This window comes from Macadamia integrifolia, chromosome 13 (genome assembly GCF_013358625.1).
Source record: "Macadamia integrifolia cultivar HAES 741 chromosome 13, SCU_Mint_v3, whole genome shotgun sequence".
In the NCBI taxonomy this organism is placed as follows: Eukaryota; Viridiplantae; Streptophyta; class Magnoliopsida; order Proteales; family Proteaceae; genus Macadamia; species Macadamia integrifolia.
Genome location: NC_056569.1, coordinates 28,317,073 through 28,384,171, shown reverse-complemented (window position 1 = coordinate 28,384,171; position 67,099 = coordinate 28,317,073). Strand labels below are relative to the sequence as shown.

Sequence of the window (67,099 nt, the reverse complement as noted above, 5' to 3'; positions counted from 1 at the left end):
CAGCCTTGATACCGAGCCGAGCTGTGTACTCTGATGATTTTGATGATTTCCTGTATATACTTGATATTTGAACTTTATTCTTTTTGTGTATATATCATGCCTTCGGGCCCAAATGTATATAATTATTGTATCACCATTTGGGTATCAAGTATATGGGAATTATTTACAGGTAAAACTTAGTCTTCCGCTGATCTGATGAATTGATGTTAGTGTGTGTATGCTGTGGTGGAATACAGTATCTGATGATCCTGGCAGGTTTGGGTTAACCGGTGTTAACTCGGTCACCGCTCCGGTTCAGGGTTAACGGGGTGTGACAATACATGTCTCAAGACAACATAAAATAAAAGTGTTAAATCCAAATGGATAACAAAGAAACTTGCTTCTCAACTTAAGGTTGATCCAGACATAAATGTGAAGCCAATGCATGTATTTTTGAATAATAACTATAAGATTTAACGCCCCTACATGAATTTGTATAAGGCACACAATATTGTCTTGGAAATGAATCAAAGTAGTCTCAAAATGTCTTATACACTATTACCTCAATATAGTTAGTTGGTTTTGAATAAGATGTCTAGTAGTACGTTCAAGCTCCAGTTTTATGAGTGCAAGATATGTTAGAAAATGCAAAGTTCATGAGGTTATTTGTTTGTTTTAAAGCATATAAAGAAGGTTTCCTGAAGGGTGTAGATTATTTATAGGTTTTGATGGTTGCCACTCAAGGGCATGCATAATGGAGTTTTATTAGAAGCATTACCTATTTATGGGAGCAATGCTTTGTTCTCTCTTGATTTTGTGTTGATGAAGTGGAATGTAAAGACAATGGATGTTTTTTCTCCAAAATTTACATAAGGCTCTGCAACTGCCACGATGATTTGTTTATGACTTTTATGTTAGACAAATAGAAGGTATGCTAATTGTTGTATTTGTATTTTGTGCAAAGACGGTCAGATGCTATTATTACAATCTTGTCAAATGCCCACTAGAGGTATTTTAATAGGTATATATATATATATATATTAATATTTCAAGTCAATATTTCATAGTATGTTATTGAAAAATCAATTTTGGGCAGCCTTAAGAGCATCTACTACCATCCAGTTTAAAAAAAAAAAATAGTGAGATTAAGGAGATTGACAATGAAGCATACCAATGATTGATGAAAGACCTCCCAATATTGTGGGTTAGACATGCTTTTGATATTAGAACGGAGAGTGACCATGTCAAAAACAATATGATTGAATCATTCAACCAATAGGTATCAACTTTGAGAAAAATTCCATTCTAACCCTTAGTTGACTAGTTCAATGTGAAAATAATGGATAAATTATATAAAATATATCAAAAGGGTTGTGGCTATGAAATTGGTGGTCTAATCACAAAAATTGTTAAGAGAAGATTAGACAAAGTCTAGCAAAAGTGAAGAGAATGTATAGTTTTTCCAGAAAGTGCATATGCATATGAGGTCTCAGGTATCAATCAATGTAGATCTATTGTAAATATGAGAGATGACACTTGTGGTTGTAGATTATGGGATTATATTAGGTTGCCGTGTAAACATATAACACAAATATTTTATACATGAGGAAAAAACTTGAAGTCTATTATGATTCATTTTAGAGTGTAAAGAGAAATATGAAAATATATGTGTAGATGACCTAATCGCTTTCGAATCTAACTGATTTGAGAGTTGATAGTCCTAGCAGTATAGTACAAACTCCACCTCCTAAGAAGAGACCAAGTAGACCTCACAAAAATAGGAGGAGGAAACTGGTGAGGCTCCTACTAGGGAGTTTAGGAGGAGATCATCAAGTGTCAGATGTGACATTTACAAGGAGGTAGGCCACAACAAGAGGACTTACTAGAAAACTTCAGTGACGGAAAATGGAAAATCTACTAGTAAAAGGCATAACCTATATACTTGGGTAGATATACTCATTTTTAATTCACACTTCGTTGAAATACATGTTTAACTATTCTTATTTATTTTATGTTTGTGTAGAGGAAGTAAGAAAATGAGAGCCAAGATGATATCTACAATTCTTGGAGACTGACCAAATCACCTGCATCTACTGCTATCGAACAAGAGACTATAAAAGAGAAGACCATATGCAAAAGGGATGTCAAGCACATAAATAGAAAACGAGAAAAGTAGTAGCAAAGAATAAATGAGAGATAGTTTCAATGAGATAAAGTAAATGATTGTAGAGAATGAGATGGTTTCAGTGAAGGAGATAGTTCCAAAAAAAAGAGATTGTTTTATGGGTTACGAATTAAAAATGTAGTATTATATTGACAATTTAAGGGGCTTAGAACAATGGTATTGTTCTATTTGATGGGTTTCGAAGTACATTGCTGTGAGTTTTGAATTTGAACAAGTTCATTCACTTGGATTTGATTAGTTTACTTAATGTAATTTCAAACAATGTAGATGAATTTAGATTGTATTGGAATGATGAAAGATCGTTGTGTGCATGATATTTTTACTAAAGTGAAATGATGTTTATAGGGAATTAGATTTTTATATATTTTGATATTATTGTTGTCTTATATACATATGTGTGATATTGTCTTGTTTGTGCTAAAATGTTGTCCATTTGAAAATGAGTTAAGGCCATGTCTTGTGATATTACAATTTTCTTATATAAATGTTTGTGATATTGTCTTGTATGTACTAAAATGTTGTTTATTTGAAAATAAATTAAGGTTCTATCTTTTGAGATTATTGTTATCTAATATAAAAGTTTGTGATATTACCCTGTATGTATTGAAATGTTGTCCGTTAAAAATGAATTCAAGTCTTTTCTTTTGAAATTATTATTGTCTAATATAAAAGTTTGTGATATTGTTCTATATGTATTGAAATCTTTTCCATTTAAAAATGATGTTCAAATCTATTTTATATAAGTAAGTATTTTAATCATTTTTCAAAAATTGTTTAATTAAAGTAATGAGATATTCAGTGATACATACACAAGGCTTAACAAAATAAAACAATTTCGATAGTAATGAATTTGTTCATTTTAAATTCAAAAACCTTACAACTCGCTCATATATCTATTCTATCATAATTTTTTTTTCATTTAAAAAAAAAATTTTTTTTTCATTTAAAAAAAAAAAATCATTATAAATACCATTACAAACAAAGCTATTATAATATGTAGTGTTCAAAAGATTTTTCAATCTGCTTCGTTATTTTTTTCGAAGTACGAATATTTTTCTTGAATTGTGATATTCTTGAATAAGTAGTGATTACAAATACCATCACAAACAAAGCTATTATAATATGTAGTGATCTTTTTGAATTCTTTCGCATTCAATTTGAAGATTAATTGTTTGGAGATTATTTATGGTAACATGCAACACTCTTGGTGCATCTATAGTGTCACACTATGAGAGAATCCACATCATTTGGTGCATCTTTGCAGCGATAGTACAAGTTGTTCTTATTGTTTGTAGATTGTGATATTCTCACTAATGCCATTTTCTAACATTTACATATTATGTTCAAATACTTTAATGAACATTATTTGAATAAGTAGTGATTACAAATACCATCACAAACAAAGCTATTATAATATGTAGTGATCTTTTTGAATTCTTTCGCATTCAATTTGAAGATTAATTGTTTGGAGATTATTTATGGTAACATGCAACACTCTTGGTGCATCTATAGTGTCACACTATGAGAGAATCCACATCATTTGGTGCATCTTTGCAGCAGTAGTACAAGTTGTTCTTATTGTTTGTAGATTGTGATATTCTCACTAATGCCATTTTCTAACATTTACATATTATGTTCAAATACTTTAATGAACATTATTTATTATCATTGACACTTGATATTGACATTATTTATCTGTAAAATATACATAAAAAATGTTGAATTTTAATAACAAGAAACATGACAAGAAGCATTGTTCCACCATCAACTGATATCAAATTTTAAATTGGGAATTAAAAGAAAGATATATTAAGCTGAGAGATTCTATTATTTATGCTGGTATAGTTGACAACTTGGCATAACTTACAAAAGGATGCCATATATATATATATATATATGTATAACTAGTGCTCCTATTCAATTATAAAGTTTAAAAAGTCTTGGATATGATGGATGTTTGAAAAATCTTGGATATGATGGATGTTTGTGAAATTACCAAGAAGGGCTACACTTAACCTTCTAATAGAACATTATAAACAATTTATTCTCTAAGGGTTGGAGGGGTTTATGCAATAGCTACAATATTTTATGATATAAGGTCCAATCCAAACTTGTCCACTTAAGAAAAATATCATATAATTCTTTGTTAGTGTAGATAAATTTGGGGTCAGTCTTGGTCCTTCAAAAAGTTAATATTTAGGGATGCATACTCCATAAGTATAATATAAGAGTGCTATTCCATGATGACACATGCATAAGCTTAGGTTTGAACCTAAATCTAGCCCAAGCAAAAGCTCAAGTTTAGATTGGATGTTGACTATCATGGGTCTTCACCCTCAAGTTGCGGTGTCACACTGGTTTATCTTCATAAATTTACTTTCTAGCAAGCATAAAGGTATGTAGCATAAAAAATCCTTAACGTTGGCACTCTATTTGAAAAACTACTTCAATTTAGGGATTTTAGGTTTAAATATGTAATAAGGGTAAACATGGTATTTAGATTTTAGATGTTTTAGTTAAAGACATAATAATAGTAAAATAGTCTTTTATATTTCAAAACTAACGCCTCATTAATACCATCAGTCTTCAGAGTGCGGATGTTATGATTCAAACACCTATAGAGAGTTTGTAATCAGATCAAAGTCCAGGGGAGGGCCATGTGAAAAGCTCTTTTCTTCTGTTGGCTTTTAAAATCCTCCAAACATAGTCTCCATCAGTTAATAATAAAGAGAAAAAAGGGCCAAGCGGCCCGAAAAATTCTATAGAATTTAGTTAAGAATACCCCAAGTCTAAACCTTGGTGCAACTTATAAATGAGCGTCATGCCAACAAAGTGGATAAAAAGCCATTTGGCTTCTCTTCAATTAATTGGGCATCTAATCAGTGATATAAGAATATTAAGGACCCAAGCATGCATTTCTATACATGAACATATATCCTAATGTCTTCCCAACCTTTGGATCACTAATGAGCGCCTTAGGAAGGAGGGGAAGCTGGTCTGATGGTCAATAGTTAGTACCTAACTCGTCTAAGTTGAAATCCGCTGTTATTCTCAATCTTGCATTGAAATCCTCTGTTATTCTCAATCTTGTAATTCTGTGTTATTCTACCTGTAGAACATGACATGTGGCACTATTGAAATGGATGACTTATATTTGAAGAGAGAAGACTATCCCCAAATCGGATCTGGATTCTATTTAACCCGATCCAAATGCATCTTCTTCTTCAGATCCAGAAATCCCGATATGAAAGAAAGCCCCTTTACCTTATTTTGAAACCTGAAAATTAGATTTTCCTCTCTCGAGAACCTCTTGCCATGAACACGAAAGCTCTGTTAACCATCGTATCAATTCTTGTTGGCTTCTAGTACAAAAGAACTACTCCTGATTCAATTTTCCCCCTTCCAGAATACAATGCTTTTGAGAGCGATTCCTGGCTTGGATGAGCTTGTCATGGCTATGTTAGGTAACAACTAACAATAGAGCACTCTTTTAGTCGCATGGCTAAATAGGAAATGGATGGCACATCAAGCTTTAGAGTAGGGGTGTCAAGCAGTCGGGTCGGGCCGCTCTTGGTGGGCCTAGTTGGGCTCGGCCAATTTCTAGGGCTACACCGTGAACTCCCGTTTAGCTAAACAGGCTTAGTTAGCATGGGCATGGTATGGTTAATAATGGAGCCGATCGGTCTTAGGCTTTAATCGGGCCTTAACCGGGTTATAAACCTATTTAACTTTAAATGGGCTTTAAACGGGTCCTCTTTAAAATTAACCTCTTAAATGTGTTTGAAGAGGATTACCAATAAAGTGAGACATAGATGGCATAACAAAGAAAAAGATCCCATAATTAAAATGGATTAAGCCAAAGATGGGCAAAGTAACTAAATTACTAAGGTACTAGATCTTTAACCCACGAAACTCAAATCAATTAAACTATGCATACATAACCCAAGTTTAGTAAGTTCAAATCAATTAAACTATACATAAAAAAAATGAATGTTCATATAACAATTACCATCATCTCAATTGTATATAGCACATAGCCTTAGCACTAAATACAAATAGTATTAAAAAAAAAAATACAAATAATATTAAAGGGGTTGAGCTAGGTCGAGCTTAAAGGAGCTGGTTCAAATCAGATTTGTAAATGTGTCAGGCCGATCGGGTGTCCATCGGGCTAGGTGGTTATATCGTGTACTACCTGTTTATATGATATGTTTATTAATTAGGCTGGTTTAGATCAGGTCATAAATGCATCGGGCTCGATTAGATCTATCGGTGCAGGCTTGGAATTGATACCCCTACTTTGACACCCCTACGTTAGGGAGATAAAACACCTAAATTGTGAGTGTCGTAGAGGATTTATAGATAAAAACAGAGAGCATGCAGGTTAACAAAAAAAATAAAGAAAGGCCAGAGAAGATCTGAACGACTCCTTTTACTCGATCTCTAATCTTTCGAAAAAGGATTGAATGGAGATTGGAGAAAGAGAAAGAAAGAATAAATTCGTTGACACGTTCTCCAGAGATGGTTCATCCTCATCCGTTGAGGGTTGATTCTTTGAACGAAAAGGGTTTGTTCGTGTTCTTCCCCGATTATAACTTCATTCACGTCGAACGATTTCAGGGAGAGAGACTAAACCCTAAACACTCAAGGCCGAATGAATTTAGTATTCGTTCCCCAACTTGAGGGCCGATTTGAGAGAGAGAGAGACAACAGAGGTTCGGTTTTAGTTAAATGGAGGAGAGGAGCTTCATTCACGCTCTAATAAAACTTTGATTTCAGATAATGGCGAGAGTTTTTTAGCAGGAGGAGAATGAGGATTTTCAGGTTTCAAAATAAGGTAAAGGATCTGAAGAAGAAGGGACATATGGATCGAGTTATATGAGATCCAGATCCATTTTGGAGGGATGTCTTCTATCTCTGAATCTGAGCCATCTACCTCAACAGCGCCACATGTCATGCTTTAAAGGTAGAAAAGCAAAGAATTGCAAGATGGAAGAAAAGCAAAGAATTGCAAGATGGGAGAATAACAGAGGATCTCGGTCCCAAGTCCTGGGCTTAGGTCTCGATTTCGAGTCTTTCCAGTAACCACCGTATCAACCCCCAACCCTGGGCACAGTCCTATCCTCCTCTTGGACGACAAACCGTTGAAGTGGTCTTCGAACAAACGGTGGCTTTTGAGGACTAGCGATTCAGCTGTAGATTGTCAATTTAGTGCCGAGGACGTCTGAGATCAGATACATCTGAACATCCAAGGTTGTTCAAATCCCCTTCCTATTATTTTTCCCTTCTTCTCGTTGTTAAATGGGGTAGAAATCGTCTGAAATTTGATCTCTACAATTCCATACAATTCCACCCTACCTAAACGGCTGACACGTGTCAACCGTTTAGGGTGGAATTGTATGGAATTGTAGGAGATCAGAATTTCAGACGATTTCTACCTGTTAAATGACTAGGTTGCCTTTAAGATGATGGCAGTTGCGGGTATGGGTGTCAATGGAAATACCCAGCCCAGCCCTAGGTCCGGCTGGAATATCTCAACCCAGGCCCAGCCCCTGTTGGGTTTAGCCTAACCCAACCCAACCCAACCCAACCCAACCCAACCCAACCCAGCTCTAATGGACCCTGATTGGGCTGTGTTTAACCTAATCTAGTCCAACCCAATACTATCTATCACTTGGTTATTTGTTCCTAATGCATTGCAGAGGCCAAAGACTAAAGTTTTTGTATATGTGTAGATTGTGGAAAACGAAAGACTTTTTTTTTATAAGTACCCATTAATAATTATTAACATATTTGTATGATTATATACTTAATATATATGGTTGGGTTGGGTTGGATTGGATTGGGTTGGGTTGAGACCTCAACGCCAACCCAGGCCTAACCCAACCCTGTCTTGGGCCTGAAAATCTCAACCCTAACCCACCCTATGGGCTGAAATCTCAACCCAAGCCCTGTTCAGGCTCAGGGCGGGCTAGGGCGGGCTAGAGCTAGTTCGGGTTGACCGGGCTTTTTTGACACCCCTAGTTGCGGGTCTCAAACATTTAGTTATTTTCCTTCCTCTCTCTTTTTTCTATCTTTAAATTTTTGTTCAACTTATGTCATGATGAAAGTTTATGTATTATTAGAACGGGGCTGGTTCCAAACTTCATTTCATCACGGTGGCTTCGTTTGTAAATTTATCTTCTTCATCTTCTCAATGTCCCTGATACTGCTAGGGCTTTCAGAGGTGCCTTGTGACAATGTGTCATAGTCTTAGTACTTGGTAATGTTCTTATTTTTGGAGATGAAACAGAAAATAGAAATTGAACTTTTCTCAACAACATCAACAACCAAAACCTTATCCCAATTTAATGGGGTTTCTACATGGAGATTCCAAGCAAGAACGAGCCGAGGATCCATGAAAAATGATTGATGGCTATGGATAATTATAATAAGTGCCGGCTGTCAACCTGACGCACCATTACAAATCAGACACATGCTTATAACGTTATACTATAATAAGGTACCGGCTGTTTACCTGGTGTGCCATATAGATTGGTAAAGCCAAAGTTTACATGCATTACGTCCACCCCAAGACAATCCATCACCCAACCTGCTTTTATAAAAAGATTAATGAGGTAATGAATTCTTGATAGCCCCACTAAGCACGAATGTAACAAATCGAACCACACAACTCCGCATTGAAAACTTGATATGCAACACACAACTCCGCATTGAAAACTAGATAAGCAACCACAACTTGGGTTAGAGGTATTTGTGAATAGCGGTATACAGCAGCAAAAAGCCCGCCACCACTGATTTAGTTGATACTTAAACGTTTTTCTATTTCTCTAATATGACTCTTACTAGAACTTTCTTGGATGACAAAGATCTCCACTTAAACTTGATATGTTTCCTAAACGCAACTGCCAAAAATAACAAAAATCAATAAATAAATAAATAAAAGAGATTCTCAAACCCTAAAACCCCTGATTCGTGAAGTATTATCTCGCTTCAACTTTCGGAGCTGGTGTAAATTTAATATGATAACCTGGTCAGAAGTTTTTTTTATGCACCTTTACTCCAACATTTATGCAGGAACCACCATAGACTAGTGAGATGACAAGCCTCAGAATTTGACCTTCTAACTCTCCTGAGAGGAGCCTTGGGCTGAGAAACTCAGCTGGGACTTGTACGCCATGAGACATTAATACCCTTGAATTGAGTAGTGGAACATTCCCAAAAGAACAATGCAACTAAAGGGAAGAAGAATGCTGTTCGGTCGCATGGCTCTTGCACCAGTGCGGGGTTAGGTACAGGCTGCATGCGACCGGACATCATTCTTTTTCCCCTAACTAAAATATAGTTCTTAAAGAATAGTAGGGTAAAAGGTGTTAATCTCGTCGGCTATCCAATGCCTATGACAGTTGAGGGTGGAAATTTGGGTTTTAAGCTAGGCAGTTGTGGCTTGGGTTATACTTTTTTTTTTTTTTGGGACAATCCCTATCAAGGGCCTATGGGCCAAATAGGATGAGGTGACTTCCCAACTCAAGGAAGGGGGACCAGGGAAAGAGGGGGGATTTGAACTCTAGACATGCCTGACGGAAGGCTGCTTCGGCGAGCAGTATCAAGCCAACTGCGCTAGGCAGTTGTTGGCGCCTGGGTTATACGGCTTGAGGAAAAAGGAAAGGTGTTTTATTTTCTGGAGAGGGGGGATTTCTCGATGACACATCTATGGTTGGATTAGAACATCTAACCTTCTTTTGACTGCAGTTTATCTTATTCCTAAAAGTTTTTAAGTTAAGAGTAAAAGAGGGTTTTCAAAATTATTTGAAACTGACTTACCATTATGTCATTTTCAAAACTTGTCATTGTCTCATGTTTTTTCAAACATCGAAGAAACATAACCGGGAGACTATTGAAGTTTTTTGGTGTCCTCCCCTACCTTGGTTGGGTAAAAATCAATGTGGATGGATGTTCTTTGGGTAATCTGGGTAAAGCTGGTGCAGGAGGAAGTTTTCCTGATCAGCAAGCAGGTGTGATGTACTCTTTTAGAGTTTTTCTTGGCATTAAGAAGAACTTTGAAGCTGAATCTGTGCTCTCATTTTTGCGCTTGAGGCAGCAAAGCAGCATGATTTTCATAAGGTGTGGATTGAATGTGATTCAGCTACTGTTTTTCTTCTGATTTCTTTGAGTGTAGTTCTTTGGCTTGTAAGGAAACAGTGGACTGCCCTCCAAGCTTACCTATACTCTATCAAATCGAAAGTGTCTCACTGTTTTACAGAAGCGAATCCTTTGGCTGAATAACTGATTTCCTGGCCAAGTCAGCGGCAAGGTTGGAGATTACTTCCATTACAGTAGATTGGCCTTCTTCTATGAAAGAAGAACTGCTTCATGATGCTCTTCGAAGGCCCAGATTTCAAATTTCAGAGTAATGTTTTTTCTTATTTTTGATAGCGGGCTAGGCCCTTCTACTGATGGCAATGCCGAAGGTTGGGGGGGGGGTTTAGCTTAGTTGTAGGAGTTTGAGTGTCCGGCCTAGTCCAGTTTGTTGTATTATTTTTTCCCCTTTTTATTTTAATATAAATGACCTTTTAGCGAAAAAATTGTTTTTTCAGATACACATGTGAAATGATGGGTTTTACCCTTACAAAAACAAAAAAGTATGATAAAAGAGGGCAAAAAAAAATTTGACAAATTATTTAACACCTTAAGGGGTGTTAATAAGACAATTACTTCTTAAAATGGTTAAGGGAACCCAGATGGATCTGAACTATCTTATCAGAATTCGGAGTTCTAACAGGTAAAGGATCATATTTTTTCAGTTTCACATTGTAAAGAATTAAAGATGAGGATATACAGCATAGACCTAGTAACTAGCAGGACTTTGTGTATGGTTTGTTGCCTTCGTTTGTATGGGTCTTGGGTTCAGTGGGTTTCTTTTATGATAAGATTTTGACTTATCAAGGAAAAAGTTTTACACAATACAACTTTGATCTAAAACTGAAAAGTGATATTTTATTTCACTATAGCTAAACCTTAAGCATTGGTTAGCGTGTTGAATTTTTCTTCTCCACTTCCACCTTTTGGACTTTGGAAACTAAAAGTTTCCTTTCTGCTGCTAATATTCCTGAATTCGTTCACATTCTTATCTGGGCATCTAGAGGGAAGTGTGGACAATGCCTCAAGGCTTCATGTGGCTGTGCAAATCTAAGTTATGTTCATCAAGATTTTTATTTAACATCAAGATTTTTATTATGGTGATCTTCAGTTTATGTATGATATGTCATGTATTGATAGCTTATGATGTGCTCTTTCAAACTATTTCATGGGCATCTAAGTGCTTTGGATTATGACTCCCATTGCGTTCTTCTGGACGAGCAGTTACTATTTCTGAACAACACTTGGAATTAACTATTTCTACTGTAGATTAATTCTCTCAATATGTGATTGCCGGTGGATGCTTCTGCTTTTGATCTCCAGCAGATGCATTTTATGCAACTGATTACTTATGCTGTCTTTATCACCCAGGTCTGTTCAGAGTACATTGCTAGGATGGATGCATCTAGTGCGTTGGATTATATCTTCCATTCTTCTTAAAGAGAATGATTCTCTTCTGAATTCCATTTTGGAGAATTATATTGGCACAAGGTTTTTTCGGTGATATATGTAGATGAAGCACATACCTTCGGAACTGATCTCTAGGACAGCAGAAACTGTAGAAATAATTTCTGCGCACCTCCAGAAATGCACATCTATGAGGTCATTGAAGCAGGTCCATGCTCCCATAATCACTAGTGGGCTCCACCGTGAAAATTATTTCTCTGTCAAGCTTATATCTTTGTGCACTAAAGTAATGGGGGATATCAATTATGCACGCAGGATTTTTGATTGTTTCTTGGGCACAGCAAATGTGTTTCTGTGGACTGCCATGATTGCTGCTTATGCAGGGCAGCAGTCTCAGGACACAGTTGAAGCTATTCTTATTTACAAGAAGATGCAAAGGCACATGGTCAGACCCAACAGTTTTACCCTTTCATCCGTCCTAAAAGTGTGTTCCTTTCTTTTGGCTATTCAAGTAGGCAGCCAAATCCATGGTCATTCCATTAAACTGGGTCTGAACTCTGACCCCTATGTGCAGACAACACAGATGGACATGTATGGTAAGTTTGGTTGCATTAAGTCAGCAACGTATCTATTTGAAACAATACGTGAGAGAAATATTGTGGTATGCAATGCTATGATCTTGTGCTATGCCAAGGCTGGATATGTTGAAGCTGCCCAAAAAATCTTCGACAAGATGGACAAAAGGGATTGTATTTCATGGACTGCCATGATCTCTGGTTACAGTAACCATGGAAATATGCTAGCTGCACAGGAGCTTTTTGATTTGATGCCTGAGAGAGATGTATCTTCTTGGAATGCATTGATCATGGGTTATTCTCAAAGTGGGGATTGGCATAGAGCTCTAGCACTCTTCAATGAAATGCAGCTGAAGAATGTCAAACCTGATCAAGTAACAATTGCTGTCATTATTTCTGTCTGTGGACATATCGGGGCTTTAGAAACTGCAACACAAATACATGACTATGTAAAGAACAAAGGTGGTGTCGTATTGAATGTCTATGTATTCAATGCCTTCATTGACATGTATGCCAAATGTGGGAGAGTGGATAAAGCCCATCAAATGTTTTGTGAGATGCCCTTTAAGGACTTAGTGTCATACAATGCAATGATTGCAGGTTTTGCCAACCATGGGCATGCAGAAGATGCCCTGAAACTTTTCTCACAGTTGGTGCTTCATGGTTTGCAACCAGATGCCGTGACATTTGTGGGTGTTTTAACTGCATGCAATCATGCTGGACTGTTAGATGTAGGCTGCCAATACTTCAGTTGCATGACTCAATACTACAGAATAGAGCCATCGGTTGATCACTATGCTTGCATGGTTGACCTTCTAGGCCGTGCTGGACTTGTCCAAAAGGCTTATGAGCTGATAAAAGTGATGAAAGTGGAACCTCACGCTGGGGTATGGGGGGCTTTGCTAGCAGCATGCAGGACTTGTTGCAATGTTGAAATTGGAAAAATTGCTGCAACAGAACTTTTTAAGATCGAGCCTGCAAATCCTGGTAACTATGTTTTGCTATCTAGCATTTACGCCAGAGCTAATATGTGGGGTGATGTTGCTAAAGTCAGGAATTGGATGAGGAGACTGGGACTGGCCAAAACAGCTGGGTGCAGTTGGATAGCGATTGATGGGGTATTCTCTAAATCTTAACAGGAGATTCTACGCACCAGCAATGTCAACATAACATGAATTATTGGGAAATCTGTCTTTGCACTTGCTGTTTGACAGTGGATCTGATTTGGGTTCATCTGAATTGGAATGAGGAAGCATGAAGCATTTTTGTTCATCAAAACGAAAAAATCTTGATGCATGGTTACAATGATGGATTGGTGTTGTGTTTGAAATGATTGTTGGAGATGCCAAATGGTGGGGTAAGGCTTAGCCAAATTTAAGAGTAAGGATCATCTCTCCTCCACCATATCTAGTTTCCTGTGTATTTGAGAGCATTAGGAATCAAGTTGGAAGATCTGGGATTCTGGATGCTTTTCTTGCTGGATCTGATTTGAGATCTACCTTATCGTAGAATACCTACATCTGTGGCCAAAGCAGGTTAAGACTATTATCCTTGTTTATAAGAAAATTATTTATCTAAAGTTTAAAAAGTTGAAAATTACTTTCATTTTAATGAGGACTGTGCTCATAGCTGGACTCACTTCTTGGCCCTTTAATTTATCAAATCAAATATTTGAGCGTGAAATCATGTCTGTTGGGTTTTGTGTAATTGGGTTGTAAAGTTCCATCAATATCTGTATCCAGTTCGTCTGCTTGACAAGTGTCAAGTAATCCCATGGTTTTAAGTTCGATGTCAGATCAATCTCAGATTGGTTGTGGCTGATACAGTTATTCCGATACCAATAGTCAGACTGACCATCATGTGCATTAAGGATAGGGTTGGATCAGGGATGATCTGGATCTTGAGCTTTAGAACTTTGGGAACTCCATTGAGATTTGCAAAACTTGATATGTTATTGTCAGGTTTAGATGTGCCTATACTGCATTCCTGGCTGACTGATCATATTGAGCTAGTTATTGAACTTGGCCCCAGTGGATCTTCTTTAGTAAAGTCTGCTTTGAATTGTATTTTGATTCTCCTATGGGGCCAATGTTGTGCAACATCAGTTTTTTAACAATATCAAGGATTAATAACCAATAATCACACAACAGAAGGAAGAAATAGAAATTCCATAAGAAACAACTACTTACTGGCCAAGGAAAAGAAATATAGAAACCTAAGAAATTAGAAACTCCTACTTTCTAAAACTGAAAATAGAAACCATAGAAAAGGAAACTTCAGAAATAGCATGTAAACAATATAGTAAGTTCTCTCTCCATCTATGTGGGGGTGTACATGTGTGTCCAGGGTATTAGTAGGGCCAAAGGTCCGGACACCCTTGTTAGCCATAAAAAAGTTCTCTCTCCATCAAAGAACCACCATTTCTCCACTAAAAGGGCCCACAAAAGCTATTCATCTAAAGAAAAGGGTGAAAGACTGTTCATGTGAAGATTTTTTTTTTGTTTTTTTGGAATTTGATTCTATCCTCTCTTTCAGTCTTTGATATGCATTAACTCGCCCTGTCTTAAAAAAAAAAAAAAACTCGACCTTGAGTTTTGTATAGTTTGAGGACAATCTTGGCATGATGCACATCCAGTTTCAGCTCAAACATTGGTGTTTGGAACGAAGTCTTGGAGTCATGGCTCTTGTTCTTTGAAAAATTTAGGCGGCATAATGAACAGAGGTAATCATCATTAATATTTGATTTGTCATGACCACCACTTCCACAGAAATTTCCTCCATCACATGTTCCACCTCTTTAGACTCTGGTGCAGTATTGATCTCATCGGATTCTTCTTCCTAGTGCTCTATAGTCATCTCAGCTATCTCTTCTTTGATATCTTCGATATAGACTTCTTTGGTAGGACTATATATTTCTTGCTCTACCACCTTCAAAAGTTCTTTGATTGTCATGTTTGCATCCTTTGGAGATGGACGTTAGCAGGGATCAAATTCAGCTTCAATCGCTTGCTCATGAAGGGTCACGCGGTCAAATAATTGCTTCACCTCCTTACAGAGATACTTGATGCTAACCATGGTAGGCTCTGATACGAATTAATGTATGATTGAATCACAAGTGATCCAATCTTAAGTAGGATCCGCAGTCAATAAATTTAGGATCTGCAGTCAATAAATTTAAGGTTCAAGGACAAATAAAAAAATAAAATAAAATAAAGAAGAAAGGGAAGAAAAAGAAGGGGTATGAGACTATCTCAGTTCTGGGTCTCTCACCTACGGCGTTTCACCGTCGCACTAGCCTCTCACCGTCTCTGCATCTCACAACTAGTTTGCTGAAAAACTCTCTTTTCTTTTCATCTCAAATCATTGGATGTTGTGCACAACCTCTTGCTTTTATTTATAATAAAAGCAATTACAAGAAAATCGTAATTCTCTATGGCTATTGGAGAGTTACCAAATAAAGTTGCATTACAAAATATAAACTTTATCAAAAGCAACTACTTGCTGGCTAAGGAAAACAAAATAAAAACCTAATTAATTAGAAACTCCTACTTTTTGAAATTGAAAATAGAAACTATAGAAAAGGAAACTTTAGAGAAATGCTCTTGTCTATAATAAGTTTGACTAGTCAAATGATTTTATTTTTCCATGAGACTTTTTTATTAGGTATAACCGTATAACACAAATTCAACTTTCCAACAAGTCTAAGATTATTTCAATCTGAGTTGTAATGACAAAGTTGTGTTTTACTCAAAACTTGTTTAAAGAGTGCAAATGCTGTTAAAATCGCCTGAATAAAAATAATTTTATGGATATCAAAACAAAAGATTATTTACTGGACTTTTGGTTTTTAGCAATGTTTTATCATGATAAAATTTATGAAAGTTCATAATTGAGAAAATCTCCAACATTTAAAAGTTGAAACCGCCCCTACAACTAAAAATCTAATTTTTGTTCTTGGACTCAGGGGTTGACTTTTTATCATTTTGGAATTTGATTTTTAAACTATTTTAGTGGATTCAACTAATGGGTATTCGCTTATTTATGAATAATATCTTAAGTACTTATTTGGTATAAATATGTGCCAAAACATAAGGTGACAGTTGCCTAGGCCCTAGGCAAACCGCCAACTGCCTTGGCGATGCCTTGACAACTATGGTTGGGAGTGGAAATGGAGGAAAGGGCAATGGTAAAGGCAATACCTGTAGGAGAGTTAGTATCATAAAAAAAACTGGGTTATGAGATTAATGCAAACTCTCTTTCCCTTTCGAATAGCAATGGGAAGATCTAATTAAGAAGGAAGCGGAAGGTTACCTAACTGAGGAGAGTGGATCTCAAGATGTGGATCCGAAGAGGACTATTGGCAGGTCTTCTTTTCCATTCTTTTGTACACAACTCCCTCCTCCTTACCAGAAGCAACACCTAAATGATCACAAATATCAACATCCACTTCTTTGTGTTTCTCAGCATCTAGTAGAAATGGAGAAATAGGTAAGGGTGGAAGAAAAGGGGTGGTAACAATGGCCTCTTTACTCCCACTATTCTTCTCTTGAAGAGGATGCTGATGATAAGTAAAGAAAGGGACATATTCAATGAAGGTTGACATCTTTGGAGAGAAGCTGTTTGCAAAAAGAAGGATGATAGCACTTATAGCCTTTCTTAAAGTACCAAAAAAAATGCATTTGAGGGCCTTGGGGTCAAGTTTATAGTCCAAACATACTTGTCAACATGGACATAAAAGGCATTCCAAAACACCTTTTTTTTGGGGGGGGGGGGAGAAAGCCGAAACCTGAGGAGACAAGGTCTCCAAAGGGGATTTGGAACCGAGGAGTTTAGTAGGCATTCGATTGATGAGGAAGGCAGCAACAAGAAGAGCAGTCCACTATACATGTATACCCCCTTGATCAGAACGAACAATTTTAATTCGAGTATCAAACTGAGTACAAATCAGCTGATAGAAAATTTTAAAGAAATCATATACGTCACTATTATGCTTCATAGAAAAAGTCCAAACATTAGAATGCACAATATGAAAAGGAATTGTGGGTCTATTACCATGATATCAATGAAAAGAGCGACAATGTTTAGCAAACATACATGGTTCACACTGAAAAACATTGGATGAAGAAAAAGAAGAAAAAAAAATGTGGCGATTGTATTTTCATCACAATAAAAGAGGGGTGACCTAAATGTTGATGCCAAAACATCACATAATCCATAGTACTATCACTTCGTTCACACACATAGGATCGAGCCATGGGCATAATAGGTGTGTCTGGGGTATAAGAAGGTAAAGTCCTTTTTCCTCACGTCCATTGCCAATGATCCTCTTCATTACCAAATCCTGAAACAGACAATAAGGGGAAAAATGTAACACAACAGTTCAAAGATTTACTGAGATGACTAACAAATAGGAGTGGCAAAATTAGGAACATGAAGTATAGAGTCAAGAGAAATAGAAGAGGTAACATGTACACTGCCCTTACAAGAAATGGTGGGAAGGGGGACATTGACAACCCTAACCTTATCCTGACTAGACCAAACAAAATAGAAATCATAACACTGAGACATACTAGTCATATGATCTGTGGCTCCAAAGTGAATAACCTAAGGAGCAGTGGAAGGGGCAGATGTGGAGACTTGCAAGGCAGAAGCCGAATTGTCTGACATTGTGGATGTAGAAGAAGAGCTACCCAGTTGAGAAATAACCTTGCGAAATGTTGCAATGTTATCCCTAGTAAGGGAACTATGATTTGATGGCGGGCTAGATGGAAACACCATAGGATCAGCCTCAACCATCACAATATGTTATGGAAATCCCCCTCTCCTACCACCACGCATATTTGTGGAAGATGGCCATGAAGTACCCATTAAATCCCTCAGTTTTCCCACAGTGATCACATCAGAGTCTATCGCTGTCGTCCCCATAGGTAGGCCTTAGGCCTCTGACACCACCATGCCAATCTCTGTGAGAGCTAGAAGTAAGATCAGATTGCTCAAGGATGATATTGGTTCCATGGCCACTTTCCGGGTCTCCTCACTTTACAAGTAGCTATAGACCTCATCTAAGGAGGGGAGAGGATACCGGCCTAAGATCTGTATCCGAATTGGTCCATAGCCCGGGTTCAACCATTCAGGCCACCAAGAAGAATGAGAACACGCTCCTTCTTAAGTGCGTGGTATACCTTAGCTTCATCCTTTGGATTGGATAGGTGGAGTACCCTATAGTGGTCATACTCCTCCCAGATACCAACTCAGACATATCATCATGCCTCATTGCTCATTGTGATAATTTTTTGGATAAGTTGGTAAACGTTCGCCGAGTCACCCACTCTGTCAAAAGTTTTGTAAACACTACCCTAAATATCCTTGGCAGTTTCCTTTTTGCATAAACCTCCTCCCAATCTCAGGCTTTATAGAGAAGATTAGCTTAATCATAACAGTGGAGTTTTCGGTCTCCCATTTCTGATATGTAGGAGAACTAGAAGGAAAAGCTTGAATGTTTCCGGTAATATATCTGAGTATCCCGCTACTCCGGAGGGAAAGCTACATGGAATGAGCTCAGTCCAAGTTGTTGGTGTTGTCCAACTTCACAATGGAGATCTGAGACACAATGGAATTTTGAGTGTTGTGATTCTCAAAGGCTATTGGATAGGAACCACCCGAAGCACTAACCAAAGCTTCTGTAGGTCCATTGACCTTAGACACTGTAGGAATACACTCAACAATATGGGAAAAATCTCTCAATCAAGTGGGGGGTACACACTCAACCCCAATACACAATCCCAGTACTAAAACAAATTCCAACAAAGGGAAACAAGCACCAGATTGGAGAAAAATCCACTCAAATACATCCTTCAAAGGGTAGCATCATCTCATGACAACTCAATGAATCCATATGAGGCAGTTCACAACCATTTCACAACTGACAAACATCACACATTGCACTCCAAATGCAAAAAAGAGGAAGAAAAACCAAAATGTAAAGGACCCTTGGGTGATTCTTAGGAGCCATTCCCCAGCCTCGACCATAGTTATCAAGGCGTCTCCTAGGTGACAAAGTGGTTCAGCCTGGACTGGCACCTTCGTTGTCTAGGCGTCAAGGCATCGCCTTGGTCAACCTTCTTGCCTTGATAACTATGGCCCCAACAACTGCCGAGAGAACCAACTCCAATAAACTAGCAGTAACCCTAGAACAGTGTTGATGTCGAGTTGAGATGCAAGGGAGCTGATACAATAGCATGAGATCTTTTTGTAGGTTTCATTTGAGACCTCTCTCATGCTTCTTGGATCGATTCACAGAATAATTTCTTCCTTGGAAGTTGGAACCCTTTGTGCCCTTGGATTCCAAGAGAGGAAGTAGGGAAGAAAAAATTGGAGTACGATTCTCAAACCGTGGAGCTCTAATACCATGTTGTATTTTAGGAGTTGAACGGAAGCAAGGAGCAGGAAGGTGAGACAAGAATAAGAAGAAGATGAAGACAAGAAAGAGAGAAAGAATGTTGCGGTAAAACAGAACTACATCCTCTATTGACTCACATAACTTCTTTCCTCTTTACTGACTCACATTACTTAGAAACAGAAATTACATCCTTAACCTCCATGCTAATATAAGATAGACAAGGGAGTTAAAAGGTAAAAACACATAACATCAAATTACAATATAATGGGCATGAGCTAAAGTACCATTATTAACTAAACAGATGCCTTAAATTCGTCTGTTAATATACCTCCTTCGCATCTAGGAGGCCTTATCTTGTTCTGTAGTAATTATCTACCCAAGGCCTGTTAGAATGGAAAGATTTAGGGATTCTTGCTGTCTTACTTGAAATTCAATTATTCATGCCCTTGGGATATCAAACCTTTGTAGGTGAGGAAGCCTCTTTCACAATTGTTTGGGTGTTGCTCCTTCGAAATTTACACATTTATATACTCAGGCTTATTCCTTGTTGCCATGCTGAATGCTGTAACCCAATAGGGTATTATGTTGGACAATTTCCTAGCCAGATCACAATTCCATATTTCCATTCTGTATGGTTCTCTCTGTCATTATGATTTGGTGCGTTCATTGTATTTAGGTTGTCTTTACTTGTTCTTGGGTTAATTTTTTTCTTTTCTTTTTCTTTAATTCTCTTTCTCCTGCCTTGTACTCGTGCTGTAGTAGTGAAAAAAAACATCCAGCTCCTCAAATAAGGGATTTCATGGTACCTACCAGAAAAATGAGGAAGAAGGATAGGTAAGGAGTTGCATAAGGAGCTTTCTGAATGAGGGTGGAGAGTTAATTAATCCATACCATCCTTATTTAAGACAATACAACTTTAGTTTTCCAATCTGCATGAACCCTATTCTGTAGACTCATATCAGACCATCCTTAGTTAAGATGTCATCAACTTCATTGTTAGGGTTTCCCCTGTCTACAGTGGTTCATTCAGGAACAAAAGTGTGGATTCTACAGTGAGATCAGTTCCTTGTAGCTAGGACCAATCTTATCTTGAAGATTATTAAAGTGTTGATTCATTGGCTGTTATCCAAGTTAACCAAAGTAGTTGGCATCAAGTCTTTCTGATCATTACTGTTTCATTGTGATGCTACATATATTTAATGCTTTGGGAGGGAACTCTGATTTTCCTTCTTTTTTGCCCCAGGCCACAAGTGCTGGTGTTAAAGAATAGGGGGCAATCAACTTCTTGGAGAAAAAAATGAATAATGATAGTGCATTCTCTTGTGAAGACAGTACAGGTAAAATTACATTTTCCTGGCTTTTACATGTTTAATCTTGTTAACTTATAGTCTGGTCCTCTAGGTTGTCGTTTGTACCCCTATGGGACCCTTTTACTTGTTACCTTAAGTAGGTGTGGGTGTTACTCATGATAGGTGTGGAAATCCTACTGTGAGTGGTTCTTTAGTTATTAGTTGTTTCTATTAGTTATAACTCCTAGGCAGTTTCATGATTTAAGTGTGTTTCCTTGTTTGATTCCAGTTAAATTTTCCTTTCTATTATAATTAAAGTAGAGTCCAGCGATAGATCTTCTATTCTGAGTCGATCACTGGCTCAGTCTTCTCTTCTCCCTATGTTCTCGGTTCCTGCTGGTTCTGGTTTGTTTCAGTGTTGGTTTATCTCAGGTTGCATGGTATCAGCACAGTGATACTCAGTGACCATCGATTCTGGTTTTGGGAGTCTAATAAGTTCTTTCATTTGAAGATTATGCAGCAACCTATTCTGCTGTATATGGATCTCAGGCCCTTGTTAAATTGTGATATGATAAACAAAATTAGGGTTTTGTCTATTATTGATTACCATGGAGTACCTTGTTCTCTGAACATTGATTGTTGAAGATTCTCCTGTTTACAAGCTTGCGGCAGCATCAGGAAATTTTTTTTTTTTTGGAATTTCAGTTACTTCTTATCAAGCCATGGACTGCTCCAAGCTTTTGCTGGTTGAGTACTATACTTCTGGGGGCGGTCTACTCAATTCCAGATTCTAGCCTCTTTGGACTTCCAGGTAGTCTTGTATGTTATTTCTTCCACATTCCATGGTGATGCTCTGTTTTTGAAGCCCTGTTCCAGATTTGATGATTCTCATATTAAATTTTTTTTTTGGGGCTGTCTTCCTTATCCATACATCCCTATCCGATACCACTTTGAAGGGCATCCGAGGGCCTGGTATATTATTTGATATTATCTGGTTCACACCTGTGGTACATCAGTTTTTGTTCCAATTCTGCTGAGACTGTTGTCTTTACTTCTATTTCTTGAATTCGAATTTTGCCCTTGAATGTTGTTAGTCTTCTTCATTTGTATACAAGATGGCTGATACCAAGACTAACAATGTGCACGTTCAAATCAGCCATCAAACTCAATGAAGTTGGTAATTATATTATGTGGGCTCAAGCTGTTAAGGTCTACATTAATGACGGGCAAGCTAAAGTATCTTCTGACTGATCCTCTTCCTGCTGATTCTAAAGATCCTTCTGCGATTAAGGCCTATGTGAACTGGATGTGGGAGAATGATACCGTTCTTGTATGGTTATGGAACAACCCCATCCATTGCCGCCAATTTTATGTTTCATCCCAATGCCAAAGGAGTCTGGGATAATTTGAAGCGCACCTTCTCTCAAACGAAGAATGTTTCTCGGGTCTATGATTTATATGAGAAACTGTTTACTTTCAAGCAGGAGACCGGTCATTGCATGACTACATGAGTACAACAACAACAAAAAACTTAGCCTTATCCCAACTTAATGGGGTCGGCTACATGGATCCGTGCAAAACATAATAGGGAAATCTAAGGTCAAAGCAAAATAAGAGAAATGAAAGTAGAAGGAAAGAGGCACAAGCCAGCAAATCAAGAAAATTTCAGCTAAATGGAGTTGGCTACATGGATCATTGCACTCCAATCGGCTTTATCTGAGGTCATATTTGGGACAAGCTTGCGCCCCTAGCTCTTTAGTTCTTTTAATTGGAATCAAATCACTCCTCCTTATTGGGGCGTCCCCAAGCCTCCACTGAACATTACCATACCACCTCCAACAACTTTCTCGTAGCTTGTCATTGATCGGGGCAACTGTCAAATCAGCTCTAATGCATTGATTCCTTACTTTATCCTTTCTAGTTTTGCTGCACATCTATCTTAACATCCTCATCTCTACTACAGATAGCTTCTTTATATGACACTGCCCAACATTCTGCCCTATACATCATAGCCGCTCATACAACGATCCTATAAAAATTTCCTTTCAGCTTTAAAGGAATATGTCGATCACACAACATTGCAGTCACAACTCTCCACTTCATCCATCCCAAATATCTAAAAGTCATTTTGCGGTATCTCTTTTCTCCTCAATTTTCACCATATCATTTTCCATTATAGTGTGACTAAAGTTCACCTCATATACTCCGTCTTCGATCTACTTGTCTCAAAGCCTCTTGTTTGCAAGGTTGATATCCATGCCTCTAACTTAGCGTTAATCCCTACTTTTTTTTCTTCCACTAAAACGATACCATCGGTGAAGAGCATACACCACGGGACTTCATCTTGAATGCTCTTAGTTAAATCATCCATGAAAGCACAAACAAAAGGCTTAAGGCTGATCCCTAATGTAACCCAATCGTAATTGAGAATTCATTGCCTTGACCTCCCACATATCTCGCTGTAGTCACCATGCCGTCATCCATATTTTTAATTACATCCATATATTTATTGGAAACCCCTCTCTTCTTAAGAATATGCCGGATTACAACTTCAGCGGGAAGAGTTCTATGTTGCAAATTTTATGGCAGGGTTCAACCACGATTACCAATCAGTCAAGAGTCAGCTGCTTGCTGGGGACAAGGTCCCATCCCTTTATGAGTATTTTCTGCTCCTTCAGTGTATTACCACCACTTCCAAATTAGATTCTTCTCCCAAGCCAAAGAGAACTTTGCCTTTGTTGCTGGTCGTGGTCAAGGATCTACCTCTTTGGGAGAGGACGTGGCTTATGGGGTGGTCATGGACTTACAGGTGGCCACTGGCCAGTAAAATGATCAACCCTTCAGGCAATGTACCTTTTGTGGACAGCCCAATCACACTATTGAAAATTGTTGGGTTAAACGTGGTCGTCCAAAGTGGATTCCACCTTTGGCTAATACCGTTGTGCTTGATGGTAGTACTACAAAGGAGTTGCCCAACGACACTACTATTGCATCCTCATCTGGAGGTTCCTCCTTAGGGTTTGTGTCTCGAGATGGCTACAATCACTTTTTGAAGCTTATATAGAATCTCCGGACATCCACTGGTTCCACTTCATCCATTGCCACTCTGGTCCGTGCAGGTTCCGTTTTCCTTACATCCACTTCTTCTACTCTGTGGATCATTGATTCAGGTGCATGCACTCATATGATTGGTAAGTCTGGGTTGTTTTCTTCATTATCAAACGTTTCTAACTCCTCCATTGTTATACTTGCTGATGGATCCCTCTACCAAAGTAGGTGGTCATAGTACAATTTCTCCCACTGATTCTATGACCTTATCTTTTGTTTTACATATTCCCCAATTACTGTTAACTTTACTATTTGTTAGTCAACTGATTAAATCTCTTAATAGCTCTGCCACTTTCTTTCCTTCTCATTGTATTTTTCAGGACCTCAAACAAGGAGGACGATTTGTAGCGGGCTTGAGTAGCTCAGACTCTACTATCTGCACGACACTGGTCTTTCTACTGCTGCTGCCACTACTACTGGTGTTTCCTCTTTACAATGGCACTTTCCTTTAGGGCATTTATCCTTATCCAAGCTTCAACACATGGTTCCTAGCTACAAGGTCTATCTCTCGTCTAGAGTTTAAAGCATGTGATCTTGGAAAACACCATCGCTCATCCTTTTCTGCTCGTAGTGTTTCTAGAAGACAGTTCTTATTTTCTTTTGTCCATTCGTACATTTGGGTTTGTGTAGTGTTACAAATAGGTTAGGCTTTTTCTTACTATGTTACTTTTGTAGATTATCACTCTAGATTAACTTGGGTGTACTTGTTAAAGGATCATTTTGAATTCTTGTATGTCTTTAAATATTTTTATAATGAAATAAAAACCTAATTTGGTGTTTCCATTAAGGTCTTTCGTTTTGATAATGCACTGGAATACACTCAATGTAAAATTTCAGCCTTTTGTTTTGCCTTTGATATGATTCACCAAACTGGTTGTTCATATTCCCCACAACAAAATGGGGTTGCTGAAAGGAAAACACACACTTATTGGAGATTGCTTGGTCTCTAATGCTCCACATAAATGTTCCCAAGCATTTTTGGTGTTATGCAGTTCTTACTGCCTGTTATTCCATTTATTAGATGCCTTCTTTTGTTTTATATAATCAGAGACCTCAGTGGTAGCTCGTCTTAACTCGGTATGGGTTCTTGCTTTGACTATCAATTTGGATTGGCTTTTATCAGTTGGACATCTAGAATGCGTTTTTATATGGTGATCTGCAGGAGGAAGAATATATGGAGCAACCTTCAGGGTATGTTGCTCATGGGAAGAATTCACACAGGGTATGTAAGCTTTATAAGGCCATTTATGGGTTGAAACACTCGCCTAGAGTGTGGTTTGATAAATTCAGATCGACTGTTTTTTTTTTTTTTTTTTTTTTAAATAATTAATAACCAAAGGAGAGAAAGAATATACAAGGGAAAAAGGGGGGAGGGGAGGCTTAAGCCAACAAGGAAAAGCCCACCACAAAACAAAAAATAAACCAACAACCAGAGCAGCACAAAAAAAAGGTAGCTACCAAACCCAAGATGCAAGGGATACATCCAAAAAAAAGGGGAAAGGGGAGGGGAGGGAGAGCATCAATTAGGGGGGATGGTGTCAATAGGAAGGTTCCAGGAAGCAATGATGTGGTTGTTTCTTAAGGATGTGGGGACAGGCTTAGGTTGGAAGGAACGGGTTTTGGAGGTAACATCAAAGAAGATGGCAGTCCAAAGGTGATTACTGGTTGTAGAAAGGCAAGCTTGTCAATGGTGTCATAAATGGTGGAGCCCCCAAAGGTCATATCAATCCAAATCGATTCCCTGTCAAGAGGTAGAATGGGTCTTCAAGAGGGCCAGCACTTGGAGAGGACCTTCTTTCAGACAGAGGAGGAGAAGGGACAAGAGAAGAAAAGGTGAGAAGAGTCCTCAAGGTCATGAGAGCAAAGACAGCAAGAGGGGTTGACAGGGATGTGTCTGTAAATGAGGAAGGATTGGGTGGGGAGACAGTTGGAGAGACATCTCCAAATTGTGAAGCTATGGTGGGGGATGTGGTCCTTAAACCGGACAAGATTATGCCATGGGACAACAAGGCCAGAGGATCTAACAAAGGACCAAGCAGAGGCAGATGAAAAGATCCCAGAGGAAGCAGGGAGCCAGATACATTTGTCTTCCCTTCCATGGTGGCCGGGAGGCAGAGGAGGAAGGGAGGACCAGAGGTCAGCAAGAGGCGGAGAAGGGGGGAGACCAGCCCGAGGGGAGAGAATAGGGGAAACAGTGGTAGACACAGGAAGGCCCGAGGAATAGATGTTCCTAGGAGTGACCAGGGAGGAGAGAATGCCCGAATGGTGCCAAGGATCCAACCAAAGAGAAGTTAGATGACCATTACCAATAGAGAAGGAGATGGCAGTAAGGGCCAGAGGTCTGAGATTGAGAATTTTCTTTCAGACCCAGGAGGCATCAGAAGGGATGGGGACAGTCCAGAGGGAGTGGTTAATAGGAAGGGATGAATGGATCCAATCAACCCCGATACTCCTCTGCTTAGATGCAATTTTCCAAATGAGCTTGAGGATACCCACAGAGTTGACATCTTTGATTCTTCTGATACCCAGGCCACCTTCAGATTTGGGAAGGCAGACCTTGTCCCAGCTTAGCGGATGAAGGAACTTGGAAGTATCCGATCCTTTCCAAAGGAAGGAGCAAAGGAGCCTTTCAATGGACTTGACAAAGGAAGAAGGGAGGGCATAAATGCCAGACTAATAGAGGTACATGGACTGCAGGACAGATCTTATGAGGGTGAGCCTCCCAGCCCCAGCATATGATAGGAGCTTGGCTTTCCAAATTTGGAGCTGCTTTCTCATATGGTCAAGCAAGGGGAAGCAGTGATGGGCTGAAAGCCTAGAGGAAATGAGAGGGAGCCTAGGGTATTTGACCGGAAGGGAGCCTTTGGAGAACCCAGTGATGCGAAGGAGGAGATCTTGGATCTCATCCAAGACCTCAGAGAGGAAAAGATTAGACTTGAGAAGGTTGATACAGAGATTAGAAAGCATTTCAAAGGAGTGGAGAGTGGACATGATGGAAGAAATGGAAAGAGGGTCAGCCTTGGAGAAGGTTATGATAGCATCTGCAAAAGCAAGGTGAGTTAGACGAAGAGGTTTGCATTTGGGGATGGGGGTAATCAGATGCAGATCAGTGGCAGATTGAATAGAGCGGGATAGGACTTCCAGGGAGAGGGAGAAGAGAAACAGGGAAAGGGGGCAGCTTTGCCGAATGCCCCAAGAAGAAAAGAAATAACCGGCTGGGATACCATTGATCAGGACAGAGAAACGGGGGGAGGAAATGCAGCAATGGATCCAATCGATAAAGAAAGGGGGAAATGACATGTGGAGCAGGACTTTAGAAATAAAATTCCAGCTAATAGTGTCAAAGGCCTTGTGGATATCTTTTTTAAGGAGGGCTGCAGAGGGGTGCGATTTGCGTTTAAAACCCCTCACAATCTTATGACAAAGAATGATGTTGTCAGCAAAGCTCCTACCAGCAATGAAGGCTGATTGATTAGGGCTCACAAGGGAATCAATGACTTTCTGGATCCTATTAGCAAGGATTTTAGCAATGAATTTGTAGAGGAGGTTGCAGAGAGAGGGGTCTGAAATCATTCATGGAATTCACACCTTCTTTCTTAGGGATGAGACAAAGAAAGGTGTGATTGATTCCACCAATTTGATTGGGGCAAAGGAAGAAACTCCGGATAGCCAGGATAAGGTCCTTGCGAATGATATGCCAACAAGAAGAAAGAACCCCATGCTAAAACCATCCGAGCCAGGAGCAGGGTTAGCTTTATGGGAGAGAATGGCTGAGAGGATTTCCTCTTCAGAGGGAATGGAGTGGAGCTGGGAAGGTCATCAGGGACATTTACTGAGGAGATTATGGGGGATAGGGGGAGGGAGGGGGAGAGAGGACGGGGAGAAGATGGTGGTGAAGTGAGAGACCGCTTCAGTTTTGATATCTTCCGGGGAGGAAAGCTCAATACTAGCAGTAGAAAGGAGGAGGGGGATGGCATTGGTATTGTGGCTAGCCTTGAGGGACAGATGAAAGAAATTAGAATTAGAGTCACCAAGATCTAGCCACTTGATCCGAGCTTTCTGATGAAGGAAACTTTCTTCCTGAACCAGAAGAAGGGAGGTTGGATGAAGTCAATCTTTCCCCCAGTGCAAGCTCCGCATTATGGAGGTCAGATTGAATTCTAGGTTGGATAGAGAGGAGCTTGTCTTTACAAGAAGAGACACGGGAGGAGATGTTGCCAAAGGTAGAGGAGTTCCAAGTTCTTAGAACCATTTAAAAATTCTTAAGTTTCCTGGCAAAGGAGATGAGAGGGGAGGAAGGGGGAATAGGAGCATTCCAAGCATCTTGGACAATCGGGAGGAAATCAGGGTGGGAGGACCACATATCAAAGAACTTGAATGGCTTGGGACCGAAGGAGCGGAAAGGGAGGACATGAATAGAGATAGGGCTATGGTCAGAGATCCCAGGGAGATCAAAGTGAGCATGGGAGGATGGGAAGGAATCAAGCCAGGCTTCACTGAAGAGGGCCCTATCGAGCTTACAAGCCACACGAAGGTCATCAGAACGTTTATGATGCCAAGAGAACTTGGTCCCTGACCTTCTAAGGTCATTAAGATTTAGGTCATCCGGACAATCATTGAAGGAGTCAACAGCCTCAGTGTCCATAGGGTTGCCCCCATGCTTCTCGTGGCTGAAACGTATGACATTGAAGTCACCCGCAATCCCCCAAGGGTTGGAACCCGTGAAAGGGGCAAAGGAACGGAGCTCAAACCAAAGGGGAAGCCTACAAGAAGCTAGACTATGGGCATAAATAACAGACAGGAAGCAAATGTGAGAACCAGAGGGGTGAGAAATGGAGAGATGCATGGCTTGAGTAGAGGAGGAGAGAACGGATAAGTGGAGGGTTGAGGTGTCCCAAAGGCTCCAAATACGACCATTGGAGCTATGGAGGTAGTTCGAAGCAAAGGACTAAGAAGGAGCAATGGAGGAGGCAATTCGATCGGCATTGTCTTCAAGAACACGGGTTTCAAAAAGGCAACGAAGGTTGGCTTTAGTGGAACGAACACGGGATCAGATTTCAGCTTGCTTGGCCAAGGAATTAAGGCCTTGGACATTCCAAATGGTCCAAGGGATCATGGAGAGGTGGGGGGAGTGAGGGGACAACACATTCTCCACGGAACAGGGAGAGGACAAGGATTTGGATGGAGAGGCCTTGGAAGAAGGTTTGCGGCTGTATCCAATAACAGGGGAAGAAGAAGGATAAAGGTTGGTCTTAGTTCTAGTGGAAGACCTGACAGCAGGGGTGGGTTTCTTTTTGGTGGATTTGGTAGCGGCAGCAGGTTGAGGATGGGAGGGGGTGGTACAGGGAGCCGAGGGGATGGAAGGCCTGGAGGTGTGTGGTTCAGTGAGGTTGGTGGAGACCGAAACAGGAGATCCAATTGACACTCCAACCACAGAGGCATTTAATCCAACAATGTCGGTGAAACGAGTCGGGGAAGTGCCTTCCAAAGCAACCACAGGGGTAGCAGGAACCAATGTGGAGAGTGGCTCATTGTAATTAGCTATGGCCGTGATGGTAGGGTCTGATGAGAGCTCCAAGGGAGGGATCCAGGGTGACAACTCATCCAAAGCTGGAGCATCAAAATGTTTTAGAATTTCAGCAGTAGACGTTGGCGTAGGACCTTCCGAGGTTGAGAAGATGCTCGTGTAGGTAGCATGTATCCCAAAAGGGGAAACAATGTACTCCTTAAGGTGGACAGGGAGAGCTGAAGCAGTAGGGGCTGCAGGGGACGAACAAGGAACTTCGTTGCAGGAGACCAGCGGCGGCGTTTGAAGAGCGAGAGCAGAATTGGCAACCAGCATCGGCGACAATAGCAAGGGAGGCGAGAAACCAGCGGAGCAAGAGACGGTGACGTCAGACAGAGGAGGACGAGCAGTGGTGCTCAACGGAGCAGCGTCGTTGCAGGCGAGAGGTAAAGGCGACTCAAGAAGAGTCGCGAGCGAAGGAGAAAGGGTATTCGGGTTGGGTATGGTTAAGGATGTGGATGGGTTAGTCTGCGCGGTTCGGTTGCACAAATAACCTGGGTGAAGAGGGACGGTATTCGGGTCAGATATGGATGAGGGTGTGGATGGGTTGTACAAATTACCAGGGTAAAGAGGGTGGTCCTTAGGGAATTTAGAAAACATATTCAAGAGTTGGGCCAGTATAAACTGGTTTAGAGGAATAAAGGAATCAGATGGGTCGGACCGGGTTAGAGGAGGGTTATAATTAGTGGGGGTTTGACGAGCAGGGTTAGAAGAGGAATGAGAGGTTTCAGAAATAGAGGAAATAAAAGACGGAAGAGGAAGGAGGGGAGGAAGGCAGGACAAGGACACAAATGTTGCAGGAGAAGCTGACAGACAGGCCTGACCAATCAGATTGCCGAGAGATCCAGCAGGAGTATCAATAGAAGGAGGGATTTCCTTAGTGGGCGCAAGGATTGAGAACCGATTGAGACTGGCGTGTACAACAGCATCGATTGGACTAGTGTGTATAGTCCCATCAGTCTGGGCAACGTTGGGCGACGCACGAGACTCAGAATTTGAAATAGGAGCAGGAGATTCTGGCACTGGTTGCCGTCGAGCAGAACCTTTCTTTTTATTCTTTTTTGTTCTGGGTTCAACGAATGGAGCATCAGCAGGAGCAGGATGTTTGACTTCAGGGGTAGGTTCTGCCGTGGAAGAAGACAAGGCAGCCGGTGGCAGAGAAGCATCCGAAACTTTCTTAGAGCAGTGCATGGTCGTGTGTTTGAAGCATTTGCAAATGGTACAAGTGGGAGGCACCCAATCATATTTGACCTCCTGGAAGAAAGAGTGACCACCATCTTCTGCAGTGATTGAAGATGGAAGGATCTGGTTGGCAGTAACCTTCACACAAATTCTGGCAAAAGACAATCTATCCATCTTCTTAGTGAGATTGTCTGAATAAAGTGGCTTTCCAATAACAGAGCCGATATAACTGAGACCAGTGGCACACCAAAAATGAAGGGGGAGCTTGGGGAGGGTGACCCACAGCGAGAGAGACGTTGGCTCTGATCGGCTGAAGGATGTATATTCATCCCATTGACGTGAGAATTTTGGCTTCTTCCCTACATACCAGGGGCCACCATCAATGGCAGTCGATTTGTCACTGGCAGTAGAGAAATTGAAGAGAAATATCCCATTGTCAAGCATGTAAGTGGAGAGAGTGCTCCAGGTTTTCCATTGATTCTGGAGAGATGTCTGAACCACAGAGAATGGCGGGCGGCTACCAAGGAAGTTTCCAACTACACAGTGCGATCTAGCTAGCAGGCCAGACAGAGTGATAGGAGTGGAGTCAGAGAGGGGGGGTGATAGAGAGAGACTAGAGAGGTGAGCAGGGGAAGAGACTACACTAAGCGAGAGGAGAGCGGTTGAGCTCTAGAGTTGGTTCAGGACGTGAAGGGTCAGCATCGGAGAGGGAAGGGAGAAGCCTTTTTAGTCTGTGTGTTTTAATTCAACTGGAAATCAGCCTGATTCAGATTGACTGTTACTAAGTGTAAGTTTTCACAATGCTTTTATGATCACTCAAGTCTTTATTTGTCACCGAGGTTTTAAAGTGGGTGGTGTTAGTTGTTAATGTCGATGACATTATTGTATCTAGTAATGATGCATCTGGTATTGCAGAGATAAAGTCATTTCCACATGACTACAACACTTTTAGATGAAACATCTGTGTTCTTAGTTATTTCCTTGCTATTAAGGCACTACGAAGCAAGAAAGGGATCAATCTATCTCGACAGAAGTATGTGCTATGTATGCGTGTAAGCCAATTGATACTCTTATGGATTCACATCAGGAGTTTAGCATAGATGATGGTGAAGTGTTTGATGATGCCCACCAGGTTTGGAGACTAGTTGGGAAGTTTATATATCTAATTATGACTAGACTTGATATTTCCTATGCTTGTGGGTGTTATTGCCAGTTTATGCACGCACCAAAGTGATGGGGACATCCAAGTATACCAGAGATGCCGCCGTAAGAACCAGCCACATTCACTATGGCTGGGAGACACTTCCATAGAAGGAAGCTAGAAGAGGAGGAGGCAAGAAGGAAGAACTGCAGCTGTAGACCCTCCCCTGTTCTGGCGTGAGAAAGGAGAGAGAAGATACTGCCGCTAGTCTCTTCCCTCTCTCTTCTGTTGTCCTGATTGGCCAACCAGCGTGGGCCCCACCGATTTATTAGTTAGCTATTTTATTTTTTCTAGTCTCTTTATTTGTTTTCTAGGTCTTTGAGATGAATTAGTAAACTAAATAATATCCTCTTATTTGCCCCTAGTTGTTGGGTTAAATTAGGAGATTTCTTTTTTATGTTAGATTAATTCCTAGTTGGCACTTCTTATTTTGAGTATTTCTTTTCCTATATATGTAAGGCCAAGGGCCACATTTAGTTTTTAGTGAATGAAAAAAATAAAAAAATCGATCCTTGATGCCTTGCGTCTCTTTCTCTCTCTCTCTCTCTCTCTCTCTCTCTCTGTTCTCGCCTGTATTGTCTAACGTGAATGCGGGGTTCTCTTTCTCTCGGTGGACCTGGCTTCTTCTCCCCCTCCTCTGATTTGGACATCAGGGAAGGTACTAAATCTCATCTACTTCTCCCCCTTCCTCATACCTCCTCTGGTTTTCCATCTTTCCCCCCCTTATCTCTGTCCTGCTGAGTTTACATTCTGCTACTGCTGTTCACATATTTAGTTTATGTGATTAAAAATTCTGTTGATCTCTTTAATAGTTGAATGAATGGAGGAAAGCATGATACCTACTCTTTAATTCTTGAACTGATTTGTGCTTGAACTACAGTATGCTGTCATGTTCCCTTCCCCATGTTTCCTGCTTGAGATTTTTGTAGCTTAATTGTTTTTCCTTCTAGATTATTATTGGCTGTTGCTGCATTGCTTTCTATTTTGAATATATATGTATGTTGGTCATTGTATTGTGCTGCCCTACCAATCCCAGTCCCAACCTAGGTCCTAGTGAGTCAATATTGTCCACTTGGACAGCACCTGTAGGAAGTCCTGTTGTTTAGGTTTTCGCCATCATCTTGGTATCAAAGCGTGGTTTTCGGTTGGTTTTAATATGGCTGGGTGCTGCTGTTCACTGTTTACATGTCTTGTCTATTGAGGTCTAATCTACGTCACAACCTGTCCGTAGTTGAGTTTGAACTGAGAGAGTGCTACCTTAGGTTAGAAGACACCCTTTTCCTCTGTAGCTTGGCGGGACCAAATAGCATTGGACGCTATTCCACTAGAAGCACATCCTCAAGAGGGAAATCTCTAACCTTAAGATCGAGAGAGCCAACTACCTGTCTCAATTGGAGGTCCTGAGTAGGCCTTGAGGAGTTGGTGGCAACTATACCTTGGCTGCCCACTTCTTTTATGTCCACCCGTAGTGGTAGAGCATATCAGGACATGTCTGACCCCCTAGTACTGCCATTCAGCCAGAGCAATGGGTGAGGGCTCTTTAACGGAACGAAGAATTCCTAAGAGACCTTTAAACCGAATTAATTGCCAATAGGGCTGAACGGGAAGCATAGGTGGCTGATAGGGAAGCATAGGTTGCTTATCTTCAGATCGTTACCATTAGGCTTGCCGCCCTTGAGACAAATGCCCTAAACTCAGACGGACGGCAAGGCCGCAATACCTTAGGCACTGGACCTAGAGAAAGAGCCCCTAGCCCTGGATGGAGAACTATGACAATCACATTGATGGTTATGACCGGATAGGGGATAATTTTCTAGGCACAGGGCTAGGTAGAGGTCGGGGTACGGGTCGAGGACAACCTGCTCCAAGGCACCATACCCAATATGGAGATGATGAGGGCTATGAGCATAATGATGATGTCAGGCGGATGATTAAGGTAGATGCCCCTACTTATGATGGTCAGATTGATGCTAGGATCCTTCTAGATTGGATTAAGCAGATGGATAGGTACTTTGAGTTTTATGATTTGCCCGAGGAAGTCCACTTCAGATTTGCTAAGTTCAAGCTTATCAGAGCTGCCCAGGAGTTCTGGACAGACCTAGAGTACCAGGAGGCCAACTTAGGACTTGAGCCAATCACAACATGAGTAGAAATGTAGGAGAGGCTCAAGAGGGAATTCTTGCCTATTACCTATAGGCTACAGTTGTTGAATGACATGAATACCCTGAGGCAAGGAAAATTGACTGTGACCGAATACGTGAGCAAGTTCAATTAGTTGAAAATTAGAAGCCGTATTAGAAAGGATGTTGACCAGACACTTTCTAGATTCCTTACTGGGCTCAACTCCGAAATCCAGTCGCGTATGGCACCCCACCTGGTGCGAGACGTTCCATAGGCCTTCCGGGTAGCCCTTGAGGTGGAGTCCTCTATGAGAACTTATTCTTAGAGGAAGAGCTTTCAAGCTGGGGAGTCCCACTTTAGAAAACCACCCCAAGGCTCAACTGGATTCCCAAAACCCCCTGTTGCACCACAATGTCAATTTGACAATAGGGGTAAAGGAATCTTGGGAGAAGTACCTAAGAGTAGTGGGCAATAACAATGCTTCAAGTGTCTAGGGTATGGTCACTTCTCTTGAGAGTGCCCTAACAGAAACCTCTATGTGGGGGAACAGACCTTGAAGAAGTGACCAAGAGGGCTTTCAGGATAAATAGTATGAGGACCATAGGCCAGATGAGACCATATCTGATGAGGACACTAAGGAGGCTGGTGACCTTAAGCTTGGTATTGTGCGTTGCATAGTCTCACAACCTAGGAGTCGCAATGATTGGCGGCGAGCTAATATTTTCATGACTTACACATGTCATCAGGGCAAGAACTGCCGCGTCGCCATAGACAATGGAAGTTGCATGAATGTGGTCGCCAAGAGCGCTGTTGCTCGAATAGGCCTCAAACCCGAGCCCCACCCAAAGCCTTATAAGGTTGCCTAGGTAGATCAGTCCACCATTCCCGTTAATCTGAGGTGTCTAGTTCCCCTACACTTTACAGGATATGGGGATCGAGTGTGGTGTGATGTCCTACAGATGGATGTTGCCCACATCATCCTAGGTAGACCCTGGTTATATGACCGGGATGTCACCAATTATGGGAAGTCTAACACCTATGTCTTTGAGTTCAAAGGGAAGAGAATTAGACTGACCCCCAGTGCCCCTAAGGAAGTAAGGGTTCCAGAACACAAGGAAAGTACCTCCAAACACACCCCAACCAAAACGCTTGACATCTTAAATCAACAACAATTTGAAGGAGAGTGTCAAGAGTCAGGGGTGATTTATGCTCTAGTTGCCATACAAAGTAATGCCGATAGGTCAAACTTATTCACTGAGGCTCCTAGAGAAGTACAACCCTTGTTGAGGAAATTTGAGAGATTATTCCCTGAGGAACTACTCGATGAGTTACCACCTATGCGTGACATCCAACACACTATTGACTTAGTTTTAGGATTCTCTCTCCCGAACTTGCCCCATTACAGAATGAATCCTAAAGAGCACGCCGAACTCAAACGGCAAGTGGATGAGTTGTTACAGAAGGGATTCATTAGGGAAAGCCTTAGCCTGTGTGCGGTACCTGCATTGCTCACCCCAAAGAAAGATGGCACCTGGCGTATGTGTGTTGATAGTAAGGCCATCAATAAGATCAGTGTCAAGTATAGGTTCCCTATCCCTAGGCTTGATGACATGTTGGATATGATGGCCAACTCATCGATCTTCTCGAAGATTGATCTCAAGAGTGGGTACCACCAAATTCGGGTTAGGCCTGGAGGTGAGTGGAAGACAGCCTTTAAGATGAAGGATGGCCTTTTCGAATGGTTAGTCATGCCTTTTGGCTTGTCAAATGCACCTAGCTCCTTCATGAGGATAATGAATCAAGTGCTTTAACCATTCATTGGCAAGTTCTTATTAGTCTACTTTGTTGACGTCCTCATCTATAGTAAGACCCCGTCTTCCCACTTGGATCACTTACAGAAGGTTTTTCATATGCTATCACAAGAAAAACTCTATGTCAACCTCAAGAAATGCACCTTCATGAGTGATCAAGTCATCTTCTTAGAGTTTTTCATGTCGGCCTAGGGAGTATCTGCTGACCCTGAGAAAGTAAGAGTGATTATAGAGTGGCCTGATCCAACTAATGTCCATGAGGTGCGAAGTTTTCATGGCTTAGCCACTTTCTACAGGAGGTTCATTTACTAGTTTAGTTCCATTATGTCTCCTATCACAGATTGCATGAAAAATGAGTTTCAATGACTAAGAGTGCTATGAAAGCCTTTAATGAGATTAAAAAGTTGATGACAGAGGCCCCTGTCCTGCGCCTCCCAGACTTTTTTAAGGTCTTTGAAGTGAATTGTGATGCATCTGGTATTGGAATAGGTGGTGTCATAGGGCAATGACACCCTGTTGCCTATTTTAGTGAGAAGCTTAATGAAGCTAGGCAACGATATCCCACATAAGACAAAGAATTCTATGCGGTTGTCCAATCACTACGCTATTGATGACATTACCTTCTACCGTAAGAATTCGTGCTATTCTCTGACCACCAGGCTCTGAGATACCTGAGCGCCCAAAAGAAACTAAGCCAGATACATGCTAAGTGGGTTGTGTTTCTCCAAGAGTATACTTTTGTACTCAATCATAGACCTGGTGTTGAGAATACCGCTGCAGATGCACTAAGCCGTGTAAACATGTTCCTCAGTCGCACAAATGCCAGGAGTCGGGCTAGTGTGTTGCTCCACATGAGTGTAGAGGTTGTAGGATTCGAGCGAGTCATGGACCAGTACCTCACCTGTCCTGATTTTAGTGAGCTATTCACTTCCTTGAGTGGAGGTAACCCTGTCAGTCGCTCAGACTACCTACTCCGGGAGGGCTTCATTTTTAAAGGAAGCAAGTTGTGCATTCCCAGGACCTCACTCCGAGATTTCCTGATCTGGGAATTGCATGCTGGGGGAGTCGTTGGCCATTTCGGTCAAGATAAGACAATTACCCTCGTTGAGGACCGATTCTTTCGGCTAGGACTGAAGAGGGATGTTGCTAGAGTTGTGAGTCAGTGTAAGACATGCCAAACTGCCAAACAACAAAAGCAGAACACAGGATTGTACACTCCCCTACCTGTTCCCCATGCCCCCTGGCAAGTCCTTAGCATGGACTTTGTGCTTGGTTTGCCAAAAACTTCGAGAGGCCATGATTCTGTCTGTGCTTGTAGACCGCTTCTTGAAGGTGGCCCACTTCATTCCATGCTCTAAGACCTCTGATGCATCCATAGTAGCCAAACTTTTCTTTAATGAGGTTGTCAAGTACCATGGGATACCCCTCACTATGGTGTCCGATAGGGATAAGTTCACCAGTCATTTTTAGAGGACCCTATGGCGGATGATGGGCACTAAGCTCCATTTCTCTTCCGCCTTCCACCCTAAGACTGATGGCCGGACTGAGGTTGTCAATAGGAGTCTATGAAATTTGTTACGTTGCCTCATAGGAGAACACCTTACTAGTTGGGATCGAGTCCTTAGCTAGGCCGAGTTTGCATATAATAGCTCTTAAGAACCATACCATTGGTTAGTCACCCTTTGAGATTTGTTCAGGATACCAGCCCCGGCACCCATAGACCTTGTCCCAGCTGTGTCCAGTTCTAGGACTTCGCCGTCAGCCGAATCTTTTGCTCAGCGCATACATGATTTGCATGCAGGTATAAGAAGACAGATAGCATTGAGCAACGATCAATACAAGTCAAAGGTGGATGTGCATAGAAGGCTACAAGAGTTTCAAGAGGGAGATATGGTGATAGTTAGAATCAAGCCGCAGCATTTTGTTAGGGGAAAAGCGAGTAAACTACACGCTCGTAGCACAGGACCTTTCAAGGTTCTTAAGAGGATAGGTGCCAATGCCTATGTCCTTGATCTACCAGCTTATATGGAAATCAACAATATATTTTTAATGTGGAAGATCTTGTCCCATACCATGGTGCCTCCACCATTACCCCCTTCTACCCTGATGATCTTGAGGACTTTCCTTTCACCCTTGATGAGACTATTGACCCAACCCAGCCACTTCCCCCCACCTCCTTGCCACCTGTACCTAAGATCACGAGGAGAACTGAAGAAATTGAGGAAATCCTTGATGAGAGAATTGTGTCTACACATAACGGAGGCTCTCGATAGTTCTCGGTCAAAAGGTGTGGCGCCCCGAGATTGACAACACATGGATCACAATTTAAGAAGTTCAGCAACTTAACACGGATATGCTTGAGTACTACATGAGTTATAATTCACTGGAGTTGAATTCCTCCAACCCGGGGAGAGTTGATGGGGACATCCAAGTATACTAGAGATGCTGCCGCAAGAACCAGCCACATTCACTATGGCTGGGAGACACTTCCATGGAAGGAAGCTAGAAGAGGAGGAAAGAAGATGCAGCTGTCGACCCTCCACTGTTCTGGAGTGAGAAAGGAGAGAGAAGAGACTGCCGCTAGTCTCTTCCCTCTCTCTCTTGTCGTCCTGATTGGCCAACTAGCATGGGCCCCACTGATTTATTAGTTAGCTATTTTATTTTTTCTAGTCTCTTTATTTGTTTTCTAGGCCTTTGAGATAAATTAGGAAACTAAATAATATCCTCTTATTTGCCCCAAGTTGTTGGGTTAAATTAGGAGATTTCATTTTTATGTTAGATTAATTCCTAGTTGGGACTTCTTATTTTGAGTATTTCTTTTCCTATATATGTAAGGCCAAGGGCCACGTTTAGTTTTTAGTGAATGAAAAAATAAAAAAATCGATCCTTGATGCCTTGCATCTCTCTCTCTCTGTTCTCGCCTCTACTGTCTAATGTGAATGTAGGGTTCTCTTTCTCTTGGTGGACCTGGTTTCTTCTCCCCCTCCTCTGATTTGGACATCAGGTAAGGTACTAACTCTCATATACTTCTTCCCCTCCCTCCTACCTCCTCTGGTTTTCCATCTATCCCCCCCTTATCTCTGTCCTGCTGAGTTTACATTCTGCTACTGCTGTTCACATATTTAGTTTTCTGTGATTAAAAATTCTGTTGATCTCTTTAATAGTTGAATGAATGGAGGAAAGCATGATACCTTCTCTTTAATTCTTGAACTGATTTGTGCTTGAACTACAATTTGCTGCCATGTTCCCTTCCACATGTTTCCCGCTTGAGATTTATGTAGCTTAATTGCTTTTCCTTTTAGATTATTATTGGCTGTTGCTGCATTGCTTTCTATTTCGCATATATGCATGTTGGTCATTGTATTGTGCTGCCCTACCAATCACAATCCCAACCTAGGTCCTAGTGAGTTAATATTGTCCACTTGGACAGCACCTATAGGAGGTCCTGTTGTCTACGTTTTCTCCTACATCACAAAGTTCACTGGGAGGTAGCATGTTGTATGCTAAGGTTACAAAAAGGAGGCTCTAAGAAAGGGGCTCATTTATCGTCCACATTGGAATGCTGATCTGGTCAGGTATTTTGATTATGATTGAGCAGGTGTTGATAGTGATAGGATATCTACCACATGTTTTTTTTTTTTTTATGAATAAATAATTCATTACCAAGAGGAAGAATATATAAAGGAGTAGGGAGTGGGGAGGGGGGAAGGAGCCATGGAGTACAAAGCCCAAGGTGAGCTCAAAGGCCAGGGGGCCAAACTAAAGGGGGAGTACATTAATTGGGGGGGATGGTAGAGGGTGATAGGCCCCAATAAACAACAATGAGCCTGTTCCTTGGGGTATTATAAACTATAACGAGTAGAGCCAATCATGGAGCTGACATCGAAGAAGATGGCTTTCCAAATCTTGGCAAAAGAGCGAGATTTGGAAGTCCATCTTTGGAGTGCTCCATCTAGATATGGTTGATTGCTACTGTAAAGGTGGGCTTCCTTATTGTGACAAATGGTAGAACCGTCAAAAGTCATATCAATTCAGATCCACTCTTTAAACAAAAGGAGGGGGGTTCTGTAGGATGGCCAAATTGATCTGAGAGCCTTCTAGATACAAGAGAAGGGGAAAGAAAAGAAGATATGGTCAGCATCTTCAATACCATTCCAACACAGGTAGTAGGACTGGGGGGTGACCAGTATGTGTCAATGGATGAGGAAAGATTAGGTAGGGAGGCAGTTGGAGAGCGCGCCAAATAGTGAAGCTGTGGCAAGGGATATGGCAATTAAACCAGACTGTTTTATGCCAAGGAATGAGCGGGGTTTTGATATAAATGAATTCTCAAGCAGAGGCCGAAGTGAAGGAGCCCGTAGAGGAGGGCATCCTAATGATCTTATCTTCCCTTCCATGGTGCCTGGGAGGGATGGGTGGAAGGGCAAACCAAAGGTCCGAGAGAGGGGGGAGGAGGAGGGACCAGCCATTGGGGGAGAGGATGGAAGACACCATAGCAAATCTGGGAAGCCCTGAGGCATAGATCGCTCTAGGGGGACCAAATTGGCGAGGATACCTGAAGGGTGCTAGGGATCGAGCCAAAGGGAGGTGGAGGAGCCACTGCCAATAACAAAGGAGATGCCGTTGAGGGGCGAGGGCAGCAGGCCTGGAGGAGAGAATAGTACACCAGATTAATGAGGCACCCAAGGAGGGCACAACAGACCAGGGAATCATTTTTAAGGGGGGAGGAGTAGATCCAAGAGACCCAAATGCTGCAGTATTTGGCTAGTATGGTTCCCACTTTTGCAGGTAACTAAGTGCTCCACTCTTTTCTTAAAGAAGTGTTCATAATGGAAAGATTATAAGCTATTGCAAAGTCTAAGATTGAGGTTACCTCCTCGTTCCTCTCCCCAACCTTGTAACCTCCTTGCACACATTTATATCCTCTACTATCACCCCCACATGTCTTTTCAGGTCACCTCCAATGGTAATCGATTCATCTTGGCCAAAACCATGCACTAAGTCATCCATATGTTCCCAAAATTGACGCTTACTACTTTCATTCAAGCCTACTTGGGGTGTATAAGCGTAAACAATATTGACAGCCTCTTTTTCCAACACCAGTTTGATGGATATAATTCTGTCTCCTAGTCTGTTGACATCCACTAACTCATTGGTTAGATCTTTTTCCACTATTATGCCCACTCCACTTCTATTACTTTGGTCTACTAAATACCAAAATTTGAAGTCATCCATCACCTTAGCTTGTGTTTCCCTTCCATCTAGTCTCTTAAATACAAGTATTAATCCTTCTTCTCCTCCTCATAACATCAACCGACTCTAGGCTCTTACCGGTTAAGGATCCAATGTTCCAGGAAGCTAATCTGATCCTATGATGCTGTGTTCTCTATCAACTCTCAATTTCCCGTACCTACTTATCACCGCATTCAGGCATCGATGCAGCACTTCACTTACAGGGGACACCCTAGCAATATAAGCACGGTAAAAATTATAGTAAGAAATAAAAGAAATCGTAAAACGAAAGGATCCACACAAAAGATGATTGGTTGTATATATTAAAGTGCCAGTTGCCTACTTAACACACCGATATAGAAAATAAATATATAAATATTAGTAACAAGAAGGTATAAAGAAAAAGGCACCTACTACATTAAACAGATAGACTCATCGAAACAAGGGCACGCTAATTTAGTACATAACCAATGCAATATATAGGCATAAAGCAAATAACAGAAAGCCCCAATGAGTAGTGCAGTAACAATACACACAAACTATAGTGATCTAGTGTTCAAATGGAACAATTCTGCGCCTTCAATTCAATTAAGAAATTTTTTTTAGGGTAGGCACGTTTAGAGCCCGTTTGAACCCGTTTAGACTTAATAGGTCCATAGCCTGGTTATGGCCCAGTTAAGGCTGGTTTAAGTAGCCTGATTAGAGCCGCTCATTATAAATCGTACCATGCCCCCCAAAGCTAGGCTAGTTTACTTAAACAGGCGTTCATAGTGCAAGGTTTCCAAGTGGTCAAGCCCGGCTAGGCCCGACCGTTGACACCCCTAGTGGGCTCCAAGCCTTTGTCTAGCTGCTGGCTATAGGCCGAGGCTGATAAGGATGTGGAAGACAGCTGGGGCCGTAGGGTTGGGGATGGGTATGGTCTAGGCTCCACAGTTTTTTTTTTTAAATACCAGCTGTAATGGGCAATGGTGTTTTGGGGGGTCGCTGCACTTGTAGCAAAAGGTGGGCGAGGGAGCATACCTTTTTACAAAACATAATGCAAATGATCCAAAATAAATAATAATATTACATAATTGTGAGTTATCTCTCAAGTCTCAATACTCAACACTCAAAAGTGATTTCCCGAGTTTCCTACTCAAAAGTGGTCCAAGCTCCCTTCCTTAGGTAGATTTTGCAAGATCCAAGCTTAGATTGAAGTTTTTTGGGCACAAGGGAGAAACCTTATGTGTTTTCCCAAGTTTCCCACTTCATAGAGAAGAAAATATGGGGAGATGGTTGAAATTTTGAAATGAGAACACTAGGTTTCCCATTTAAGCATGTTTTATAAATGCTGGTTCCACCCAAAGGGTCGAACCCAATGGTCCACTCGAAATTTCCCACATTTCGGTTGGAATGTGGGAATGTGGTCAAAAGTTGTCGAAACCAGTGACTTTTAAAAGTCATAGGCTATATGGTATCGGAGTTGTGAGATATCGTCGAAATGTGAAAAATTTCGACGGTGTCGCTTGAGTTCTTGAAACATGGTAACATGGAGAATACTTGCTCTAACTGGTAACTTCTAGAACAATCAGTAGTTTATCATTGTTAACTTGTGGTTTGAGGATACAAAATCTACCTTGTATTGAATTGGAACTGTGACAAGGGACTGATTGAAAGATCTTGTTCATAGTCCTTATTCCTTGTATTCTCCTACTATTTGGTCTCTTCTTTGTTCCAAAATCTCCCAGATGGCTGGTAAGCACCAAATTGTGAATAAAATGACGCTGACCAAATACATTTTTGCTTCTAGGCAAAGATGGGCACCAGAAAGATTTTGAAGTTGCAATGCAGAGGATTCATGATAAGGACGCTGATATCACTTAACGCTGATATCACTTAGGAAGTAGCTGAAATTTCGGTATATAAATATTTTCTCTATAAAAATTAATGATGATGGCCAGGTTGGAGTGACTAATGGTCGTCCAACAGTTTGGGAGCATAAATGGAATAGTAAAATCCGGAAATAGCCTCGGGTAAGGCTGCATACATTTTCCCTTCCCAGACCCTGCAGTAGCAGGAGCCTCGTGCACTGGGTTGCTCAGGAAAAAAAAAAAAAGGAATAGGATTTTGTTTTAGTGAAACTTTCAAATCAGGTGGTGAGGCACATTCAAATTACCTACTTCTGGGTGCATTGATGTAAAACTTCTTAATTACAATTTCTAAAGTCTTGCTTGATTTGGAATTGCAGGTTCTTCAGCAATAGCTGGAACAATAGCATAAGCTTGTTCAGGTTTCCATCTCCCCCTGTTATCCTGAAACTGTTCAATATTTTACTATTGAGACTGAAAATTCATTAAACTTACTTACAGGTCCAAGAACTTTGCTGAGTGCACTCTTGATGAATATATCTGGAGGAAGACCTCTTATTATGGTAAATGATACTATAGTAGTTCTCATGTTGTAATGTAAATGCTATAGATAGACTATCATGAATGACGTATACTGTTTTTCAGATTTCTGCAACAGGAACATTCCTTGGCTGTTTTTGTTATAGGAATGCATTTCTTTCAGAACGTAGAGATTATAATTATAATTTTAACACTGATACCTAATCTTAAAATTTCTTTATTAATTGTGATCTAATTTTTTTTGAATCTGAGTCATTATTTGTTGCTTGAATGGGCCCCAAATCCCCAGTGCTGGCTATTGCTCGAGTACTGGTGAAATAACTGCACAAATTATGTCGCACTATTTTTTGATGGCTCTCATACAAGGATAAAATTCTAGTTCTTTTTTGTTAATGGAATCAGATATACATAGGGGCATTTGTAATTGGAATGGGACCAGTTCCTTGGGTTATGATGTCTGAGGTAACTTAGATTTACAAAAGCACATTGACAACCACTCTTTGATGTATATGTAGAAACTACGAGAGAGAAACCACTATTACCACAATGGATTACTGGGGATAATAACATAGCCTGAATATTCACTTTGTCACAGATATTCCCAACAGATGTGTAGGGAATTTGAAGCTGCCACTCTTGTAAGATGCATTGAGCTCGAGTCATGTTACTGCCAAAGTCCTTTTGGATGTCTAAAAGACTACTCCATGCCAACTCGACTGAGATCGAGAAAACCACAAGCCAGTTGGGGCCCTAAAGAATTTCTGTTGGGTTGGAATTGGGCCACTCCTGCCCGTATCAACCCAACCAAATAGAAACCCAATCAACGAATGTTAGCATCATCTTTATTCTGTTATATCTGTACCCTTTCCTTCTTGCTTAGGTCCAAAAATGTTAGGAAAATTAATTTCTTCAAGATTGCAGTGGTTATATATGTTACCGGTTGAGAACAACACACAGCTCTGTTATGTTAATGTTTGGGTTTCTTTTAATCTGCAGGGTTATTCTACTGCTTTTTTAATCAGCACTTGAGGTATTGCTGAAGAAAGGTTGTGGAATATAATGTGACTGGTGGGACTTACTCGTGAAGTAATTTAAATACTGTATTTGGAATCTAATTTTTCCAGACCTTGTCTTAGTAGGTTAGTATACCTTTTAGGATGTCTTCATGGGAGAACATGCCTCCCTTTTATCCTGGTGATCCAAGAATCACTTGCAGAAAGGTATGATGTATTTGTTGGTTTGTTGGGTTTTTATTTTTTAGACAAAAAGAAATAAACGTATTATTAAAGAGAAATACTGTTATATACATATATAACAGATAATTCCTCGACAGCAGCTTTATAAGCTAGCCTTTTCAAAAATAAAGGTATGATGTATTTGTCGATCTGATATCCAGCATGCATGCCTTCACTATTATTAATCATGGACTTCTTGATTCAATTTCTATTGGACATGCAATTTGTCAATGATTTGTTGTGCTCTGATAGTGAATGTAATATCATATTGTGCGTCCTATTATTTTATGGGTATATATAAGTATATGTAACATGAAATTATTATTGTACTGGTTAAAATATTATCCAACTCAATTTTTTTTATATAGAGGAAAAAATAACGTTTGGAACATTGAGTTGTATCTGATGTACTCATCAGATAAAGACTAACCTATACCTATGTATTGAGTTTTACCCTTTGTTGTAAAAAGTCCCAAATCAACTTTCTTTCTCAATGCAATCGAATGTGTAGGTCTTCCTTTATAAGCACCGATGATTAAGCCGATGATGAGAGGTTTAGGGCTTCCCTTGAGAGTACTGGCGATCACGTCGACGACAATTAACCTTCACCGACGATGATTAAATGATTAAAATTGAAAGAAGAAATCAAGTTATACCATCGTCTTCACGATGAATTTTATTGTCTTTTTCTTTTTGAGAAAATTAACAGAAGCCACTGAATCTGACGTGAGATGTTTGACCAAATATGATAGGTACCGTGTGGATCCCCACACCTGGCACCTTCACCACCCTGTCAGGGTTCACCCCTCTCACCTACAAAACTTTATAAGAACCCAATCAACCCTACAGGATTAACCTCCTCCGCAAAGCCACAGAAGAAGAAAACCCAAACTACTTATACATGTTGGGGTAGTGGTCTCTTGGATAGGTTACTTCAGGCCGCTTCTGCGCCACTTCTCGCAAACGTATCCCAAGTGCCAATGCATTCCCCGGTGGACCCAACCACCACCACCAACACCATCACCATCACTATCACCATCACCATCACTAACAGTTCCGAGGTGCTGCTAGGTAAGTATGGCCTTGACCGCCTCCTAGGCCGTGGCAGCTTTGTGAAGGTCTATTATGATTGTTCTCTCGTTGATGGTTCAGATTTAGCCATTAAGGTAATGGATACAACCAAAATCCTTAACACCACCGTGGAACCTCGAGTGATTTTGGCGAAATCTCTGTAATGCATAGACTTTGACACCCAAATATAATCAGAATCCGTTAAGTCATGGCTGCAAAATCCAAAATCTACTTAGCCATGGAATATGCCAGAGGTGGCGAATTGCTCTCCAAGATTCCCAGTGCAAACGCTTCACCGAACCCGTCGCTCACTTCTACTTCCAACAATTAGTCTCAGCCCTGTACTTCTATCTTCTACTTCCAAAAGTTAGTCTCAGCCCTTCACTTCTGTCACAGAAATGGCATCACCCACAAAGACCTCAAGCCCCAGACCCTCCTCCTTGATGATCAGGGAACCTCAAGATCTGCAATTTCAGCCTTCCTGCTCTACCGAAGCAATTGAAATAGACCTTGGATTTCAAAAATTAGAAACCAGAATGGCTGCTCGACAGGGACTCTACTAGTACTAACAGAACTTATTGTTGCACGATCCCACGTGATGCGAACCTGGACAACATAGATCAGAAACTGGCCCAGAGGTACCTTCGGGAGGAGGCTCCAATGCCAAAGTCAGATCTCCCTTTCCATATTCTTACGCAGGCTATTTAGTAGGTTGAGGGTCTTATCTTTAGAGATCTTGCCAAGTGTCCTTATATAGGCAGTTTGAGTCCTCATTGGTTGGGACTGTTGTCCTATTGGAGAGTTTGTCCCTCTTTGTGGATGAGCTGGCTTGCCTTATAATGGTTAACTTAACTAGGGTGGGCCTTAATAACAGTTAACTCGACTATGGTGAGCTTGAAGGTTAAATAACCGTCTGACTCTGGTTAGCTACATTGGGTTTGGACCAGAGTCGGTTATGGGTGTGAGGGCCCCATGCAAGATGTACCTCACACGTGTAGATAGGTCTCTTGGTCGGGAGCCATGGGGGTATTGGTCGTGGGGGTCAACTTACACTTGTACATTTGTCCTGCTAGTGTCTTGAGGTTGAAATGTGGATTCCTAACCATTCATTGGTCAATTGGATATATGGTACATCATATGCCCCCCACTCTCTTGAGCTTCTAGTAGAGAAGGTCGAGGGAGTATGGCTCCTGCCCGTTCGCTTACTTTAAGCCATCCTGCGCAGCCGGATGTGTTGGGGGTCTGGGTTTTTATGCTCTCTCAATAGTCTTCTCTTTTTTTATATATATATTTTTCTTGTTCTTTCTGTCACTCTGTTTTGATGGCGGTGATTTGTCTGTCACCGCCGTCTGGCCACTAATAGAGAGAGAGAGAGAGAGAGAGAGAGAGAGAGAGAGAGAGAGAGAGAGAGAGAGAGAGAGAGTAAACATGCCACTTTCTTACTAGTGTAACTAGCCATGATACAGATCATTTTAGATTCCGACTGTTTGGGGCGTCAATGAACTCCTTATCCGATGGTTCAGATATTGCCAGGATAAGGTGTGCTTTTTGTCGGGTTTTGAACCGACGCCTTCCTTTCACTCGAAATGCCAATTCTAGCGTATATAAAGCTCCTTATTGCATTTATCCCTTGCCTTCAACCAGTTTCGTGTCTCTCTATCCTGGTTTTCCTGCATTGGTGGTGGCTTCATCTTCATTTCTAGTTGCGCTATTGGTATTCTTCTCTTCCATCTCTGGTTCTCCAAACCTGGTAAGTCCCTCTGCCCTTCATTATTAAGTTTTGGGCTTTATTCTTCATGGATCATCCTGGTTCATGAAGTCAGGATAACGTCCTTTATGTCTGAGAGTTCATCGGAGTCCGTTGCCGGGGCACCACATGGTGTACCACCTAGTGCAGGTTCTAGCATTTGTCGTCCTCCGGTGAAGAGACTTGCTGTTTCCCGTAGAGGGCGAGTCAAATTTACTTACACCAGGAATGATCCTACCATTGCGCTGTCTGTAGGGCAAGTAGTGTCGAGAGTGACCGTTCAAGACTTACAGAAATACCGCTGAGTTTACCATATTCCTAGTTCCATCACTCTTCGAGCCCATTAGGAAGGGGAGAGAGCTAACATACATAGGGCGGGGGAGGTGTGCCTTTAAGCATGCCTTCCTGAACGGTCTTCGACTTCCTCTTCCCCCCTTCGTTTGTTTGGTGCTCAAGCACTATGGTATTATTCCTCTCAGTTAGTTCCCAATTTTTGGAAGTGTCTCTTGGGGTTTTACGTTTGTTTAAGGTGTCTCGATAAGGTACCAACCATGGTTTTAAGTATCTCCGATACCGATACGATAACCTCCGATACGTATCTTAAATTTAGTCGGCCGATACGATACATTGAATTTTTTAAATCATTTCGTATCGATATATATCCTACAATACATACTGATATGCATCAATACACCACTGATACACATCGATACGATACGAAATGCCTCGATACGACTCTATGAAAAATATAAAATTGAGGTAAAATGTACGTTTCGGTATGTATTGGTATGTATCGGTGAGTATCGATATGTATCGATCGGTATGTATCGGTATATATCAACACGTATCGGTGAGTATCGATATATATATCGGTACGTATCGGTGAGTATCGATACGTATCGGCGCTACGGTCATATAATGGCCAACATGGGTAATTTTTCAGAAAAAAATGATTTTTTGAAGGGTTTTTGTTCCAAAGTTGCTGTCAGCCATATTTCTCTCTAACTAAAGTGGAAATCAAGGTTGGGAACAAGGATTTTACATTTATGGGACAGTACAGACCTTGAATTCCTAGTACGATACCCTCAATTTAGTGTTTATGCATAATACATGTTATCAATAGCTTTTTTTAACAAATTCTTTATGCAAAAGTGTTTTAAAAAATGTTTCATATCTATTTATGTGTGTATCTTTAGCGTATCTTAGTGTATCTTCGATACGATACGATACCTTTCGATACGATACGATACCTTCCGATACGTATCTTAATTTTGGTCGACCGATACGGCGACCGATACCAATACTTTAATCCTTGGTACCAACCATGAGGTTGTTTGTTAGCATGTATGCCTTACCTGGTCATCCCAAATTTTTGGGATGGTTCTACTTCAGGCGTCGTAGTAAGGAGCATATGATCGTAGATTTCTTGGTGTCTTTGAATCTTGAGTGGAAGGACTGGTTCTTCAATGCCCGGCCTTCCAGTCCCTTCAATATCCTAATTACGTGGTCGCTGGTGAACATGAGCAAAGTTAATAAGTTGCTTGTCCTCAATGATGATAAGGAAAAGGTCCTTAGGTTGCTGATGGTGCCCTGTCGGGTGGTTCTCATGTCCGACCTTTCCAATGACCAATACCTATTGAGGTTTGGTCAGAGTCCGGGTGAGCCTTCACACTAGTCCCCACTAGCCTTATGACGTCCTCTGTTAATTTGTGTAAGCGGTTCTTTCGTGTTTGATGTTTCTTCTTCTTCTTCTTTGCAGTGCCCATGGATAAGAATTACATGATTAACATCATAGATGAGGCCATCGAGGAGGAAGAAGTTAGGGAGAAAGGCAACGAAGGAGGGAGGGTTGATCTCCCTGTGATCGAGTAGGTCCCTCGCTCAGAGCACGGACCCTCCGTTATCATGGTTGAAGGTATCATTCCTCATCAAGGACCTCAGGATGTGTCTGATGATCTCGTTCCTCTCTCTATGGTTATTGAGAGTAAGCGAAAGTGTGGAGGGGGGAACGTTGGTGGGTCAGAGAAGGGATGGGGGTCCTCACTCGAAGAATCTTTGTTTACCCTTTGATTCTCCTATTTTGAGGTTACTGCGATCAACTCTGGAAATGGGGTGGCCATTGTTTCTCCTTCGAGACAAGGTGCAAAAGTTTCTAGTAGCTCGTTGAAGAGGCGTCAACAAGAGAAGCGGAAAGCTCCTAACACTTCTTCTGAGGAGCCCTACATTCGCTAGTGTGGTCTTTCTTGTGGGTCGTCTATTCATGAACCCAGCCTTTGCTCAAACTGTCATGATTGAGGGGGCCCTTCCGAAGGATAAAGTGACCTACAAAGGAAAGAAGTTACAATCTCTTCTTGTCAGGGGTCTCATGCACTTGGCCACAGTGAGCTTCATTATGGCTTATATTTTTTTTTTCTCTGATCATATGCTAAATTTCCTACTGTTCCTGCTGTAGGGTCAAGTGCTACTTGGTGAGCTCCTTACTAGGGTCAATGAATATCATATATTGGGTAAGGACCATAAGAAGAAAGCTGAAGAGGGTTGGGTTGAGGTGGCAAAACTGAAAGGGAAGCTGGTGGAGGCTATAAAAGAAAAGAAGGTAGCAGAACTATTGGTCGCTTCAGAGGAGGCTGAGATCAAAGGCTTGAAGGCTTGTAATGAATAAGTCCAAGCCGGTTCGCTGGAGGCTATGACAAGGGTGTTATCTTCCGTGGAGAAGTTGAAGAAATGAGAACTCAAGCTCCATCAGGCTGCTAACGATATTGATACTTTAAAGAAGCAAGTAATGTTGCTAAAGCATGCTCAAGACAACTTAAAGTAGCAAATAGCAAGGATGTCTACTCAATCTGATGAGAGTGCTCGTAATTCTGTGGCGAAGTATAAAGCCTCGGAAGAGTTCAATCGTGAGAAGGCCAAGGTTGGAGTTCATTTGTATTTGCAGGGGATGTTAACTGTTCGGGAGGAGGTGGAGCGAAAAAGTATTGATTTCGACCTCATCACTTTCTCGTAAGAGTGGGACAAAGAAAGGCGCTTGAAAGTCGAAGTACCGCGTGGCTCGACTGGAAATGTCACGCAGGCTGACAGCCAACTTGCTCTGCGGGAGGGAAGTGGGGTTGCCATGAGCGATAAAGTCACAGAATTCTTACCCTCGGAGAAAACTGTTGCTGCTACTTCTGCTACTTTGGCATCCGAGTGTGTTGTTCCTGAATCTATTCTTCATGCTACTATTGATGGAAGTTCCTCTGATCCTATCCCCTCAAAGGATGCTTCCCCAAAGGATGCTACTAAAGTTTCTGTTCCTACTTCTGGAAATTGATTACTTGTTTACTTTTTCTTGTTGTTAAGATGTTGAGTCCCCTTCTTCTCTTTTTTTTTTGTAAATTGTTCTAGCAAACATACCATTTGTGGACATGTTGTCACTTAATATATGGTGGATTTTTGTTTAGTGTATTTTCTTTGTACCGTGATGTTGCTACTTCTGTTCTATCCATCTTTTTTGTAGACATTCGTTTTTGTCCTCGTTGTCGGGGGGCAAGCTTGAGGTGTATCCCTCTTGTTAGGATGTAGATTGGGGGAAGAGCTTAAGCTCGTCCCATGGTGGGGTGTAAGTGCTTAAGCTCGTCCCATGGTCGGGGTATAGATGGTCGAACTCATCCTGAGGTTGGGGTGTAATTTCTTAAGCTCTCTTAAGCTCATCCTATGGTTGGGGTGTAGATGCTCAAACTCATCCTGAGGTTGGGGTGTAAGTGCTTAAGCTCGTCCCATGGGTGGGGTGTAAGTGCTTAAGCTCATCCCATGGTCGGTGTATAGATGCTCGAACTCGTCCAGAACTTGGGGTGTAAGTGCTTAAGCTTGTCCCATGGCTGGGGTGTAAGTGCTTAGGCTCATCCCATGGTCGGGGTGTAGATGCTCAAACTTGCCCCAAGGTTCGGGTGTAAGTGCTTGAGCTTGTCCCTTGGCTGGGATGTAAGTGCTTAAGCTCATCCCATGGTCGAGGTATAGATGCTCGAACTCGTCCCGAGGTTGGGGTGTAGATACTCGTTATTGGAAAATAGGAGACAACTGATGGTCGTAACTTGCAAGATTCTTCATTAATAGATTACCAAATTTTGATTTTTATATGGTATAAACAATCATATGAGAGAGTAGCGAATTATATCAAAATAAAGTGAACTTACAAGCTTGTCCCAAGAAACTATTAGGATTTTATTGATAAAATTTTCTAAGGTTTGTGGAGTTCCATGCTCTTTCGATCTTTCGTCCCTTTATAGTCTCAAGGTGATAAGTGCCTAGTTTGATTATCCTTGTGATGGGGTAGGGACCTTCCCAATTAGGCGACAACTTTCTTTGATGCTTCGGATCTGATACTTCTGCTTGCCGTAACACTAGGTCGCCAATCTGGAAATGTCGTTCAATGATCTTCGGGTTGTAGTGCCTTATTACCTTTTGTTGGTACAACGCCATTCTTTCTTGAGACGGGTCTCTCAACTCTTCTAGTAGGTCGAGATTGTTCTCAAGGCCATTTCTATTTGTTTGCTTATTGTATGTTTCAACTCGGAGTGATAGCATGCCAACTTCGACCAAGCTGAGTGCTTCAGTGTCGTATGTTAGTGAATAAGGGGTTTCACCTGTGGCAACCCTCTTGGTCGTCCTGTGGTCCCAAACAATGCTCGGTAGTTCCTCTTCCCAACTTCCTTTTGTATCGTCGAGTCGCTTCTTAAGGCCCTGAAGGAGGGTTCTATTAGCATTTTCCGTTAGACCATTCATTTGGGGGTACCCTACTGAGGTTTTCCTATGGTCGATCATAAGTTCACCGCACAAATTTCTGAAACTCTTGTTATCAAACTGCTTGCCATTGCCAGTGAGCAACACACGAGGTATCCCGAGTCGAAAATAACCGAAATCTTGAAAAGAGTCGATGTGTTCATTTCTGTGATGGTGGCCAAGGGTTTGCCCACAACCCATTTTGTGAAGTAATCAACTACTACTATCACAAATTTGCACTGTTTGGCGGCCATAGGGAAGGGTCCCAGGATGTCCATCCCCCACATAGCAAAAGTTTTCAGACTATAGGGCAACTCAGTTGTGTTGCTAGTTGCCTGGGGACTCGTGCAAATTATTGGCACTTGGGGCATTTTTTGACGTACTCCATGGAATCCTTGCTTATCCTTAGCCAATAAAATGCTTGTCATAATATTTTGTGAGCTAGGGCTTGTCTCCTAAGGTGTTGGCCATAGATTCCTTCTTGGACTTCCTTTATTATGTACTATGCGTCCCGAGGGCCAAGACATTTAAGGAGTGGACCAGCAAACGACCTTTTGCACAAGGAACCATCCCCGACCATCACAAATCTGATTGAATGGTTTTGGATTCTCTGAGCTTCTTTAGGTTCTTGAGGCAATATTCCTTTTGTTAAATAAGATATTATAGGGCTCATCCAGCTGCTTCCTTCATCTATCTGCATCACCACTGGCTTGGTCAGGCTAGAGTGCGGGATGACCTTGACGAAGATTGATGGGGTGATGTCTAAGTATAATGATGTGGCTAACTTTGACAGCGCATCAGCAAGGGTATTTTCTACGCACGCAATTCTTTTTATCTATACCATCTCGAACGTCGTTAGGAGGTCCCTCATCATTTTCACATATGCCATCATTCGGTTCTCTTTTGTTTCATATTCCCCTAATATTTGGCACATGACCAATTGGGAGTCGCACTGATAGTCGCCACACCTCTAATGACCTTGCGAGCCTTATCCCAGCCAAGAGAGCTTCATATCCTACCTTGTTGTTGGATGCGAGAAAAGAGAATTTGAGTGCACATTGTACTCAGAAGTCATCCGGGCTTATTAGTATCACACCCGCTCCACTTCGCATTGAGCATGACGACCCATCTATGAACAAGTTCCAAAAGGTCAACGTTTCAACGTTCCTTCCTTTTGGTCGGTTTTCTCCTTGCCTTGTTGTGCTCGTTTACTTTATCTCGTGCATTCAACTAAGAAATCATCCAATGCCTAAGCTTTGATCGCTGTCCTTGGACAGAATGCAATATCGAACCCCCCAATTCCATCGCCCAGTTGATCATCCTACCCGATGCGTTGGAGCTCTGGAAGATTTTTCTTAGTGGTTGGTCAATCATCACCATAATGACATGGGCTTGGAAGTACGGTTGTAGTTTATGTGTTGCGACCACCAGGGCAGACACCATTTTCTCGACCTTACTATATCTTAACTTTGCATCTACCAAGACTTTGCTCACGTTGTAGATGGGTTTTTACTGCTTCTCCTCCTCTTTCAATAAAACTACGCTTACTGCAACCGGGGATAGGCTCAAATATAGCTATAACTCATCTCCTTTCATTGGTTTGGATAGTATGGGGAAGAAGAAAGATATTTTTTGAGTTCTTCAAAATCATCTTGGCAGCTCGTTGTCCACTAGAATCTTTTAGCTCCCTTCATCATTTAAAAGAAAGGGATGTATCTTTCTCCCGTGTTTGATATAAATCAGTTGAGCACTGCCAACCTACTTGTTAGCCTCTGCACCTCCTTTATTGTCTTTGTTGCCGTCATCTCCAGGATTGCTCATATCTTATCTAGATTAGCTTCTATGCCCTTGCTCGAAACCATAAATCTCAGGAATTTTTCTCGAGGTCACACTGAATGCACATTTGCTCGGGTTCAACCTCACATTATATCTCCTTAGAATTCTGAAAGCTTCTTCAAACACCTTTTTACTTTTCATGAGCATATCATCCATGTAAACCTCCATATTCCTTCCGATCAATGGTTTGAAAATATGGTTGACCAACCATTGGTATGTCACACTTGCATTCTTCAAGCCAAAGGGCATGACCTCATAACAGTATGCATCCATGAAACTCATCAGACCGTGGCCAGTGATCGTGTCGATAAGTAGGTCTATTCTTGGCAATGAGTAGTCATCCTTTTGGCGAGATTTATTAAGGTCGGTGAAGTCAACGCACATTCGCCATTTCTCAATTTAATTTTTCACCAAAACCACATTTGCTACCCACTGGGGATACCATATTTCTCTGATGAACTCAGCATTAAGAAGCTTGTCTACCTCCTCTTAAATGGTTGCCTGCCTGTTAGGTGCAAACGTCCTTCTCTTCTGCTTAATTGGTCGGTATGTCAGGTCACTGCTCAGTTGGTGCTCTATCACCCTTCTATTGATCCCTGGCATATCAGTTGGCAGCCATGCGAATAAGTTTGCTCTCCTTCTCAATAGAAGTGTCAATCTCTCGTGTTCTTCAACTGGTAAAGATGCCCAGACATAAAGTTGCTTCGAAGCGTCTGTCTTGGAGGGGCTTATTGGCGCTAACTCTTTTTTTGATTCTCCCCTCACCCCTTCTTTCTCCTCTTTGTAATCATCGACCTCGACCCAGAGCGTATCCTTCTGTTTGTGGGTATCTCTCAAGGTGTTAACGAAACACTTCCTCGACTCTAGTTGGTCACCTTGGCACTCCCCTATACCTCTCTCAGTCGGGAACTTCATCTTGAGGTGGTAGGTAGACACTACCTCTTTAAGGTTATTGAGACATGATCCACCCAATATGACGTTGTATGCTGAGGGAGTGTCAACTACCAGGAAGTTTACCATGGTGGACCTTTGTAATTCTCCCGTTCCCGCTCAAATCTGGAGCTCTGTCATCTCTTTTAGCTTCACTCGTGGTCTTGAGAAACCATAGAGAGGAGTGTTGAGCGGCCTTAACCTCTCTTCTTCGATCTCCATCTTTTTTAACACTTCCCAGAATATAATGTCTGCTGAGCTTCCATTGTCTACCAAAACACTTTCTACTGTTAAGGTCCCTATCTGCAGGCTTATGACCATGGCATCGTCATGCGGGAACTTCATCCCCCTCAAGTCTTCATCACCGAAAGTGATGACATGGTCGGTTCTGGCTTTCTTCATTGGATGCTCGGTGTAGAACACTCCCCTTGCATAAATTTTTCTCGTCAATCTAGAATCTCCTCCACAAGCCGGTCCTCCCGAGATGGTTTCTATAATCTGAGCAACTGAACTATCCTAATGGTCATGAGGTTGGTTGTTCTCCCGCCTAGGAGTTTGTTATAGATGTGCTTCTTGACTGTGACTAGGGTGCCTAGGTTGGTTGTGCTGAGCATGATCTTGCTATGTCTCCCACTGATAGTCCCTCTTTTTTCGTTGGGGAGGGTCTCCCCTTCGAGCTCGGTTGTTGTCGTGCTTCCCAACGAATCTCCTCAGATACCCCTTCCTGATGAGCTCTTCTGCATTAATATATTTATGGATTTTCTCCCTTAACTGGGTGAGAGTCTTGCGATCTGACTTTGAGAAGGAGAACTTCAAGCGTTCATCCAGGATCCCATTATTCAAAGCCAAGAGCTCAATGGTCAGATTAAGATCTCTGACTTCTAGTTTCTCCAAGTTAAACCTGTGTACGAACCGTTGAAGGGTTTCACCAGGTCACTGATTCAAGGCCATCGGGTTGGATGAGGTCTTTCAACGCATCTTACTTCCCATGAAGTAGTCCAAGAACTACTTACTAAGCTATTTGAAATTGCATACAGACCCTGGCTCCAAGTACAAGAACTCGGTCGTGGTAGGACCTTGAAGGGATGCTAGGAATACTCTACACAAGAGGTCTTCTGAGGCTCCTTGAATGATCATGATTGACCAGTATGCGTGCAAGTGCTCCCAAGGGTCCTTGGTTCCGTCATAAAGTTGGAATGGGGGTATTGTGAAATTGGGCGGGAGTCGCACCCGCATAATATCCTCAGACAGAGGGGTTTCGCCAAACATCTCGAGTTGCTCCGCCTCTTTTCTTTGTCGCCCCCAACACCCTATCGACATTTTCTTGTAGTTTTCTGAACTTACGCTCCCAGGTGGTCTCGGGAGGGTTATGTCGGTCATGGAATACTTCTTCCGGGTTGGACTGCCTACACCCTACTTTCTAACTAGATCTTGCCCTTTTACCACCTCCTCTTTCTCATCAGGGGCAGAGATGTGTTTCACCACTCTTCCCATGATGATTCATGTGGCTACAACCATCTGGGCCAATGCCTCTCCCTTGTTCGGGAAAAGGTTGTGCTTCATCGTCCTCCCAAGGGTGATCAGTATGGCTATCGCGACCTGGGTTCCTCCTACCTAGCTAGATTGGATGGGTTTGGGCTTCGTCAGACTCCTCTTCTCGGGGCCATGGTGACTGGGCTCATCCATTTGGGGTCATTTGTTGAAGTTCCTAGAAGCTTCTCGGATCACCTCCGCTAGATGTTGTATTTACTCCTGTAAGTTGTTGAACTATTCTGTGGTCACCAGGGGCGGTGGAGCCATGCGAAAGTTTGAACAGGCCGATGTGGGGATATTTGCTACATCATTCACGGCTGGGTCTTGCTCGATCTCTCCTGCCGCTTTGTGGTTTTCTTGCAATGGTGGATCTGGTAGTTGTACTCCTTTCTTCAAGTAGGCCCTTGTCATTTTTGTCATTCTTCTTCCCTCAACATACTAAAAGTACAGGAATGGCTTATCGTAAGCTTCCCACAGACGGTGCCATTTTTGTTGCACAATCCCGTGTGACACGAACCTAACAACATAGAACAGAAGTTGGCCCTAAGGTAGCTCCGGGAGGAGGCTCCAATGCCAAAGTTAGATTCCCCTTCCCATATTTTTACGTAGGCTATTTAGTAGGTTGAGGGACTTACCTTCAGATCTTCCCAAGTGTCCCTTATATAGGTAATCTGAGTTGTCCTCATTGGTTGGGGTTTCTTCCTTGCTGATGTGGACTGTTGTCCTATTAGAGAGCTTGCCCCTCTCTTTGCCTGAGTTGGCTTGCCCTATAACAGTTAACTTAACCTAGGGTGGGCCTTCATAATGTTTAACTCGCCATGGTAAGATTTTGTAACAATTAACTCAACTATGGTGAGCCTGAGGTTAAATAACCGTCTGACTCTGGTTAGCCACATTGGGTTTGGACCAGAGTCATTTATGGATATGAGTGCCCCATGCGAGATGTACCTCACATGTGTAGATAGGTCGCTTGGTCGGGAGCCATGGGGGTATTGGTTAGGGGTCGGCTCACACCTGCACATTCGTCCTACTAGTGTCTTGAGGTTAAAATGTAGATTCCCGACCATTCATTGGTCAATCGGATATATGGTATATTAGAACCCATTTTGTGGTCAATGATTGTGGCTTCCTTCAATAGAATGGCTGCTCGAAAGGAAGATGATTGCTCATTCCTTCCTCAGACGCTCCTTCTTTTGAATAGAATCCAATCAATGGCTACTCCTTCCTTCCTCAGACGCTATGATCAGGTGCTCCTTCATTTTAGGTAAGTTTGTTTGATAGTAAAATGGGGTAGGATGAGAGGAAATGAGTGTTGATATTGAAATACATAACAGGGGCAAAAGAGTCTTTACAAATTTATGACTAATGGAGTCATGCTTCAGGGTTACGGTTGATATTTTTACAAAACGAGAGTGGTATAAGATATAAAAGGAAAAAAAAAATAAGAGATGCTACAAGAGAAATTCTCTCTCTCTCTCTCTCTCTCTCTCTCTCTCTCTCTCTCTCTCTCTCTCTCTCTCTCTCTATATATATATATATATATATAAGAAAGTTGCCTAGTTGTGTGGCCTTGTGACAAAACACAAGAGCATGCAAAAGTAATGCCCAGCCTCACATGAAATATAAAATCTATCCATGTTGATGCCCTTGCGTGTGCTCTTATTTGCCCCTGCACTGATGAAGGGTCTACACGATGAGTCAGCGATTGTGTCTCTCTCTCCTCCCCTCACTTGAAAAAATGACTCTTTTTTGGGGGTAGTCATTAGGTGTCTCTTGTTGACTTAGGCTACTATCCTAGATAGGAAACACTCTCCCTACATTATATAGGGTTTTTCTTTCCCGTCATTGTGCCTAGTGGAGTATAACGCTTCATTATTTGCCCCATGGCAGTACAATAGTTAAATCATTTGATAGATGATCAATTAAACATCTCATCGGTGCAATCTCAGCCTAAAATGTGTAGAAGAAGCAACTAAAATTATTATTGGAGAAAAAGCTCTGCTCGTTCCTATGGCTCTTATGCCAACGCGTGGGCCAACTAAAATTCAATTATTGAGGTACATATTTTTTTGTCTCTACTTAAATCGCAGATGCACAGATGGAGAATCAAACCTGGGACCTTGCATCTATCTACACAATCCCCAATTAGCCGTAACCATCTGAACAACCCATGGATAGGTTATTGAGGTACATATAAGATCCTCTGTCACATGAATTAAATTAAATGATAAATAATAAAGTAATATTCTTCCTTTTGATATATAAAGTATTATACTTCATTAGATATACTGACACGGGATCCGTATATGAATTAAAGGCCAGATTTTGCTTCAACTTCAAATTACCTTTATCATATTATCTTATGATGAGTTAAAGCAACACCTTAATCATCGCTACTTTTCAACTTTTAGAGAGAGAGAGAGAGAGAGAGCATGCCAGAGAAGCCGTGGAACATGGAGATCGTTGAGGAGACAAGAACAGAATTTAAGGCAATAAGTGGTGCTGTGTCAACGACAGCAATAGTTGTACACGGATATTTGGTTCATAAAACAAGAAACCTCTTGCATCTCCTCTCGGAAGCACACAGGAGACAAGGTGTTTTTCCACTTTTTTTTCCTCTCTCAAGCAAATGCAATGTACTGTAGGATTTTGCAAATGGTAATTTTCAATACGATTGCGATTGCAGTGAAAGGAAAGGAAAACTTTTCAAGATCAATATTTGGTATCCATGAGTTTCTCGTGGAGAGATAAATAAATTCGCTTCAAACGAAAAAAAAAAAAAAAAAAAAAAAAAAAAAGTAAATGAAAGGAAAGGAAAGCTCTTCAAGATCAATATTTGGTATCCATGAGTTTCTCGTGGAAAGATAGTTAAAAGTCGCTTCAAATGGAAAACAAAAAGGTCCTTTGTGTTATATTTTTTTTATTTAATTATATTAAACGTAAACCCAAACTCAAGACAAGATTAGTGTTAATGATTAGAGAGAGAGAATAAGGAAAGTTAGAAGGCGTGGGCAGCTGCTTAGGGTAACTGGTTGATGCAAAGTGTAGTAGAGCACTCACGCCTAAATGATTCCAGGTTCTAGACTCAGTTTCACATTTAGTCCCCCACACCTTTTATCCCTGTACTCTATAACGAAAAAAAAAAAAAAAACTGGTGAATGCGACAATAGCAGCAAACGAATTAAATCAAAAGAAAAAAAAAAAAAGTAAGTGAAGCTCTCATTGGCATAGTTTAAAACCGAATAATGAGGAACACCACTAAAGATGGATGTGTACTGGCCATAATTAAGTACTTATAGATTATGGATGGCCGACCTATTTGCACCAAAAAGCATGTCTCACGGGGCTGAAAAATTTGTAAGAAGATAGATGTATCACTTCATGCCTGCCGTGTTCATTTATTCCTGCAGTGTGACTTTGCGAGGTATATGTGGTCTGTGCTTTGTGAATTTTTTGGTACTCACTGGACTTCTTTTAATAAGGTGGATGAGTTTTTGAAATGAGGGAAGCAAAAAGAAAAATTGACGACTTTCAAATTAATGTGCATGGAGGAGTGGTGCAATTCTGATTCCTTATTTCATTTGGATGGAGAGAAACACTCGACGGCATGAAGGGGCTGCCAATCATGTTAAATAGTGCTTTAAAATGGTGAAAGGTGAGATAAGTATGATGTCCTTTGTTCACACAGGGAGATCTCTCTATCTCAGATCTTATGTGTGCTAGGACTATTGGTTTCCTCAGGTTCAGAAAAGGCAAGGTGATATTATTGAAGTTTTTGGTGTGCTTCTCCTATGTCTGGGTAAAGCTGAATACAGACGGTTGTTCGCTGGGTAATCCAGGGAAGGTTGGAGTAGGTGGGGTTTTCAAAAATGAAAATATAGAGATTATTCATCATTTTAGAAAATTTCACTACAAAAAAAGTGGTCTATGGCGGCGTTTTTAAATGCCGCCGTAGAGTGTGCAAATGCCGCTATATGTCTATGGCGGCGTTTATAGAAAACGCCGCCCAAACGCCACTATATCCACTGCCGCAAAAGAACTACGGCGTATTTTGAAAACACTGCCGTAAAATCTCTTCAGCGGCATTTATTTATAAACGCCACTAAAGTACTTCGGCATTTATTTATAAATGCCACTAAAATATTATGTACAACGGCGTTTATCGTAACGCCACTATCATGTTACATCCGCTTTTATAAGAAAGCATTCCAGCACTGTTAACTAATGAACGCGGGTGCATATAGTGGCGTTTATTACTAAACACCGCGAAATATAATATATATATATATATATATTTCAATAAATGAACATATAGTGGCGTGTGTTAGTAAACAGCTAAACGCCACTATAAGAAGTGTTTTTTATTTTAAAACAAAAGACCTAAAGTGGCATTTATTAGTAAACACCGCTAAATGTTTTTTTTTTTTCTTTTAATTACATATTATTGTTTATTTATCTCATTATGTAACCTGTTGAAGCAAATGCTTACATTCTTTGTTCTAATCCTGGATATCATAAAAAAATTGATAGATTTTCACAAGACAATACACAAGAATCTGATAAATGGCTATCCATTCCATACAAAAGTTCAATTGGAACAAAATAAACCATATTGTCATCATGGAGACAAAAAAATCCCATATCCACAGTAACATAGTAACATAATAAGTTTTTCAAAATAAAAGTTCACAAGTCATGGTAGCTAGTTAAATCCTCAAGTTGATAAGTAGAAGAAAAAATCCATGCAAGTACCTGGAAAAATAAAAAATACCAGTCAAGTTCTTGTTAAAGATATATAAAAGTTTTATACATTTCACAACTGGCAATTGTTCACAAGTAGGTTTCTATTTTTTAGTTTTGTTACAGAAGGATGTTACCATCCTTATCAGATTACACAGTTAACATAATTTATCTTGTGAAAGTGTGTGACTTGTGAGCTCATCTCCCATACCCTCCTCATTTTTCTCTTCTTTTTTTATTCATTTTAGTGTTCAAAGTACTATTCACAATCCTAGAAAAAAAAAAATTCCATATGTTGTTGAAAATTCCAAGTTCATGATCAATGTTGAAGAATCCCAAGGTTTGGGACTATTCCAGCTTACATCTATTAAAAGACTTTTTGGTGTTTTTACCTTGTTAGTCTTAACTATATTAAATTACATAGGTTTAAAAGCAAGTTAATGGCAGCAAAAACTTTTGCAGGTAAACATTACATATATTTAAGTGCATTGTGAAATCCAAAAAATGAGGATGGAAAGGTAACATATGGGTTTTCAAAACTTACTTTTCTGGAAGGGGCAAAGTTGGATGTTCACACGAAGCTTTTACAATCTGTGAATAATGAGCAATCTCTCGACTATTATATATCTTCCATTGGCTGAAGGAGTCTCAAATGCTAGAATATGAGCATCAACAACATCTTTGACATTAACCCATTCATATGTTTCATTGGCAAATGTTTGTGCTCCTGCAGCAAATAAAACATTGGCACTAATGTCACAAGAATGACATTTTTCAATATAAAATATATAGTTGCTAGAGAACTTTCTTTTTTGAATAAAAAAAAAAAAAACACTTTAGGAAACATGTTATCTGAAAAAAAGTTGCAAATCTGATTCTATGCAACATTCTACTAAATGTTATGGAATTAGTTTGAAACTTCCAGTGTCAAATAATAGACTTTCTGCTACCCACCTAAGACTATGAGTGCAAACATAGTTGCAAAGACATACTACAGAAACCAAAGATGCTAATTATACTGGTTTTACTGATTATCACAATGTCTTTATCTATTACAACTTGTCATGTGGCAAACATCAACGGCTCCATGTGATAGACGACCCCACAACCATCTAACTGGTTAAGTTTCAGTCCCAAACAAGTAGGGAACTGTCTTTGTAAAATCCCCAAAATGGAGACTCTTGGATTATCTATGTTAAACTTTGCAAGAGGCTTTGGATAACCCGCATAATACATTCTCATTCATGCCTATAACCTATTATTATTTGGGATGTATTGGAGGAGAGGGATATAGGAGAGAGAAAAAAAGGCTTTTGATTTGGGGGTGGGGGAAGAGAAAAAAGAACTTCAATGATAGGTTAGCATACCATTTATTAAGTTCCAAATTGCTTCAGCATTGGTATTAAGGGTTGGCTATAAAAGAGGACTATTACCATTGCTGGATTTATTGTAACCATGTCCATCCCTTTCTCTTTTGCAAATTTCCAGGCAGCTTCCCCAACCAAGGTATTTGAAAGTTCATACCAGAGCTATAAGAGGAAAAACTCTCATTAGACATATTGGACCAGTAAATAAGTAATTTGCAAGGTAAATTTTTATTTTTAGTTCAAAAACATAAAAAACTTATCGAAAAAAAAAATAAATTTGTGACAGAAAACATCAAAAGCAAAGGTAAGACATTATATGTAGCCAACTCCAAGACCTCAAGGGCCTATACAAGACTGCACAAATATACACACCTTAGACTCATTGCAAAGCTATTTGGATCTGAAAATTAACCAAGTCTCATCAATAACCACATCTGGCATCTGAGATTTTCTATTAAATAAAACTGCAGTTAAAGAGGATCTCACAACCACTCTTTTAACAAATGGATTTTTTGCACAGGATCCAAGAACATTAAGAGTTCCCTTTAATGAAAAAGGAAACACAAAAAGTTCATAAACATCAGACTTTTATGCATACAGAAGACAAAGTAAACAATATTAACTGTGAGTAAAAGCATATAATCATGCAGAACAAAGCCTAGGGAAAAGGGATGTGGGGAAGAAGTCCAGTGGAGTACCCTAGGAAAAAGTTCTTTATTTAGTTGCAGTATACAAAATAGCATTAAAGTAAGTAAAACTCTGAAGATTCATAGCTAAGTAAAGTTATAAAATGCAAATAGCAGTTAAAACTATTCCAGTGGCTGTCAAAGGAATGAACCTGTGGATCCTTGGTTGCATAAGAAAAGAGGGATGCTGTATGAAAAACACCTCCACACCCATCAACTACAAAATCAAATGAAGAGATGGTTTAACATTAAAAATACAAGCACTTATAATACAGATACAATAAGAAGGGCAATACATCAAGGGCCAATCCATTGGTCCTCTGAATGGAGACCTTGACAAGAATCTGTAAATTTATTTCCCCCACTAATTTGGAACTGATTCTGAAACATCAATAGGCACAAATTTCTTCAGACAAAAAACAATTTCTCAAGTACAAGATAATAAGCAATATCTGAGATCACAAAAATCTGACAAAGTAACCATCAAGGATAGAATGGAATGTGGCATATAGTTCTATCTGCTAGCACATGATACAAATCATATAAAGCAAGGCTTCATATATCAAGTCCCTGATTTATTTCAATCTTGATCGGCCAATCCATTTCACAAAATTTTAAGGAAAGCAAGATTGTTGATCCTAGAAGCAACTAGGGTAGGATCAACCTGGACTGATACTAATCCAATCTGGCCGATCTATGACGGTCCTCACTCTTTGATATAAAGCATTCCAAAATTCATAGAAATAGTACAAACAGTGCAGATAAAAAATTATCAATGGGTCATATCTGGTTCTTTTTCTTGGCCATTAATCCAGCACACTGCATGGTAGTCCTCCTTTCCCTTGAGCAGCATATTTCTCCTCCATATTTTGTTTTAATGAAGATATCTTCTAGGGTTAACAACTGTCTTACCAGATTGGAAAGAAGAAGGCATTAAACACATAACATTTTCAACAGGATAATGACATAAGTCAGGTGAAGGAAATCATAGAAAGAGAGAAGAATATGCAGAAATAAGCAAAAAGAGAAGATGTATTATACATACCCGAGGACTATAAGAGTCTCTCTATTTTCTTGGATCTACAAAGGCTTGCCGGTTAGTCCGCTGCCTGAGAGAGAGAGAACAGAGACAAATTCCAACTACTTAGAAAAAAAGATTTAGGAAAACCCAGATTGGATCAATAATAGACCAGTAAAGAACTATTAAAGGAATCCATAATGTATCAAAATCGAACCTATGCTGATAACCTACTATGGTAAATAAGTAGAAAAACAGAAGATAGGAGGAATACCTGTGCAAAATCCAAAAACCTAGAAACCCCTTCCCCTTCAAACGATTTTCTTTAGACCTGACACTTGGAGATTTTAAGAAAAATTTTAGCAGGGGAGTGGGCAAAGAGCGATGAGGGAGTAGATTGCAGCAAGAGAGTGAAAAGGAAGAGAACTAGGGAAGTGAGAGAGATTGCAGCGGGAGACTCCGTTCTCAGGTGTCCATGAACCATGAGCTTGAGAGACTTTGAGAGAAGTCCATATCCTAAAAATTTGGGCGCGTAAGAGAAGCTGTGAAAAGTAAGGCGGGAGTGGTTTTTGGCTAGGAAAGTGTTTATATTAGCTTAAATATAGTGGCATTTATTGTAAAACGCCCCCAAAAATTGAGGTTACAACGGCATTATGCGTGATACGCCCCCCAATGGTGTTGCATACTGTGGCGTCTATTTTAAAAAGCCCCCATATTGTTTCAATTTGCCCTTAAAAGAGCAGGGGGGAAAAGTGCAAAGCCTCATCCTAAACAAAGAAGTGTGTAGAAACGCAACGGGCAAGCGGGAGGTCCTACACCATTATTCCCTGTATTAAACTGCAACCGAATATAAAACATCGTATACCAACAAAGTATCATGCAAAATTAAAGGTTACCAGCGTTGCAAGTCCAAAATGAACCAGGCCTAACATTGCCCAGTTCTATTATAAAGAGGTTTAACTTGGCCTGGGCTCAATTCGTTTTAATTCCAATTGCTTTGCTCTATTTTTATTTTAAATGTTTTAAGTTGAGTTCCAGTTGAACTGGTGGTCTAGTGGTTAGAGATGTCAATCGGTTACGTAGGGCTAGTCTCGGTCTGACTTAGCCGGGCCTGACTTATACCCTTGGACCGTGACCTACCTATTTAAGAAATGATTCAGTCTTGTGTTGGACTTGGTTGGGTTCTCGACTTTAACCGGTCTTCTCCTAATCGGGCTATGGGCTTTGAACTGGATAATGTACCAATAAATCTTAAACGGCCCTTAAACAGTCTTTAATTGTCTTAGATATAAGATATTTTAATATATTTTATTAAATCATTAACAATTTGGAAAAGATATTACATTTACTTACATTCAATAATTGATAATATATATATATATATATGTACTCTATTCTATCAAAAAAAAAAGAATCAAAATATACATATAAATGGTCAGGCCGAGTTGGGCCTGTAAGCGAGCCGGGCCGATTGGGCGCCCATCGGGGTTACCCCTTGCATCGTGTACTACTTATTTATAAACGGGCCAGGCCTAAGCCCGACTCATTTAGTAATCGGTGCAGGCTGAGCTGGTCTTCAAACGGTCGGGCTCGATTGATCTAACTGGTGCAGGCTTGTGATTGACATCCCTACCAATGGTTCAGTCAAATTATTTTCTTTTATTTTCTTGAGAGCTTCAAGTTGGTTCCACATTATTTTTGGCTTTTAAAATGAATGGTGAAGCTTGTAAGGGGGAACAACTAGGGGGTTTCCTATCTTATTTTGAACTCTTTTTTATTTTCTATTATAAATAAAGAAAAGGGGAGTGGCGAGCATGTGGCTCAACGGTTAAAACTTGGAAGCTGTGTACACTTGCCCCTCCCAGACCTTGCAATAGAGGGAGCCTCGTGCACAAGGTTCGATAAAAAAAATGTATATATATACCCGACAACAAATAGGGCATCAAATCAAATCACAAATCATAAAAGGGGAGATCAACTAGCTAGGGTTGAGAGAGAGAGAGAGAGAGAGAGAGAGAGAGAGACCAAGGGAAGTCGATTTAAGCATGTTGGTCTCCTATAGATATGGTTATAACTTAGGACAATGCATGGTATGGGGCTAGGCGACAAGCGAGAGAAGCGAGGGTTTAAGGGCATATGCTAATTTTTGATATCTTCACAACTTTAATTAGGGAATATCAATAATACCTTTTGCTTCTTTATTGGAAAAACAAAAAAATTAATATTTTTGTTCCATGACATGATTTCTCTATGGTAACTTAATAAGGGAATTTTGGTCCACTAGTGTGAGAGAGAGAACGGAAGAGCGGGCAAGGAGTGGTGAGAAAGATTTGATACAGGGGCTATAAGAATGTGCAGAGGTTATAAGAATGGAGGAGTAGGAAGGGAATAGGGCTTGATTTTTGCGTGGGAAATGACAGATATTCGATGATGTTAACACATAAACACTACATTATATATTCTATACGGTTGTGGGTCAGTATGGGCCCGCAGGACTAGTCAGGCCGAAGGCCTGAATACCCGTTGTTAGCAAACAAAAAAAATGCTACGAACATGATTTCACCTTCCTCATTGTATTATAATTTATAAGGGCA

The 67,099-nt window shown here is 40.7% G+C and overlaps 2 protein-coding genes and 1 pseudogene across 14 annotated transcripts; 2 read left to right on the top strand and 1 right to left on the bottom strand.

The window, feature by feature from the left end:
* The first annotated feature begins 6,393 nt into the window (after positions 1 to 6,393).
* On the top strand, positions 6,394 to 44,970 carry LOC122059531 (pentatricopeptide repeat-containing protein At3g29230-like). Of its 12 annotated transcripts, XM_042622361.1 has the most exons (10): positions 6,394 to 7,417; positions 11,675 to 13,665; positions 20,928 to 21,021; positions 21,679 to 21,784; positions 22,130 to 24,164; positions 24,402 to 24,580; positions 42,984 to 43,091; positions 43,422 to 43,463; positions 43,543 to 43,604; positions 44,578 to 44,970. In XM_042622361.1, the coding sequence occupies exon 2, from the start codon at positions 11,817 to 11,819 to the stop codon at positions 13,419 to 13,421; it is 1,605 nt and encodes a 534-aa protein (XP_042478295.1). In that variant the 5' UTR covers positions 6,394 to 7,417; positions 11,675 to 11,816; the 3' UTR covers positions 13,422 to 13,665; positions 20,928 to 21,021; positions 21,679 to 21,784; positions 22,130 to 24,164; positions 24,402 to 24,580; positions 42,984 to 43,091; positions 43,422 to 43,463; positions 43,543 to 43,604; positions 44,578 to 44,970. The 12 variants fall into 12 exon arrangements, with proteins under 12 accessions (XP_042478295.1, XP_042478299.1, XP_042478296.1 ...); XM_042622365.1 differs by lacking the exon at positions 22,130 to 24,164; XM_042622362.1 differs by lacking the exon at positions 42,984 to 43,091.
* Positions 44,971 to 47,360: 2,390 nt separating this feature from the next.
* LOC122060229 lies at positions 47,361 to 51,070 on the top strand. Of its 2 annotated transcripts, none has more exons than XR_006134284.1 (2): positions 47,361 to 47,637; positions 49,394 to 51,070. XR_006134284.1 is itself a non-coding variant. In XM_042623424.1 (2 exons), the coding sequence occupies exons 1-2, from the start codon at positions 48,959 to 48,961 to the stop codon at positions 49,504 to 49,506; spliced, it is 447 nt and encodes a 148-aa protein (XP_042479358.1). In that variant the 5' UTR covers positions 48,865 to 48,958; the 3' UTR covers positions 49,507 to 51,070. The 2 variants fall into 2 exon arrangements, 1 of the variants encoding a protein (XP_042479358.1); XM_042623424.1 differs by lacking the exon at positions 47,361 to 47,637 and adding an exon at positions 48,865 to 49,292.
* A 10,904-nt stretch (positions 51,071 to 61,974) lies between these two features.
* LOC122059155 lies at positions 61,975 to 63,729 on the bottom strand (annotated as a pseudogene).
* Positions 63,730 to 67,099: the final 3,370 nt, after the last annotated feature.

Excerpts from the sequence above, each read along its gene's own strand:
- LOC122059531 (XM_042622358.1), top strand. The coding sequence starts at position 11,817 with ATGAAGCACATACCTTCGGAACTGATCTCTAGGACAGCAGAAACTGTA.
- LOC122060229 (XM_042623424.1), top strand. The coding sequence starts at position 48,959 with ATGAGGTTGTTTGTTAGCATGTATGCCTTACCTGGTCATCCCAAATTT. Across the intron at positions 49,293-49,393 it reads GAGGTTTGGTCAGAGTCCGG|TGCCCATGGATAAGAATTAC; the intron begins GTGAGCCTTCAC and ends TCTTCTTTGCAG.